General features: G+C 43.4%; 2 protein-coding genes and 1 long non-coding RNA gene across 4 annotated transcripts; 2 read left to right on the forward strand and 1 right to left on the reverse strand.

Annotated features, from left to right (window-relative positions):
- Positions 1–517: 517 nt before the first annotated feature.
- LOC308172550 (uncharacterized protein) lies at positions 518–18576 on the reverse strand. 2 transcript variants are annotated; one of them, XM_080547451.1, is made up of 6 exons: positions 18536–18576; positions 12915–13459; positions 12753–12827; positions 12547–12669; positions 12390–12495; positions 518–3124 (listed from the first exon to the last, which is right to left on the reverse strand). In XM_080547451.1, the coding sequence occupies exons 2-6, from the start codon at positions 13455–13457 to the stop codon at positions 1944–1946; spliced, it is 2028 nt and encodes a 675-aa protein (XP_080403577.1). In that variant the 5' UTR covers positions 13458–13459; positions 18536–18576; the 3' UTR covers positions 518–1943. The 2 variants fall into 2 exon arrangements, with proteins under 2 accessions (XP_080403577.1, XP_080403576.1); XM_080547450.1 differs by having other exon boundaries at positions 12390–12669.
- Positions 18577–22183: 3607 nt separating this feature from the next.
- On the forward strand, positions 22184–25177 carry LOC308172865. Its single transcript, XR_013937865.1, has 4 exons — positions 22184–22484; positions 22597–22690; positions 23132–23523; positions 24932–25177. It is a non-coding gene; the product is annotated as an uncharacterized lncRNA (long non-coding RNA).
- A 4738-nt stretch (positions 25178–29915) lies between these two features.
- On the forward strand, positions 29916–49224 carry LOC308172617 (uncharacterized protein). Its single transcript, XM_080547537.1, has 6 exons — positions 29916–29978; positions 43672–44216; positions 44302–44376; positions 44450–44627; positions 47224–47514; positions 47943–49224. The coding sequence occupies exons 2-6, from the start codon at positions 43674–43676 to the stop codon at positions 48782–48784; spliced, it is 1929 nt and encodes a 642-aa protein (XP_080403663.1). The 5' UTR covers positions 29916–29978; positions 43672–43673; the 3' UTR covers positions 48785–49224.
- Positions 49225–72089: the final 22865 nt, after the last annotated feature.

Here is a 72089-nt window from a genome sequence, read left to right on the forward strand (position 1 = left end):
GTACCTATTGTGCATTATTGGGTACAGTACCTGTTTGTGCCCACAGGACGCGCCCTTTAATATTATGGGCTATTTTGGGGCTTTCTTGCGCCCTGAGTATACCCCCTTGTATGGGTCACCCTTGGGACTAGGAGCACCGTGTCAAGACAAGTGCTTTTAAAACCCCAATGATGTCCCGGGTCAAATGGACCCGAACACTACGAAATGGTCCAAAAAGTGAACATCACACAAGGGTTAACTTGTTGAAAAGGAGTATAATATGTAACCCTTAAACTCACAGCTGCTTGTGTTCTCAGTTCTGTGGTTTAGAGCAAAGGATTTAGAGTAGAGCAAATTCAAGGAATTCAAGGAATTACTTTGTTGTTGGTACATGTTAGATAGAGCAATTTAGTTGACACAAGATGTAAAGTTATTTTTTCTTGTCAAATTTAATAAGTTTAATATTAATACGTTTAAGTAAAGTATTGGAAATGTTTTTCACTTTAGTGAAATCATCTATGCAGGATTTTTTAAAATTCGTCCATAATCATGGATTTAATTACAAGTGCAAAATTATTTTCATATCTCAACATGCCTTCACACGTTACCTAATGTGATAACACGCAGCTAAAACAACTTCATAAACAGTAACATTTGAATTGTTCGCGATCTTCCCATGGCTGAGTTTGGAAACTACAGCTGATATCTCCTATCTACAGCTGATATCTTCCATTTCCAAAAGCCATTTATTTGCTATGATGCTAGTACCAGTAGCTAGTATTAGTAAGTGTTGGCAAGCTGCTGTCTGCTGATTAGCTAGTTAATGTTGCATTATTCACAGCTATACAAAATGGGAATTGTTACCTGTCGATTCTCTTAACACACAGCAAGAGAGCTAGCTACATTAGCTAGAAAGCTGTACAGAAAACGCTCTGAAGCAGATGGATGTAATAGCATTCAATGCCAGTTCATTCATTTATATATTTATTTACCTCAAAATCATACTCACCAAGGAAATCTGTAACTAATGTGTAATCTTAAGTCCAATCGCTTTTACTCTGAATTTTTCTGGGTGTTGGTCAGTGTTGTCCACTTCGAATTTATTCAGAGAAGGGAAAAAATAACCGTTATCCTCTGCTGCCATGGAAACCTGGAGGCGGGTCTAGCCTCTGCTGCCATGGAAACCCAGAGGCGGGTCTAGCCTCTGACAGACCAATCCAATATTTCTCCATAACACTACCCTTCCTTTTCCTACTTGCACAATCAATTACTTTATACAATTCATATCTCATTTCATATTATTTATACATTAATAGATGGTATGCAGGGTTAGTGAACCCACATTGACCCACACAATTCCTATAGGGGGACTGTGTAATCAGTGTTGTCATTTCTGAATTGTGAAACTATATGGACATCAAATGCTAAGAATCTCTACTTAAACCTCATATTAATTGTTCAATTTCAAATCCAAACTTTTGAAGTATAAAAACAGAAAATGTTTTCACTGTCCCATTACTTATCCATTACCCATTACTTACATATACAATTACTGGTCAATAAGAAGAACTACACCAAATACACTAACGCTGGGCCCTTTAGTCTGTCTTTGAGGACTGTACAATTTCACTGTACATGTACATCTATACACTTCAAATCTAGTCTCCAATTCAAAATTAGGCTTCATAGCTTCAGTCTTGGGGAGATGGGCGGGGTTTGAACCCGGGTCACATCGCTGCATCACATCACTGTCATCACGTCAGCATTGTTTCCTGTCCTCACGCTGTCCCTCCTCTCAGGAGACGATAGATGGATACTTCCCCGGGGCAATTGAGCGTGTCTCATCAGTCTTATTAAACATGTCTCCCTGACAGAGAAGGGCCCTGGACCCCTATACTGTAGACACTTGTCTCCCTGACATAGTGTGTGAAACCTTTGCGACATCGGGAGCAGAGGTATGGCTTCTATCCAGAGTGTTGTTTTCTCTGATGTATCTTTAAGCTTTTCAGGTGACCAAAACTCTTCTCACACTGGGAGCAGTGGTATGGCTTCGCTCCTGTGTGTGTTCTCTGATGGACCTTTAGGGGACTTAGTCCACCGAAACTCTTCCCACACTGAGGGCAGTGGTATGGCTTCTCTCCTGTGTGTATTCTTTGATGCACCTTTAGGTTTCCTTGTTCAGTGAAACTCTTCCCACACTGGGAACAGTGGTATGGTCTTTCTCCTGTGTGTGTTCTCTGATGTGACTTTAGGCTTGAGAGTACACTGAAACTCCTCCCACACTGGGAACAGTGGTGCGGCTTCTCTCCTGTGTGTATTCTCTGATGTCTTCTCAGGCTTCCTATTTCATTGAAATTCTTCCCACACTGGGAGCAGTGGTACGGCTTCTCTCCTGTGTGTATTCTGTGATGTGAATCTACATCTCGTTGTTTCGTGAAACCTCTCCCACACTGGGGGCAGTGGTATGGCTTCTCTCCTGTGTGTATTCTCTGATGTACCTTTAGGTTTGTTCGTCGACTGAAACTCTTCCCACACTGGGAGCAGTGGTATGGCTTCTCTCCTGTGTGTATTCTCTTATGTCTTCGTAGGCTTGCTAGTGCACTGAAACTCCTCCCACACTGGGAGCAGTGGTGCGGCTTCTCTCCTGTGTGTATTCTCTGATGTGAATTTAGATCTTGTCGTTTCCTGAAACTCCTCCCACACTGGGAGCACTGGTATGGCTTCTCTCCTGTGTGTATTCTCTGATGTACCGTTAGGTTTCCTAGTCGACAGAAACTCTTCTCACACTGGGAGCAGTGGTGCGGCTTCTCTCCTGTGTGTACTCTCTGATGTGCTGTTAGGCTTCCTTTTTCACTGAAACCCCTCCCACACAGGGAGCAGTGGTACGGCTTCTCTCCTGTGTGTGTTCTCTCATGTATAGTTAGGGCTCGTTTTTTCATGAAACTCTTCCCACACTGGGAGCAGTGGTGTGGCTTCACTCCTGTGTGTATTCTCTGATGTGCTTTTAGATTTGCTAGTCGACTGAAACTCTTCCCACACTGAGGGCAAGGGTAAGTATGTTCTCCTTTGTGAGGCTGTGGTTCTTTATGGTTTCCTGATGTGGTGAAGCTGGACTCACTCTCTGAGCCTGGGTTGGAGCTCTCCCCTGTAAGAATAGCAACACAGACAGGATGAGAAACATGAGAGCAACAAGTAGTGCTTCCATAGACTCAGCAGTGCCAGAAGTAACAACATCTGGCATCTGTAGAACACCATGACTGAACACAGAGTTCAAGAGACACTTTATCAATCCCACAATGGGAGAGACTTGTTGGTAGAGTAGTAGGCAGACCTGAGTCACATATGTGACACAGTCTGGACATTTGTGACGCGATCTGGTGGAATGATCATGGAGGGGGCAAAGTCATTTTTCTGTTTTTTACATATGCTTAAACTACAGATTGTACGCTTTCAAATGATGTGTCATACATAGAAATTGGGGAAAAAATTAAGACGACATGAGTATTTGAAACTTGTTAACCCTGAAAACTAAATCCTGAGAAAACGGCCTTGAAAGATTTGGGACTTTTTCACACCTTCACACCAGCAGGTAATGGGCGGTAACAATAGCTGGTTAACCCCACCCCCAACCACTCCCCCTCTAGATTGACAGCTATCAGCTGTCAATACCTGTCAGTATTGGTCACTGGGTCAGACAGCTATAGTTATACAGCTATAACATTATTACCTAGCAAGGTATTACCTAAGCTAATTACCCAGCTTATTATTATGTATGGTTGTTGTAACTGTTATTGTTAGTCTTTTAATGATACAAAAAAGTCTTCAATCAGAATCAGAATTTATTTTACAGTACACAAGAATAAAAATATTTCGCTTTGGTTCTTCAACAAGGTACATAGTCACAATAATAAGTAATAAAGTGATAAGTATAAGTGATGGTAGTCGCACTACAGCAGAACAATAGTGCGACAAGCTGTGCAAAGTACAATCAGTGTGCAAACATTAGTGTTAGTCACTGGGTCAGATAGACTTTTCAAAGAGAACTTTACAGTACTTAGCTAGATATTGCTAACATTATCACCTAGCAATGTTATTACTGTAGCTAATTAGCCAGCTTATTATTATGGAGGCATTAAGAGTAATTTGCTGATGTCTGGTGCTGGAAATAGTGTAGTGCTCAGGAGTCAATGTCCAGCCTTATAGTTCAGTTTCAAGTTTCAACAGTGGCGGGCGGTGCATTTCACACCTAGGCCTTCAGTGATGTCCGACACATTCCTACCTGAATTATTCTACCTCTTAATACCATCGTTATGACGCCATGGCTCTAGAAACTAGACAGAAACACAGTATAACCGGGCGTTGCATCACCTTAACATAGTCAGACAAGTACAACAGAGTTATATTAATATTTCCGAAGCATTTTTAATCAATAAATCCGCATTTACAATGAAGAGTGTTAAACTAACATCTTTAAGATCACTACATTACCCACGTCTGTCGTCTCGTCCACCATAATAGCGACAAAGGGTGCCTTTTTAATCTCCATTTTGATCTCTTCTCCATCACTTCAGCAATAGCAAAAATCAGGTCGTTTTGTATTTTGCCTGACGTCCCAGTAAACACTTTGTTTGTGGACAGGTGGTAATGTAAATCTGGGTTGTTTTCAGCCAGAAAAGAAAGAAGCTCAACGTAGTTTCCTCTGTTCGTGTCCCCTAAATGAAAGTTATTGTTTACCCAAAAACAGGACACAATCGATCAGTATTATCGATCAGTCAACGAAAGCTTTCGTTGTAAAGCTCCGTTTCCCTGCGCACTTTCAAAAGTTTCACATCTACCGGCATAGTTACGCATCTCAATAGTGAATATCAATAGTGCGTATCAATAGTGCGTATCAATAGTGCGTATCCAATCAAAAGACGTGCTGGGTGCTGACATAATTGAGCCTTACAGCAGGCGCCGTTGTTGCTTTTGCTCGCATCTACGTAGGTTTACTAGGTACGCCACAGGTTTTCTCGTTCCAATGTTAAGTTACAGGTCGAATTCGCGGCACCGTTTAATGTGCAGGCGGGCAGATTTTGGAGCCCCCTAGCAACACATTTTGATTGGATAAAAGCTCTAACATAAAGGCCAGCCCTCCAAATCTCAATCGGAGACTGGAAGCAGCGCAACCAAGAGGAAAGCTATGAAATGAAGAGAATAGACTATGGGGAATCATTAATACATATTTGTGGAAAAAATATATTAAAATAAAATGTATATTCTGATGATGTTTAGGCCAGCAGAGAAGGCCTTGCTGGCCCTGACGGCACACCACTGAGTTTCAAGTATAGTTGGAACTGAGAACATACAACATACTATACACAGGTAAGCATGCAAGGTCTGTGAATTGACTATCAATAGATAATAAATCATGACACAGTTCAAAATGCTGTATCTATGCCCAACTGTTCTTGTTATTCAACAAAATATTGCCAGTGAGTTGTTGAGCTGCTGTGTCTGGTGGGGTGGGGGGCATCAAAGCTGCAACAGAAAGAAGATAGTACATTAAAATATTGCCTACAGTTACTGGCACTCCATATTCATAAAATACTACCATACCATGTTCATAAAATAGCTAGCCTAATACATGACAATGATAATTACCTAAAGTGCTCAGAGTAGTGTGTTTGGCGTTAGCCAACTAGCGGCTAGCTCGTTCATAACAAACAAAGGAACACATGTTTTTAAACTTTTAACATTTCTGTAATCTATTACACTTGACATGTTACAGTATTCCAGTATTACACACTGAACATGAGTCTTACAAACAACTTTTACAACGTAGACATACTAACCGTACTTACAACTTAGACAGACATTTCCGAGCTACAATGCTAGAATGCTAACAACAATGGTGGCCAGGAACAATCTGCTTTCAGTTAGTTGCTAGTGGGTAATAATAAAGAAATGTCTAAATACACGAACACACTGGTTTCAACTAGTAACTAACCTTAACAAAGTCGCTATGTACATAAATAGATCTGGCTCATAATAGATCTTACCTTACGAGTCTTAGTGGAGTAAACAAAGCAGCGCGCTGCTTCCTGACTCCTCTCGTAGCCAAATCGATCGACCAATGAGAAACAACCTGGAACCAGTTCCTCCCCTCCCACAAGGGACGATTTCTCAGCAGGGATTCAGGCATTTTATTAAGTACACGTATTTAACTATCGTAAAACTGCTCGAAAAAATAACGAGTGGGTAGTTCAAAACCTTAACTTGTGTCTGGTGACAAAAAAACGAAATCAGATTTTTTTGGTCTAAAAAAGTTGAACGCAAATTTGAAGCCTTTGCACTTTGCGCCCACATCGCAGTTCGATGACGTTGCGTCACATTTTGTCCACATGTCGGCATCCGATTTAATGTTCTGACTTTTCTTACAAAAAATGTGAATACATTTCCACGTTGTTGAAAATCACTGACACATCGCTAGTCAACTAACACAGCTTGTTTTGTGAGCCTGCTAACAATGTAGTAAAGTACTGTTATAGTTAACTAGTGGGGATTACTCACCGAATCCATTGCATTGCAGTATTTTTGCTTGACTAGCGAGTTTGTGTTGTGATTCTCAAGAACGATGAAACGTACTTCCGTGTTTCAAAATAAAAGTCAACACCATTGGTGCAACATATGCAATTGCCATTGAAATAGTTGAAAAGCAGTGTGCGAATCTCACAACTTTGAAAGATGCACACAGAGCCCAGGTTACAAAAGCCAAATATTTCAGACATTTTATGAATGTCGTCTATATTATTAGAGTTAATTACAATTATTTTATCTAATTATTGGGTATGTTTTTAAAATATTTTAATATGCAGTTTTGTTTCTCTGTTAACAGATACAAAGAGAAGAAACTCAAAGGGGAAATGGTGGTAGTGGTGGTCTAGTGGATAGTGAGTTGGACTTGTGATCGGAAGGTTGTGAGTTCAAATCCCGCCTGAAGCCACACCACTACTAGTGTGCCCTTGGGTAAGGCACTTAGCCCTCAGTTACTCCAGGGGGAATGTCCCTGTAATTCGTAATTGTAAGTCGCTTTGGATAAAAGCGTCTGCTAAATGGCAAAAATTAAAAATAAAAATTAAATCAAAACATCCAGAGTGAAGTCTCTTCCACCATCACAATGAGAAAAGCTCGTCGTCTCAATCATGGAGAAAAGCTCAATCATGGAGAAATGCCCAGTTAAAATACAGGACAAAGAAAATTCAACCGCAGAAAACTCATTTAATCATGAAGTGGAAGTCCAGCCTGATCCAGTGCCAGTGCAATGTAGCACACCAGAACATCCTGTTTCAGCACAAAACCAGGAAAGTCCATGAACATCACCGCCACCAAGCCCTTTTTAGAGCATAGATAGAGAAGCTTAAGACTCAGTTAAGAATGCAGAAAAACTGAAATAAGTGTAAGTGTTAACATGCAAAAAGTCTGGGAAGGCGAAGAAATATCAAGTGGAGTCCTTTCTGCTGTTGGACGAAAACAGCATTCTTCTCCCAGGGAAGAGGGGCACTGTAGGTCGGAAAGAGAAAAAACTATGAAGAATACTTACCAGCTCTCTAAAAGATCTCCATAAGGTCTAGTGACCGCAACACATGTGCGTGTTACCAACATGCAAATATGTGTCTCCTGATTGACAGTCTTGCAAAAAGAGGCTTGATCCCAACAAAAAGCCTTTCTGAGATTCAGGCTTTTCATTTTGGTGGCAATAGACAACAGGCCACAATACACACTGGAGTTGCCTACTCCGTCAGTGGCTCCCAGTGCTATGCCACAATTTCAAAGTCCTTAGGACATGTGAACGTGCAGAAAAGAAATGACCCTGCATGTCCTGAGTGATGGGCCAGCATCTCAGTATCGCAATCGAGCAAACTGCTTCATTGAAGCGTAAGGCAGATATGCATGTCCTTGGAGGCAGTGACCTTCAAACCCCAAGGGATCTGTATGACTATTTACAGAAGAGCTCTGAAAGCATCACAATCAAGTGGGTCGAACGAGAAGAGATCTCTGTCATGGATGAAATGCTACAGTGAAATCCTACAGTGCGTCCAGTGACTGGAATCAGTCATACACACCAAGGAAAAATACATAGAGGGACAGTTTGTTATTGTTAAATATGATGACAAACCGTTTGTGGGACAGATCATGGGGATGTATGGTGAGGACGAGCTGCAGGTGAACTGTATGCAACAAATTGAAAAGAAAAATGCTTTTGTCTGGTCAAACAAATCAGACTGCATTTTCTATCATCACAATAATATTGTCTGTGGAATATCAGAACAACTCAATAATGTTCATGCCTAATATTTGACGTTTAAATAAATAAAATGAAAAAATCCAGGCTCATATGTCAACCACCCATTTATCAATTAGTGGATTGAGGGGTGGCTGAGTTTCAGCAGGATGGCTCTACTCCTGTACCACGCACCACCCCATGCTTGTTTCCATGTCTCTCTAGCCTAGTTATGCTTTCTCTATTTATTTAACGTTTAATGTTTTAACACCATAGAACATTTGACTAGGTTGTACAATAATAAAAATGTTTATACTGGATAATTCATGAACTTCAAACTCACTATTGTTCTCCTCTTCATCCTCTCCTCCTTCCTCTTCTTTCATGGATCAAGGACTTCCTGTCCGACTGCCCCCAGAGGGTGCGGGTGGGCTCCCACACCTCCACAGCCCTCAGACTCAGCACTGGGTCCCCCCAGGGCTGCGTGCTAAGCCCCATCCTCTACCTCTACACCTACGACTGACCCCCGTCCACCCCAGCAACTCCATTGTAAAGTTTGCAGACGACACCACCGTGGTGGGCTGCATCTCGGGGGGGGGACGAGGCGGCGTACAGGGATGAGGTAGAGCAGCTGAGCAAGCTGTGCAAGGTTAACAACCTGCTGCTGAACCAGTCAAAGACCCAGGAAATCATCGTGGACTTCAGGAGGAAAGAATCTGAGGTCCAGCCCCTGCTCATCGACGGAGAGAGTGTGGAGAGAGTCTCAACCCTCCGATTCCTGGGGGTGCACATACAGGATGACCTGTCCTGGAAGAACAACACAGCAGCCACCATCAAGAAGGCACAACAGCGGCTCTACTTCCTGAGAGTCCTCAGGAAGGAACACAACAAGCAGGAGATACTGGTGGCCTTCTACCGCTGCGCAGTGGAAAGCATCCTCACCTACTGCATCTGCAACTGGTTCTCCAGCTGCACAACCGCGCTACAGAGAGTCGTGAGAACAGCCCAGAAGATCACCGGCGCCCCCCTCCCCTCTCTGGAAGAGCTGTACAACACACGCTGCCTCAGGAAGGCCTCCAAGATCTCCAGAGACCCATCCCACCCTGGGTATGAACACTTTGCCCGGCTGCCCTCGAAAAGGCGGTACAGGACCATGGCCGCAAGGACAAACAGACTGAAGCTCAGCTTCTACCCCAGGGCCATCCAGGCCCTGAACACAGCAAAGACCTAGGTTCTGGGCCCTGGACAGTCTGGACGGATTGATGGCAGCTGCTGGATTGAAAAAATCAGGTGTAGTGCTGAGGCACAAATGTGTACATTTCAAGCCTGCAAACTGCGACACTTTAAATGAATGTGCAATAACACTATGTGCAATATGACAACCCTAGTCGTTTTATCTGTACAGTATAGTATAGTGGATAGTGTACATAGCCTTTATTTATGTAAACCAGCTCCTTTCCCTTCTTCTTTTTTTTTCTTTCCTAGCACCAGGGGAGCCACCCCTCCCAAATTTCGTTGTTTGGTACCTGTACTATAGCAATGACAATAAAGACCATTCATTCATTCATTCATTCATCATCACTTCTTTCTCCTCCTCTTTCACCACCACATCATGTTCCAGTGTTTGACTGCAGTCCTCCAGCTTCACTGCCACCATCTCTGGACCCCACTGTGTGCTTGTCTGGGCTGGAGAACCACAGCCAGAACCCAGGGACTCTGTGGACTTGGGTTCAGACATGGTAGCTGGGCTGGGAGATGGATCTATCTAGGGTAAACAAAGGTAGAGGCAATTTCCCCAAAATTCAGATTACCAAACACGTAACAGTGGATACTGTGGCAACCCGCTCACCAGCGCACCTAAGCGGGGGGCAGAGTACGATGGACAGCGCCCCGAGCCCCTAGGCAGAGTGATCAACAATTGCCACTATCCGCTCGCACAGCTGAACCGCATCCGACAATCAACACAGTGGTGAGCGTGGGCTCGTTAAGTGGCAAACCCTGATCGGGGGGAAGCATTGCCAGTATACGGCACAACGCCGGATGGGTGAGGACCGCTTTGCGGTAACCAATACTGCGGTGACCAGACCGAGATGACCCGAGGAGAGAACCTCGATACGAGAGCTCGAAATATAGAATATCCGGAGAGAGGCACAGGAGTGCGCATGGAGAACGAAGGGTGTGACGGAGCCCCACCCCCTTTACTGAATGGACGGATCCCCGCTGCGTACCGCCAGCCCATCCAGTAGAGGGACCCCTACCTTATCCTTTTTGGCCTTTAAACTGAAGTATACTTTTACCCCTGATGAGTGAGACATCGCCCCTTCCCCCTATTAAGTGACTTTTTGATCCCTGAGTTCACAGTTACCATTGAAGTTTGACCTTTGTTACGGAGTTCCAGAGCGGGGCCCCGACACATCCTCAGGAATAAATATGGTGATGCGCCTAAAAGTGACCTCTGTCTCCTCGTCTCTCTAAGCTCTGTGTGTGTACGTTCCCCTGGTCCAGTGACTACTTGAAACAACTCACGGTTTGTTTACAGTAACTTTCCAAATAACCTTTTTGTGTTGCAGATGCTACTGCTGGACAGTTACATAATTCACTAATATGTTTGTTTGTTTGGGCACATGAAGGCTGAGTCACAAAGTTGTGACAGGGGATTTCACGTTGTGTGCGGAAGATGAAACGCCGACACTTTACACCGTGTACATGTCTCTCCTTTGTTCACGGAACATTTTCGAGACTTCCGGTATGAGTGGGGCCATGTAAAGATGTCGGTCTGCTGGGCTCCGCGTGGGAGAGACAAACATCTAAATATTGCTCTTCTTAAAATGATGTGAATTAACCATGAAAAGTTCTCGTTCAGGTACACAAGTTAAGTGATAGCCTTTAAAATTGCTGGTTAAGAAATGCAGAAAAAAGGTCAGGGAAACAACAAAATGGAGTCGGAGGCTAATACTGCAGCTAGCCTAGCTGAAGTCGCTAACACTAGTATGCCTGCTGAGCAATATGCAGTACTACGAGACATTGAGTCTTGTTAAATAAGACTTGATGGCAAAAAATAGAGGAGAAAGCGATAGCTCAGTCTGCAGAACTCTGTGGAGTCAGGTCACCCAGATTCGAACGCAACTACAAAGTGCAGATCGATAAAAGAATCGAGGCAACTGAAGGCAGAGTGTCAGAGCCGGAGGCGGGAGTTAGCAAACACTCTCACTCACTCACGTCCATGGAAGCAGTCGTCAGCTACATGAGAAGGGTTCTGACCACACTGAGGGACCGATGCGAAGATTTGGAGGCAAGATCCCGTCGCTGTAATTATCCGCATCAAGGGAGTGAAGGAGGGACGTGAGCATGGGAAACACCCATCTCAGTTTGTGGCTACCATGCTTAAGGAGGCTCTGGGCCTTGAGAAGCCTCCGACACTAGACCGGGCCCTCCGCAGCAAGCCGACGCAAGATAACCTACCCACCGCGGGCATGGGTAAAAAGAGAAAAAGAGATGCCGCTAAAGGAGGCTATAGAAATGAGGTGAAGACTGCCGACGGTGACTAGATTCGTATCCTGCCAGATTTCACCCAGGCTGTGAGTCAGCAACAGGCGGCCTTCACAGAGGTGAGAGGCCTACTTCGGGGCTGTGAAGGACTTCGCTACCACCTGAGATACCCAGCGACATTGATGAACAACATCAGATGGACAGGTGACGAGTTTCAAAGATCCAAGACTAGCCAAGGAGTTTGTTTTCAAAAAGGTGGTGCGCAAGGATCCATAAATGGACATATTTGTTTGGTTTCACTGATTACGCACGCACAAGGGAGAGTGGAAAAGGACATGAAACCACCACTACACAGACATTATGGGTGAGAACGAGTGGGTCACGCTTTGCTGTATATTGCCAATGTTATGGAATGTTCGATCCCCCCACTTGCAAGTTCTCTTGTACTTAGGTGAGACAAACAGGTGTGCTGTTCGGTTGATGTATTTAACAGGTCGAAGAGTTAAGAGCTATATTTAGTTCATTATTATTATTATTATTATTATTATTATTATTATTATTAGGTTTCTGTGAAGAAGAAAGGCAAATATGTGATTAAAATGTAATGTTAGCATGACGTCCCTCCACAAACACAGTTACCCATAGTGTTCCATCTTACCCATGGAGCAGGGGAACACATCGTTACGCATGACGGAGCCACGACCGCTGCCCAATGCAGGAACGTCCTCTGGGAGACGCTCTCCAGCCTCTTCCTCCTCCCAGGCCTGAGTAGCCACCCCTGGCTCTTCCTCTCCGGCCTCTTCCTCCTCCCAGACCTGAGTAGCCACCCCTGGCTCTTCCTCTCCGGCCTCTTCCTCCTCCCAGGCCTGAGTAGCCACCCCTGGCTCTTCCTCTCCGGCCTCGGTCTCCTCCTCAGGCTCCTCCCCCTCGTGCGTGACCTGTAGGAAGACAAGTGGATGAACGAGATGTATAATGGATAATGGATTAACATATTAATGAAGTCTACCATCCCCTTTTTCACCTCTTGTCCCGCCTCCTCTCCTCGACAGCTTCTCTCCTTGGAGCCTGCGTTGGCCCCTGCTGCTGCCCCCTCCTCCTATGAAAGAAAAGTGAAAGAATTAATATTTTGGCATGCATAAGTGTAAGTGCTTTAACCTTTTTAACCTCCTCTGCACTCACTCACCGGCAGCCTCCTCTTCATGCGCCGGTACTTCTTACGAAGACCGTCCAGCTCTGCCTCGAGCCGGGCGATCTTGCGTGCCTGGTTCTCTGCCTTGCTCTGGCACTCCGGGTGGGTGCACCCCCACCCCAGCTCCTCTGCAGAGGTTTGAGGGGTCACACCAGGGTCAGCAGCACCATCATCATTTAGCACCTCGAGGTCGAAGGTGCTGATCAAGCCGGCGGCTGGGTCGGCCCGCAGCGCTGCCAACTGGCTCACGGCCTCCGCCCGCCTGGCCGCCGCCAACAGGGCCTCCAGCCTGGCAGCCGACATCTCCGGGTGTCCGCCCACCAGGTGGCTGTCCAACCCGCTCCCCTTATAAGGGCAGCCCACGGCCGGACAGGGTTCCCCAGGGTTCCGGATCTTTATCCTTCCCGTCGCCAGATCCAGGAGGATTTTCTTCTCCTTACTGTTCCTCACGTTGTGCTGGTTCACTAGGTGCTTGGGCAGTGCCACCAGCCTCTTGTTGCACAGCGGGCAGACGCAGGAAGGCCTCGGAACAGCCATTACTAAAAGAAGAAGAAAAAAAGAAGAGAGTACCTCTTTAGATGGTTGAAAAATGTAATACTTTGTAGCGCCACCTAGCCATGCAGTTCAACATGCCTCGCTGTGATTTAACACTTAATCACCCCTTGGTACCCAAACCATACTGTCCATTTGGGCACCCACAAAGGTTCCTGAATGGACACTCCAATGAGGTGCGGCATCGCTTGTAATACATATTTCACTATTCAGGTCGGAAGGAGGAATTCGTTTTTTTGCAGATATTAAAACATATTGATTATTATTTTATTTTTTGGACTTGTCCGTCGGACAACTGCAGGAGGAAGTCCACTTGTCCGAACATAAAATATACTTGTCCCGGACAAGCGGACAAGCTTAATGTCGAGCCCTGAGACCTGTTCTGGACCCAACCACCGTAGCGGGTAGGACAGTTTGCTGTGTCTCAGAACACTAGAGTTGGACGATTTTACGGTTAAACCGAAAGTCTCTATTTTAAAAAAAATCAAAACCATTATTATTATTTTATTTTTTTAGGATTATTTTTTACATTTTATCACAACGTCATAAATTGCTATATATAATGAACGCCTTAAGAGTGTGTGGTTGAAGACGCTATGAAAGTGATTTTTGTAAACAATGTAAGCTAATTTGTCAATAAATTAGCTCTAAGAAGACGTGTCACGTGACAGCTTCTCCTCAGAACAGAGAATTAGGGAACAGTGGTGCCTGATTGGGCCTGATTAAGACTTCATAGAGAAGGCTTTGGAGATGAAACAACACTTCCTTGAATACATATTATAGCCCCGGTACCTGAAAAGTACCTAACTACTTGGTCGATACTTACTTGAACTCTATACTCCTCCATTTTTGTACCATATTGCACACCGTATGACAGTGTGTCACATCTCATTGCAACCTGCCCAGCATTTTTCTGCACAGAACTTCCCGTAATGTTGTTTACATTAAGAATGTTGATATGCTGATTTGCATTCTGCTGCTATATCCCCTATTCTATTATTGAAGCTATTGTATATACGGCTATTGTTGATTGTTGTTTATATCCAGCATATTCTATTATTGATTTTGTATTTCTGCTGCAATGTCTAATGCACCTGAACCCAATCATTGTACTCTTTGTATCCATACATTGATGTAATAAAAACCAATTCTGATTCTGGCTGAAAGGGGTTATTCCAGTCAATGTGTAGATGAGGCTTATGATATCTAAACTGTTGAGAATTAAGCATTGAAATAACATAATAATAAGTGCTTATCATTGCCTATGTGCTAAACAAACAAACTACTAGCTAAACAAACTTTTGCACCCGCTGTTGATTTTATACAAATATCTAATGATTAATGATAAGTCTATTCTTCTATGCTGTATTTTAACTTGTCTTGTATCAGGTTAACTAATTATTGTAATCTCATGTTAATCAACAATTTTTCTGTACTGTTTAGATATTGGAATACTAATGAATTACTGTTATACTAATGAGTTGGGGTGGTCTATTGTTAAATGTGCTGTTTTATGAACTGGCCGGGTGCTGGTGGTGCGGCGGTCAGCCTAAAGTCAGCAGTCCCAAGTAATGGGACTCAGAAGCAGGAGCTGAGTCTTGTGGCTGCTGTGTGACAGGAAACTGCAGACAATGAAGACTCTGTCAAAACATACGCCTGACCATCACCTACACTTATCCATCACCTACACTTATGCTTTCACAAGCTATTTTGATAAGAACATACTGACCTAGTCATAACTCCTCCAGGGAATGGATCTGATGATCAAACAACTGGCCATTCAGTGCTTTAGAACGCACATAGAATACACCCAAAGATGACGACAAACGTGGCCGAGGGGAATGAGGGACGGTATAAAAGTGTCTGTACATCCTAGAACTGGGCGCTCTTCCTGGTGGAACTTCTGCAGCTAACCGGTTAATGATTAGCTGACACTGGCCTGCGGAGACTGACACTGGCCTGCCCCTTTCCATGGAAATATATGTTATTGCTTGCTGATGTGCTCAAATAAATATTCTCTTAAAGAACAGTTCGGTATTTGATTGAATCATTTTATCTTAGAAGTTATATCAAGGACGTCTCGTTGAGATTAAACGAACTCGCTTGTAAGAGAAGTGTCGATTAACCCAATTCTGGAGAAGTTGACCGCCTTACAAAACCTAGATCTGCCCTATTGTAGTGTCAAAAAAGAAAAGCATTATTCAGTGTCTTATATCACCACTCATATTGTTCATATTGTTAAGAACACTATCCTGAAATATTGGCATATCTTGACCACAGATCCAGCCAGTGGTGTGCCGTCAGGGCCAGCAAGGCCTTCTCTGCTGGCCTAAACATCATCAGAATATACATTTTATTTTAATATATTTTTTCCACAAATATGTATTAATGATTCCCCATAGTCTATTCTCTTCATTTCATAGCTTTCCTCTTGGTTGCGCTGCTTCCAGTCTCCGATTGAGATTTGGAGGGCTGGCCTTTATGTTAGAGCTTTTATCCAATCAAAATGTGTTGCTAGGGGGCTCCAAAATCTGCCTGCCTGCACGTTAAGCGGTGCCGCGGATTCGACCTGTAACTTAACGTTGGAACGAGAAAACCTGTGGCGTTCCTAGTAAACCTACGTAGATGCGAGCAAAAGCAACAACGGCGCCTGCTGGAAGGCTCAATGATGTCAGCACCCAGCACGTCTTTAGATTGGATACGCACTATTGATACGCACTATTGATACGCACTATTGATACGCACTATTGATATTCACTATTGAGATGCGTATATGCCGGTAGATGTGAAACTTTTGAAAGTGCGCAGGGAAACGGAGCATCACAACGAAAGCTTTCGTTGACTGATCGATAATACTGATCGATTGTGTCCTGTTTTTGGGTAAACAATAACTATCATTTAGGGGACACGATGAAAGCACCGAGTCCACAAACAGAGGAAACTACGTTGAGCTTATTTCTTTTCTGGCTGAAAACAACCCAGATGTACATTACCACCTGTCCACAAACAAAGTGTTTACTGGGACGTCAGGCAAAATACAAAACGACCTGATTTTTGCTATTGCTTAAGTGATGGGAGAAGAGATCAAAATGGAGATTAAAAAGGCACCCTTTGTCGCTATTATGGTGGACGAGACGACAGACGTGGGTAATGTAGCGATCTTAAAGATGTTAGTTTAACACTCTTCATTGTAAATGCGGATTTATTGATTAAAAATGCTTCGGAAATATTAATATAACTCTGTTGTACTTGTCTGACTATATTAAGGTGATGCAACGCCCGGTTATACTGTGTTTCTGTCTAGTTTCTAGAGCCATGGCGTCATAACGATGGTATTAAGAGGTAGAATAATTCAGGTAGGAATGTGTCGGACATCACTGAAGGCCTAGGTGTGAAATGCACCGCCCGCCACTGGATCCAGCCCTCACCCAACATTTTACGGATCCACCTCTTTTTGTTTACAAAAGAGTGAAGTGAAGTGAAGTGAAACTTTATTTATACAGCGCCTTTCGTACACGGATGCAACTCAAAGCTCTTTACAATGATTGAAAACAAGATTACAGAATAGAACAATGATTGAAAACAAGATTACAGAGATGGGGGGGGGACACGAGACAACAGGAAGGGAGGGGTGGGAGGGGTTACATCAATAACACTAATAATAACTTGTATAACTTGTATAACTAATAATAACTAATAATAACTTGTATAACTAATAATAACTAATAATAACTTGTATAACATCTACTTTGCAAGCTTAACATCACTTTACTGCCTTGTATAGCAAATAGTGTGTCTAATCTAATCTGTGCTGTGGGGACATTGCATGTCCAATGTTCCTTGGCCTTGATCGGGTCGGCAAAAGTCAACAACGGCGGGGGGATGGCGTGGGGGTGCAACAGATGTCCATGAGGGTTGGGGGAGGGAGGGGGGGGGGGTGTAGAAGGGTTGGGGCTTTGCATGTGACTGAAAGGGGGTTATTATAAGAGGACCTAACCTGCGGAATAAATTGGTTAGAGTCAACATATTGCCTAATACTAAACAGAACTGTGCCTAGTGCCATAATACGACCAATGATTTTAGACATCCTAGAACAGGGGGGAATATTCCAGTAAGGGGAGTTATCACATGTAATACAAAACATTTTGTGTACTTGTTAAAATGCCCACGTGATGAAACTCTATATTGGTAAAACCATCCGTGCCCTCAAACAAAGAATCAGTGAACACAAAAGGTCCATGATAATACGCAAAGATGTGAACTCCCTTAGGTTAGATAACATAGAGCAGATTACTCTTCAGAGAGGTGATATTGATTGCCAGAGTGCTTTTTTGGATCCACAAGTCTAAAGTCTAAAATGAGGATTTCGACATGAGTGTTATGCTATGAACAAATTACCATAGAGCCTAGATTTTCTATGTTATATGATGGCTACTGTCTAATGTCTGCATGTTGTAGCATTTCTCTATTTATTTTTTTGCTCTGTTTTGTATATATATTGCAAATATTTGATGTATTGTTTGTGTTTTCCTGTCTCAGTAAACCCTTGTGTATGTGGCTTTTGTAGTCCACTAAACCTAGGACTACAATTCCCTTGATGTCTAGCAACTAGGTGGAATTCTTTGACACAGGTTTTTGTGCATTTGGTTAATAAAGTGATGTTATTTGAACCGTAGCCTATATAACACTGCATTCACTCGTTACTGATGTATGCCTGAACAAGGTCTATGACAAACCGAAGGCTTGCGCTATAAAAACGACTTTTGCCTATAAAACGCTATAAAATGCAATAAAAACGACTTTTATGCTTATTTTCATGCTATTAACACTTTTTATAAATACGCCAAACAGAACATTTTAGCAGATTTCAATTTGTTGCAGACATGACATTGACAAAGACACTTATATAAAATTCATAAATGTATATTAAGGAGTTATCTGGCTTTGAAATGTGGTTATTCAGCACGTTTACCGTTGTTATCTACATTCTAGTACCTGTTTACAGTCAACCGTCGGGATAACACGGCAGCATTACCCTCGTAAACATGCATATACATTATTACCTGTAATAAACCACGGAACGTCCAGTCAACCGGATCAGGTGGAGTGTGGCTTCACTTGGCTTCGTCATCAGTCTCGTCATCAGTCTACTGTCGTAATACCGTAATACCCGCTTCACGACACTGTCGTGCATATTACCGTAGTAACTGTAATACTATTGCATTACCCTAGGCCTAGGGCTAACAGGTGTTGTAATGTTGTAAATAATGTTCTAACAGGTGTTGTAATGTTCTAACAGGTGTTGTAATGTTGTAATGTTGTAATGTTCTAACAGGTGTTGTAATGTTGTAATCTTGTGTGACGTACGAAGCTTCGTTCGAGTAGTCACGTGTTTTTTTTTTTTGCCAAATTGACACAAGCATCGATTGTATCGAGGCACATTGTGTCGGAAGATCGACGCCGTGTCGTGACTAGTGGTGTATTCTGTTTCTTTACATTATTATTTATTTAAATAGGGTAATGCCATAGTATTACAGTTACTACGGTAATGTGCACGACAGTGTCGTAAAGCTGTGAGCTGGGGCCGTACGTGAAGCGGGTATTACGAAGCCAAGTAAAGCCACACTCAACCCGATCCGATTGACTGGACATTCCGTGATTTATTACAGGTAATAATGTATAATTATGCATGTTTACGAGGGTAATGCTTGCCGTGTTATCCCGACCGCAACACAACATAGTTAGCTCGCTAGACCTGTACCACGGGTCCTTGAACGTTTGTGAATTTGAGGGGGGAAAAATCAAGGCCTTGAACGTTTTTGAAAATAGACATGGGTCCGTGAAAGTGCTTGTATTTCCCCCTCTCTCTCTCAAAAAATAATAATTTGTTTTAGAGAGGGAGAGAGAGGGGTATTCAATCTAAACGTTTTAACGTAATGTTAGTAAAGCTACGTAATGTTAGTAAAGCTACGTTACGCTGTCTGCGTAAAGCTACGCACGTGCCTCAAGAACATTCCGGTGCAGGTTAAGCGGCAGCAAGCATCATCCAAGTCTAATTTATTTATCATGTGTGTGGGCTTACAAAACGGTGTGTGTGTGTGTGTGTGTGTGTGTGGGGGGGGGGGTGCAACCATAGGGTGCAACGACTACAGCATACAGATGCAAAATAGCTTCTCTAGAATACATGTGAAGCCAATGTCATTGTTATTCAAACTCAGTGAGTTTGAATTTCGGTGACCTGTATGACTCATACGTATACTAGTATAGTAGCGCATGCCGCAGTAAGACAAGCCGTTTTCATATTCGGAATCAGCAGGCTCTCAGCTTTCACGGCATCTTCGTCCCGACTTTCTACGACCCCCAGAAATAGATCGTTGTTAGCTCGCTAGCTATACTACTAGTATACTTATGAGTCATACAGGTCACCGAAATTCGAGGATTGTTAAAATGTTAGCTTGCGTTCGGTGCCATCAATGTGGCTCAAATAATTCGCTGATTGGTTGAGCTCCTTATGAGTCAGATATAATTAGCCTGCTCGCGACCAGGCTAAAACAGAGGCTATCCGCTTGGTAAGTCTGACGTCAAAAGTGACGTTTAGCCATTTCCGAGTCCAAATCAGAAATTCTCCGCACCGGAGTACCTGTGAACTACAGCGGTAGAATGACAGTTTAATCGTTTTTTAGACTCGGATCTATTCATACAACAAGGGACACAGCACTTTACCGTTTTCTCCATATTGTCAGGGTATTTGAGCCTCGGAAAAGCGCTATATAAATATAATTAATTATTATTATTATTTCGGCATCTCGAAAACAGCGCCTCAGCCAACGTTGGCCCCGGAAATACGTCACGACTTAAAAGACTCACAGGCGGAAACTAAACCCCGAACGACAGTTCCTCATGTGTCTTTTAGGAAATATTAGTTCCCACTTCACACGAGATAGATAGATTAGATAGTTTGACTGTGTGATGGATAGATAATTTGATATTTTGAAAGTGTGATAGATCGATAGATCAATAAATAAAAGAGTGTAAAAAAAAAAGTAATTATGTCAACTTGCATTGCTGTCATCTCAGCGTCTGGCTGGCGTAGTGGTTAAGGCAGCCAGCGTCAGTTCCAAAGGTTGCGTGTTCGAGACTTGACTAAGTCATTCTTTTTTTTCTTTTTTTTACATTTAACCGAAGCCTTCATGCAAATCGATTTACAACATATATATATATATATATATATATATATATATATATATATATATATATATATATCTGTCTAAGTGAATCATCTATCCATCAGTAATCTATGCCAAATCCAGGGTCTAGTTTAAGAACATAATTTACTCAGAAAGGCTTTAAACACCATTGTAATCGTGTCAGTTCTTGTAAATTAGCCTGCACCATCATTTTATAGCCTATATACTTACTATTACTATATTTTAGATGAGATTTTAGATTAGATTCAGACAACGAAATGCAGTAAAAAGTGTGTCTGAAGAGGGATTCGAACCACGTCTAAAAATGATGAATAAATCCTGTGGCAGCGGTCGATACCACTAGGCCATTGTGGCGATATGACGGCTTGTAGCCTGCTGCTGATATCACCACAGTAGTAATATTCATTTATTAAAATATGAACATATAACAATAACTGGGCTAGTATGACCTACGCATTTAATCGGTCAGCAATTTCTTGCCAAACCATTTCCCTCGCCTTGTTAATTGCGGCAGTATTGCACTATTTTACATCTTATTTTTCCGTCTTCATAAAAATCAATAATTCGGAATGCTGCGCAAATGTAGAACCCCTGCAGAGTGGAGTATCTTCATTTCGACAGATCGACTCTTCTGGGCTTTTTATGTCTGCGTGCACGCGCCCATATCGAAGATATGTAAGCCTGTCTTCTGTGAACACTGATGACACAAGGCTGATCCTCGTTCGAGGAATCACCTGAGGCTTGAATTCCAATCTCGAGTTGCCTGAGCGCCGCATTTATTTATATCGCCGCTATACTGATCCACCTTTAGTGGAATGACCCCCAGAGCGGTTAGATACACGACACACACACACACACACACACACCGCACGTCCTGCTGCTTTGCTCCATCAACAGAACACGGACTCTTTTACTTTCTTTTCTTCATTTATTGACCATTGGAAACACATTTAATTAAGGTAAGAAACTTGTGAAATTATATTTGTCATATCATATGTATGTAACTCTAGTCCACTGTTGCCTCTTTACTAGGCAGCCATGTTGTGGTGCCACAGAAATTATATTAAGCCTGGAATCAAGCCTTCCAGGCTCCTGGTGAACCATGACCATTAAAATCATGCATTTGATTCTGCGAAAAAAAAAAGAAAAAAAAAGTGAATTATATCATATAATATATTAAATAAATACCAGTTTTTTGCGGGTTTCAAATAATTTCCTTGGACACAGAATCAAATGTTTTATGGTCACGATTCACCAGGAGCCTTGGTTCCAGGTTTTAAATAATTTATATAAATATTTTCAGAAAGCTCTATGGGAAAAATGTATGTGTTTTCTATCTGTAGCACCACAAAATGGCCACCACTGCTATGCCCTATAGTCCTGACATTGCTTTGGTGTAATGTTTTTAGAATAGTGAAGTAGAAACATTTCTAAGCATCATCATTTTTGTGTTACAGGTTGTGTGGAAACATGGAATCGTTTGGTTGCTATCAGACCAGACGTAGGCGCATTAAAGCCAGGGTTTCAGAGCGCATGCGTTTTTGGCGAGACTTAGACTCCAACCAGAACAGTGTGTCTCAGAACTTAGATTCTTCTGAAACAGACAGTCAGATTGTTGGGAATCCTAATGAGTCTCAGGATGCGGTGACAATCGACATCATACCAGCCTGCTGGTTAATTGATGAGGACAAGGAGGAGTGTTGGTATCCTCGAAAGAATGCATCTTCAAAGGTGGCAAAGGCTATGCAGCCGAAGACGGATGGGACATGGCACAGATGCCCTGTCAAGATAATGAGAAGTGCAGGTATGAAAATCATAGTTTCTGGGGAGGGGGATAAGTCTGAAAACGTGAACAATTTGCATTACATTAACTTAGAAAAATTGCTGAAAGTTTGTTTCCCCATTTTGTCTTTTAGACACATACTCAGACGCCCGAAGGAAGCTGTCAGATGCAGAGAGAAAAGCTGATCTGACGACGGACGGTGAAACGCCAAGCAAGCGAAAACGAAAGTACGTATATCTCTAACAATATATTGATTTTTATAAATTGTTAGCGTCCCAGCCCAAATTTTCAGTGGGTTCACTTGTAGGTACCTTTTTAAAAGGACCACTTCACCCATTTTCAACCGGCGTTAAAGTGCCCGCACACAATTCCCCATAACCAAACACACAGGTGAATTATGTACATCATACATCATAGTATTGTCCGCTACACTATCTTCATATCAGCCCAGCTTCATACTAGCTGATCTACAGCTAATATGTACAATTGGCTATTTAGTCCTCACTAATGCTCAGGCACCATTTCTGTCTACACACTATGTCACTAGTAGACAGAAATTGAGCCATCTGAGTATTAGTACAAGTTTGAAAATGGCTGATGTGCTCCCTTAAGTTAACTTTTCATGTTTCATGTTTAATGTGCTAAAATGTATGCTTTTATCTGAATAGGCCATCAAGCAAATACCAGCGTCATTCAAGTGAAGACGAATCTGACTCTTGTGGTGAGGATGACTTGCCCCCTAAACCCCCCCATGGACTTACGCCTAGTGTCTGGCCTAGTGTCTGGTCCAAAGAACGTCATGGTGTCAGTCAGTCCAGGAAGTGGAGTTGTTGCTCAGGGCGGCTCCGTCACTCTCACCTGCAGCAGTGATGCCAACCCACCTGCCAGCTACATCCTGTATAAGGACGAGAGTCCCCACTGGCGTCAGAGAGAGACCCTTGTGGCAGAGAACCAGAGTCACACCATCTCCAACAGCTCAGCCACAGTGGATGGTACTACTGCCAGGCCACCAATGTCATCAACTCAGCCACATCTACTACAACTACCCTCAGTGTTCAGTGTGAGTATTATGGACAGTTTTAACTGAACCTCAGCATGAATGAACCAGATACCTGTAACTAGAGATGCTCCGATCAGGGTTTTTGGTGCCGATCACCGATCACCGATCACTGGAATCAGTGATCTGCCGATCCGATATCACCGATCACAGCGTCGAAAATGGCAATTGAAGCATTCTATTTATTGTGTAGCATTATTTATGTTTTAAATTATTCTTAACACCATTGACATTGTATATAAAGTATTTAAATGAAATTAGGAGATGAGAAAGTATCATGAATTGACGACCATCTGTTTTATTGAATTCACAACCACCTGTAGCTTACTTCAGGAAAAACAAATAAAATGTGAAAATAAAAATCATAATAAATAAAATGTACACTGTCACATCAAATGTGCAACATTCCACTCGAATGAGAGGAACTAGGGGCTCTTAGAGAACTTGGAGCTTATACTGTAACTGTAGCTTTCCTGAGGAACAATAAACATACCCAAACTAAACTGCAACATAAACAGGCTATAGCCAAATATAAAATACTGTTTCAAGTCAGTCAGTTTCAAGTCATATTTAGGAGGAGATAAGACAGCAAGTCAGCAATAATCAATAAAACAAAACATTGCACCTAAGGAGATTTCAGACTCAAACCTTACTTCTGATTAAGCAGCATCACTGGCAGATTAGCCTTGAGAAATACAAGCATCTCAGCGTTTTTGGCACTCAGCCTGTTCCTCTTATCATCTAAAATATGTCCTGCTGCTGAAAAGTCGCTCGCTATCTACACTTGTGCAAGGTGCACAGAGGAAGACCTAAAACTCACGCGCTAATAGTTGTTGTTGCTATGGGCCAAGTGACTTCCTGCTCGCGGGGTCACATGACGTCGGTGAACACTACCTACACTACGCTCGTGAAGTCGCGCTGGAACTCTGACCAGCACTCGTGGAACGCCTCTCGTCCAATCAAAGCACTCGGTCCCTTTATGACGTCGAGCCCAGTGTGCGCTTCGGCGCTCTCTGAGCGAATCGACGAACGCAGCAAATGCCGTATGATATTCGTGGTATTGAAAGACCTTGCGTGCGTTCCTCCCCGAGGTATTTCTTTTGAGCAGACATTACAAACGGCATATTTGTTGTCTCTTTCCGACACTGTGTAATATTTCCAGACTGGCGACGCCATTTTGTAAACTGATCGGTCATGTTTGATCGGCCGTTTTGAGAACTCCGATCAAAACCGATCAAGGCCATATCGGCCGATGCCGATCAGATCGGAGCATCACTACCTGTAACTGTTGGATAACTGGAGTCACATTGTGGTGGCAATATTTATTAATATTTGAGTCTCTCTCTCTCTCTCTCTCTCTCTGTGTCTCTCTCTGTGTCCATCTCTCTCTCTCTCTCTTCTTCTTGTCCAGGGCTGACAGCCAGTGTTAACCCTGACCGCGTAAGAGAGGGAGAGAACGTGACTCTAAGCTGTTGCTACACCACCACCACTGCCACCCTTCTCTCCACCTGTATGCTGGTTGACCCTCCTACTGTAGTCTGGACCAGGGATGGACAACCAGTACCCAACACAGAGTTCCAGGCCAGAGCTGAGGACGTTGGCAGCTACAGCTGTGCTTATCCAGACAACGTGAACTCATCCTCTTATGAGGTGCATCTATCTGTCCATTGTGAGTCTTCTCTCTAGCATGATGACATCACTGTCCAGTGTGAGTCCTCTCTCTAGCATGATGAATGATGGTCTTTATTGTCATTGATATAGTACAGGTACCAAACAACGAAATTTGGGAGGGGGGCTCCCCTGCTGCTAGGAAAAAAAACTAAAAACAAGAAGGGAAAAGAGCTGGTTTACATAAATAAAGGCTATGTACACTATCCACTATACTATACTATACAAATAAAACACTGTGCTGTACTCTATGCTATGCTATACCTATTCTAACATTTCCTATCTCTGAACCTTATGTACCCGAGGGTTGTCATAATGCACATAGTGTTATTGCACATTCATTTAAAGTGTCGCAGTTTGCAGGTTTGAAATGTTCACAGTTGTGTTTCAGTATTACACTTGATTTCAATCTAGTAGCTGCCATCAAATTGTCTAGATTGTCCAGGGCCTAGAACTAGGGATGTCCCGATCCCACTTTTTCACTACCGATACCGATACCTGGGCTTCGGGTATCGGCGATACCGATACCGATCCGATATTTGTATAAATTTTTTGACCCCTGAATATTATTATTATTATTATTTATTTATTTATTTTCTAACACCAGGGGAGCCACCCCTCCTAAATTTCGTTGTTTGGTACCTGTACTGTAGCAATGACAATAAAGACCATTCATTCATTCATTCATTCAAATACCTCCCCAGTATATAGTCCACACCAACAACAGTTAAATTAAAGACTGCCAGCCTTTATTAAAGCAACAAAAATAGTACTCTGCAGTACTCAGTGACCAGTACTCAGTAACTGGTTTAAAGTTAAAACTATTTAAACAGCAGCATTCAGCATTGTAGAAAAAATAGTTATGTCTGATAAGTCTTTTTTCAAGTGTAGCCAACTAACAGTAAAAACAAAATGGCTGTAAAACACAAGTTAAATATAACTTCCCAAATAAATATGTAAAGTATTCCAAATAAATAAGAATAACAGCTGCTTTGACAATTGTAAACAAAACAACAACAAAAAACAACAACAACAACACGCACACACGTTTCTTATGTGCCGTTTCTTTGTAACAAAGCTCTTGAACATTGTTCACTCAAGCATGAGGGAGAGATTCTTCTTCAGGAAGATTAGCTTTTCAGCATTCTGTGCAGTCAACCTGTTCCTTCTGTCATCAATAATAATTGAGGCTGTGCTAAAGAGCCTCTCACTCTCTACACTTGTACAAGGAGCACAGAGAAATTTAGCTGCTGTGGCTGCCAGGGAGGGCAGTCGAGGTTGGTTGACTTTCCAGAAAAGCAAGGGATTGTCTGACCGTGGAATAGGTGCCTCACTGAGGTAGGTATGCACTTGAACTTGTACGCTTGTGGTTATCCCAGGATCAGGTAGGCCTACTGTGCGTTCCTCCAGGATTTCATCAAAGATGTTGGCAAGGCTGCTGCTGCTGGTACTGGTGCCTGTCGCCTCCAACCGTGGAGTCTTGTCTGCTGGCTCAGAGGCTGTAGTTCCCTCCTCCAACACTTCCTCCATCTTCCCTACCTCTGCCATTAGTGCTGTCTTTGCAAGCCTCACACTGTCTGCATTTGTGAAGTACCTGTATAATAAAATAGCTAATATTAGTCAAATAATTTCCGTAATCAAGTTACTTGTCACACACACACAGACACACAGACACACAGACACACACACACACACACACACACACAACGTTGAATCAGATTAGGCTAAATAAAGTTAACAGAAATTCCCTTACCTGTCTTTGTACCGTGGATCAAGCAGGGTTGCAACCGAGTATAACGGTTCAGACTCCAAGTTGTCAAAACGCCTGTTGAGTGCGTCGAGGAGGGTGCTTTTCATCGTTTTAATCCCCTGGTCAGTGTCGTTTTCCCGACTGAGGACACGTCTCAGGACACACACGATGGGGATGACATCAGCTAGTGATGCCGATGAGGCACTCACCTAGGGGTGGGACGATTAGAAAATGTCATGAACAATAGCGCGAGACAAGTTCTGTGAGGATATTCGCGCGCGCTCATGTGAGGAATTGCAATTATATTACAGTAACAGTCGCTAACTTGACTGCAAAAGTAATGTAGACTAGGCTGAAAAAATAGCGCCAGACATTTGTTAAACACAGTTTATTCATAACATACGATTATACGATTATTCAAATAATTAAAATTCTCCACGATAAAGTTATCGCGGCTGTTTTTATCGCGATTAACGATAAAAACGATAATCGTCCCATCCCTACACTCACCTCTCTTGTCATCTCCTCGAAAGGGGCCAACACCGTGACAGTCCGCTCCAACAGCCCCCACTGGTTTGCTGTTAGCGTCGCTGGCAGGTCATGTTCAGCCACATACGCCGAGAGTGACCGTTTCTGCGCGATGAGGCTTTCAATCATGTAGTGGGTGCTGTTCCACCGAGTCTGAACGTCCTGCTGCAGACGCTTAGGCGGCATATGAAGTTCTAGTTGTATGTCCTGCAGCCGTGAATATGCCAAAGGCGAGTGCTTGAAATGGCCTACCATTTTCCGCCCGTTAGCCAGTGCGTCACTCACGCTGCGCTGCGACAACAGTCCCTCATGCACAATAAGCTGCATAGTGTGCGCAAAGCATCCCATACTCGCCACTCCAAGTTGGTCCATGCCCTTCTTCATATTTTTAGCATTGTCTCTTAAAACGACATGGACTTTGCTTTTGTTAATTTTCCATTCGAGCAGCATCTCCTCCATGGCTGCCTTAATGGAATCCCCAGTGTGTGAGCCACGGAACTCACGGGCATGCAGCACCGCTTTCTTGAAAGTAAAATCAGAGTCTATCCAGTGTGCTGTGAGACTCAACAACGACATTGGACACACGTCTGAGCTCCAAATGTCCGTTGTGAAGCTAATAGCATCGACATTCTCCAATAGTTTGGCGAGGAACTCACACACTTCATTGTGCATTTTCGGGATGGCATTTTCGGTTATATAATGCCGACTGGGCAAAGTATAACGCGGCTCTAGGTGTTCAATTAAACTCCGAAACCCCACATTCTCTACCACCGAAAGTGGTTGGTCGTCGAGCACAATAAACCGAACCAATTTCTCTGTTATTGCTTTTGCAATTTTGCTGTCTGGGGGGAGTTTCTCTCGCCTCTGCATTGACTGTAGCAATGTCTGCTGTTTCAGGGGCTTTTTCTTTGTAGCAGACGCTTGCAGGTAGGCCTGGTGCTGTTCCACATGGTATTTTTTTAAATGTTTAATTACATTAGTGGTGTTATACCGATTAGCATCGCTGCCGCCCCTCGAAACTGTTATTTTGCAAATCTTGCATTCCGCTGATGGACTTTTTTCGTCTTTAAGACTGAAGTATTCCCACACTGCTGACATGACTCTCACAAAGCTACTAGCCAACTGTCATGCACGTGACCACTGGCGACTACTGTTGTCGTCACTTGAGCGACACGCCGGAACGGGCACGCGGATCGGGCACGCGGATCGGAGCCTTTTTTTTTTCTGGTCCGATCTCCGATCCAGCATTCAGGACCAATATCGGGTCGATATCCGATCTCAGTATCGGATCGGGACATCCCTACCTAGAACCTAGGTCTTTGCTGTGTTCAGGGCCTGAATGGCCCTGGGGTAGAAGCTGAGCTTCAGTCTGTTTGTCCTTGCGAACATGGTCCTGAACCGCCTGTCCGAGGGCAGCCGAGCAAAGTGTTCGTACCCAGGGTGGGATGGGTCTCTGGAGATCTTGGAGGCCTTCCTGAGGCAGCGTGTGTTGTACAGCTCTTCCAGAGAGGGGAGGGGGGCGCCGGTGATCTTCTGGGCCGATCTCACGACTCTCTGTAGCGCATTCCTCTCTGCGGCTGTGCAGCTGGAGAACCACACGCAGATGCAGTAGGTGAGGATGCTCTCCACTGCGCAGCGGTAGAAGGACACATGATGACATCACTGTCCAGTGTGAGTCTTCTCTCTAACATGATGACATCGCTGTCCAGTGTGAGTCCTCTCTCTAACATGATGACATCACTGTCCAGTGTGAGTCTTCTCTCTAGCATGATGACATCACTGTCCAGTGTGAGTCTTCTCTCTAACATGATGACATCACTGTCCAGTGTGAGTCTTCTCTCTAACATGATGACATCACTGTCCAGTGTGAGTCCTCTCTCTACCCCATGCAACTGTTGTGGCCATTTCTGATATGAATATAATAGAATTTGCCATTTAGCAAACGCTTTTAATCCAAAAGCGACTTACAGGGACATTCCCCCTGGAGTAATTGAGGGCTTTACTCAAGGGCACACTAGTGGTGGTGTTTCAGGCAGGATTTGAACTCACAACCTCCGATCATCAGTCCAACTCACTAGACCACCACTGGCGTCCGTATATGTCTCAACTCTGACGACAACCCTCGAATATGAGTTCCACGTCATTTTATGCAGTACGAAACGTGGAACACTGCCTCGTCTGCGGAATGATTGACACATCGGTTAGGTGCTTGTGTGACGTACGAGCTTCGTTCGAGTAGTCAGTTTTTTTTTTTTTTTTGACATGGACACAGGCATCTTATATCGAGGCACATTGCGTCGGAAGATCGACGTCGTGACTAGTGGTGTATTCTGTTTCTTTACATTATTATTTATTTAAATAGGGTAATGCCATAGTATTACAGTTACTACGGTAATGTGCACGACAGTGTCGTAAGCTGTGAGCTCGGGCCGTACGTGAAGCGGGTATTACGAAGCCAAGTAAAGCCACTCTACCCGATCCGGCTGACTGGACATTCCGTGATTTATTACAGGTAATAATGTATAATTCTTCATGTTTACGAGGGTAATGGTCATGTGGGAGAATATGTAGTTGATGTCATTTATTAAAAAATAAAAAGTACTGTAGCAGCTGCGATGTTGTTGTTGTGGTTGTTGATGTTACGACGGTCCCAGTTTACGCTAAGCTAACGTGCTAACGCTCCGGTTGGTGGAGTGTAAAGGCCTTTGCACACCAATGCGTGCGTTTACGCCTGCGTATTTTTTAATCCGTCATCCGAAAAAAAACGTTACGCACAGAGACCTTGCACACCGGTCCGTTGCGTTTTTTTACGTTGCGAACTTTTTTTGAAGAGGACAAGCGCGTCTTCAACCTCCGCCTGTCAAGAGCACGCCGCTTCTCAGAAACACATGATCCACCTTTTCTTTCCTCTCGTCCCTCTCTTCTCTCCAACGGAGGTACCGGTCTAGCCCATCGCCACACTCTGCCTGCCTCTGCACCCGTTTGGCACCCTGGCTACCTGGAGGGGCTATATTTAGAGGAGAGGTAGGGTCACACTCAAAGAAGAAAAAATCTGAAAGTTCTCAGTACTTGATTTAATCCATAGTTTTGCATGCACAGAGGAGGAAGCACATGCATGCAAAACGATGTATTAAACCAAATGCAGAGAACTTAATGACTTTTCCCCCCTTCTTTGAGTGTGACCCTACCTCTCCTCTAAATATAACTAATTTTGAGTTATACACACCAGTGGTAGGTGCAAATGATAAAAAAAAAAAAAATCTCAACTTGTTATACCTGAAGAGTCTGAGCTGGTCTGCTCTGTCTCCATCCCTACACTGGAGCTCTCTGTTTGTGTGTCCTCCTCATCCTCTGTTTCATCCTCCTCATCAAATTGAACATTACTGTCTGATCTGTTGAAAGAAGGCGTTATCTGCGTTATGAAACCATACTGTGTGGCTAATAAGTTGCACTCTGCTGTAAGCATCATCATCATTGTTGTTGTGCATTTCTGGATAGGCTAACTTTACCTTCTCTTTGTAGTGGACGATTTTAGGAAGGACATTGCCTCCATGTATTTCCATTTTTTATTGACGCTTGCTCCCTGACGTTAATTTTGGTCACCCAGAATGAAAGATGTCATGTACGCACCAACACACACACACACACACACACACACACACACACACACACACACACACACACACACACACACACACAGACACACGTCTATCTCTATGGAGAAATGACGAGACAGTATACGAGACAGGGTAATGATGTCCAACGTCTCTATGTCTGAATGAGAGACTGCTGATGAATATCCATATGACTTAGCCCTCTATGTTGGTTTATACAGTATGACTGGTCCAGGTAGCACAGTACTGTATTATTGTCCTCCCTTATTGCTAAATGGCATTCATACCTAACTAGCTACCCAGAACACAATCACTAGTCTACGAATGAATGAATGAATCTTTTATTTCGAACATGATTTAAAAATAAAAACGAAAAACTAATAATGACCACGTCTAATCTTTCGTAATCAATACATACCATTCCCGATTCCAGTCTGCTCTCCAATACTCTGCCATATTCTGTCTTTATATTCTGAATCTTTGTAATCACGACTCTGTTTTTCATAACGAGCTTTGTGCTCTGACACAAGTAGGATTAGCTTCTCGGAGGCCATCACTTTCTCTTATTTTATCACTTTACTTTACCTCAGTGGTGTCTCTCACTATTTACCTCAGAGATGTCTCTCACTGTTTACCTCAGTGTACATTCGTACGGTGGCCAGAGTTGGCCAGAGTAAAAAAAAATAAACTACTCTCAAAACGCTTTTGACGGACGCGAAAACGCAGAAAATCGAACCTGTTGCGTTTTTTTTTTTGACGGACGAATAATTACGGATTGGTGTGCAAGCGTGGTTGACACAACATGAGTTCTAATTTATTTTTTTAACGGACGTAAAAAACGCGTTGGTGTGCAAGGGCCTTAACTGTGCCAGCTAGCATAGGCTGTGTTCGAAATGGCATACTAGCAGGGCTGGACTGGGACAAAAATTAGGCCCTGCCATGTGGCTCAGACCGGCCCAACACAATCGGTCCGACACCGCCGATCAACATGCTGGCAGTCTGTTGAATATACCATTTGTAAAACCCCTATAGAGCGGAGTAAGTGACATGGACAGCAAGTATACCAATGCAAGTGTGAACCAGTGTACTCACTCACTGTTGACGTACTCCACGGTGATGAGACATGGCTGCTGTGCTGAGCAAACAATACCCATACTCAATACTGTTTAAGTAGTTGTATAACAAAAAGCTCGGCAGTCATAGGAATAATTATAATGATTTATTAACATTTTAATACTGTTAAGTAGTTGTATAACAAAAAGCTCTGCAGTCATAGGAATAATTACAATTATTTATTAACATTTTAAATACAAACAATATCAATTATCACTCAATATAACACCACTGTAAAAAAAAAATGCAGACAATGCAATAGGGAAGAGAGAGAAAGACACACACACACACAAGAGAAATGTGAGACATGGTACAGCAACACATGTAAAAGATGGCTATAGCTGAAAAGATTGGATACTCACCCAGTTCCGAAAGGCTCAGCCCTTTCAATCTCCACCTGGACAATTAATGGCCATATCCGAAAGATAGTGAGAGGAACAGAGTAGAGGGAGGGGCAGAGATAAAGAGACCAAGGAGTGAGAAGACATGATAAGTGATTACATAACTGATTCAGATCAGAATCTTCTGGGAATCAAAAAACTGATTTGCAGAATGTCTATATAGTGTATACTCACCAAGTCAAAACGCTGCCTGTGAACTCCAGATCAACCAACAGAAACGGAAAGGCTGCAGTCTTTAAAACATGACAAGGGAAGGCATCCTATGAGACAGAGAGAGAGAGCAAGAGAGAGAGAAGGAGAGAGGAATGATTACATGACAGATTCAGATCAGAATATTATGGGAATCAAAAAACTGATTTGCAGCATGTCTATATAGTGTATACTCACCAAGTCAAAACGCTGCCTGTGAACTCCAGATCAACCAACACAAACGGAAAGGCTGCAGTCTTTAAAACATGACAAGGTTACGGTCTGTTACGGTCTCCTCCCTCCACTGCTGTCTTGTTCTGATTGTGTTGCAGGATGGCAGTGGGGAGAGGGGGCCTGATTGGCTGATGTAGCACACCTGTACCTATTTAGGTTGTGCATTGGGGATCAGTCCCTATCTCTCTCTCTCCATACAGGTTATGCTTTTTTTGACTCCTTTGTTAGTGGCAAACGTTTTGTTCCTTTGTTTACACCTTACAACATTCCACATTACAGATCACTCACCCACACCCTACACAACTGATAAACTGACTATCACATCCCATTTCTCAATGACTTATTTTCTTTAGTTAATAATAAAAGAATAATTTACCTTTACCCTCGACTTGTCTCCCTATTTTGTCACTTTCCCTGAGCCGGGTTAGTGACAAATGGGGGCTCGGCCGTCGGATTTAGTTGTTGTAGGACCTTTTGTTGTAGTTTGGTTAGCGCTCTTTTGTTTCACTGTTTGATAGTTTCAGTGATTTGGGTTGGTTGATTTTTGGTTGGTTTTTTGTTAAATTGGTTAGTTCGTTGGTTCGTTGTTCTTTGGTTGGTTCTTTGTTAAGCGCAGTGTTTCCTCTACATGCATTTCATCGTGGCGGTCCGCCACGATGGAATTTCCTCCGCCACCATGCAGATTTCTCAACCCAAAAAAAAAAAAAAAAATTTAGGCCGCTTTTCAGACCTTCACAGCGCTAGACACACCCACAAGCGTGAAGCGACGCGCTTGCAAAACTGTTTTGTGATTCCTCATTTAAATTACGTTGTACCTGTTACAATGACAATAAAGATCATTCATCTTCATCAAGATGAGAGATGGAGCGATCCGCTCACACAGCTGTCCCGCATCCGCTAATCAGCGCAGCACCGAACCGCCGGGCTCGTTGAGCGGATGCGAGGCAGCTGTGCCCGGGACCGGCCACTTCACATAAAGGAAGGAAGGAAGGAAGGAAAGAAAGAAAGCCGTGCACAAACGAGAGCTAAGTCAGACCGGGACGCTGCCAGTATGTGTGAGAGCCGGACTGCCGGCGTGAACATTTGAACCGTGTCATTTTATTTAATGGACCATTTCGTTGTCTGGTACCTGTACTGTAGCAATGACAAATAAAGTCCATTCCATTCCATTCCAGAGAGGGACGGACGGACGGACTACCCTTGTTTTTAATTTACAGGAAAACATTTTATTTTCGAGTTTTGGCTGAAATGACGTCGTTGTTTTGAGCGCGCGTGCGCGTTTCATGCGCGTGCACGCGAAAAAATCGCAGCACTACCCGCCACCATGGTAAAAATTCCTGGAGGAAACACTGGTTAAGCGCAAAAAAAATTGGGAGATAAGTTGGGTATGGTTTTGTTGATGCTGTGGCATCTTAGTTACCTTTCTGTTGTGATTTGTGCCAACAGTTATTTGTGTTTGTTTGTGTGCTGGGGGAGAGAGAGGACTACGGTTTGTCTCCAGACACTTGCCCAGGCTAGAGACGCCATTTGCTCTACTATCTGTTGGGACACCTAGGTAGGAGTGTGGTTGTTCCTTGTGCAGTGGTGAGAGATTTAGGAGCTGATGCCTTCTTCCCCATGTTAGGCATAGCGGCTTATTTCCTTTGGGGAGTGCGTTGGGCTTTTTTAAATTTATTTTTTAATTTTGTGTGGTAACCGTGGCTAGAGCAGTGGTCTCGGGGGCATCGCCGTAGCACGGGGGAGTGCGCCAGCGTGCTGGTTACTTGTTCCGTGTTAGCGGTATTGAGTGCGTAATTACCCACCACGAAGCCACACAAAGACTACGAAGACTAGGGTTGAGCTATCTAGGATTTGGGGAAGCTCCGTTGAATATCTCCATTGCTGCGCTCGGTGCGACTGCGACTGCTACTGTTTTGTGTGCTTCAACAGGTGGGGAGGCATTTGTTGTTATAGTAGTTACGTGCACATTAATCATGGCTTCTATTGTCGAAGAGTTCATGCAGAAACCATCAGTGGAGTTGTTAGAGAGATGTAGTAAGGACCAACTTTTGAAAATCGCGGATCTCCATAAGATTGAAATAAGTAAAACTGTTAGCCGTCTCAAGGAGACTTTAAGAACGGTCGTGATGGACAATCTGATTCAAGCTGGTATCCTGGAGGAATCTCTAACCCTTCCGCTTACCCCAACTCCCGTGAGTAGTCATTTGACTTTTGACCAACAGAAGGAGTTATTGTTGTTGCAGCAAGAGCATGAGAAAAGTTTAGAAAATGCTAAATTAGAATTTAAATGGGAGCATCTTAAGTTAATTAAGGAGGGTAAAGATGTCGGGGTTTTTTCTCTCTATGATTCCGACCCCGCTAGGGAACGTGTGGGTCCCCATTTTGATATTTCTACTAACCTAAAGCTTGTGCCTAAGTTCAATGAGCGAGACCTTGACTGTTTTTTTTTACTATTTGAGCGAGTGGCTGAGGTTAGACGTTGGTCTGATTCAGACCGCATCTTGCTCCTACAGAGCGTGATTACGGGTGGAGCCCAGGAGGCCTACTCTGCTCTAAGTAGGGCTGACTGTAGGGACTATTCCTTAGTTAAAACTGCAATTTTGCGTGCTTATCAATTGGTTCCGGATAGGGATGCTCCGATTTATCGGCCACCGATTTAAATCGGCCGATTTCACTCCAAATGACTCGATCGGTGATCGGCAAAAATGGCCGATCGCAAAAAACGATTTTTTTTCTATTTATTTTTTTTCTTCTTTTTTTTTTTTCCCCTGGGGAAGACAGATAACTGAACAGAAAACATAGGAGGACGTAACAGTATGTAAACCATGAAGGCCACGTTTATGATGTCTTTTATACAGCCATATCGACTGACTTGGGCTTCAGGCCCTAACTGGGTGATAGGCCAGACTTTTACTTGACTTATGCCATAAAAATGGGTCTGCGTTTGCTTGGTGCCTAATGGATCAAAACTTTTGTCTAAAAAGCAAAAAATATGTAGGCTATCCAGTCAGTAGGCCTACAGTTATGTATTTTAAAAAATATCGGTATCGGTATCGGTTGATCTTGAGGAAAAAAATCGGTGATCGGTATCGGCCCCAAAAATCCAGATCGGAGCATCCCTAGTTCCGGAAGCGTACCGCCAACGTTTTAGAACTGCAAAGCGGCGTAACGAGCAATCTCATGTTGATTTTGTCCGTGAGTTGACGTTACAGTTTGATCGGTGGTGCTCTGCCTCATCTGTTACCAGCTATGAGGAGTTGTGTCAGTTAATTGTGTTGGAGCAGTTCAGAGATTCTGTTCCTGAGCACCTTGCTGTATATCTTGGTGAACGCGAGGTGTGTACAGCTTCTGAGGCAGCAGTGTTAGCTGATAACTTTGTTTTAACGCACAACGGCAGGTTGGGGGAGCTACGTGCTCGTGACTGGGACCGCAGTGAGAGGCGGAGCTCATCTGGGTTTCGTCCTGTTAGTTTTGAGGCGAGGAATGAGACCCCGTCCTTTAGATTTGATTAGGGATGCACGATATTATCGGCACCGATATTTATCGGCCCGATATTGGGGAATTAATGTTTATCGGTATCGGTATTTATTATAAAATGTAGCCGATATTTAACCGATAATATGAAGCCGGAAATATTTCTGCTTCCGGTTTCCGCGCTCTGCTTCCGGTTTCCGCGCTCAGGCACGCAGTTTGTATAGACGAGACGCGAGCGAAACATGCCTTCCCCGGTGTGGACATTCTTCACAATTTCTAAGGCAGATATTGCGTTTGCAATTTGCAATACATGTTCAACAAAAGTTCGGAGAGGAGGGCAAAGGTCTACGAGTTACAACACAACGAATCTAATAAGTCACCTGAAGAATCACCATTGCAAGCACGCTGTATGGAAGGAATATCAAGCACTCGTTGTAGCAGAACACGGTAGCCTAGCCGCGAAAAAAAAGCCATTGTGGATTTCATGAACTTACATGTAATGAATATACATGTAAACATACTGTATACTGTCTAAAGCTATGGTTAACATATACATGTAAACATGCAGTATACTGTCTAAAGCTATGGTTAACATATACATGTAAACATGCAGTATACTGTCTAAAGCTATGGTTAACATGTACATGTAAACATACAGTATACTGTCTAAAGCTATGGTTAACATGTACATGTAAACATGCAGTATACTGTCTAAAGCTATGGTTAACATATACATGTAAACATGCAGTATACTGTCTAAAGCTATGGTTAACATGTACATGTAAACATACAGTATACTGTCTAAAGCGATGGTTAACATATACATGTAAACATACAGTATACTGTCTAAAGCTACGGTTAACATAAGATCTTTATGAACTTTGGCTAAAAAAAGCATTGTGCACTGTCTAACAGATTCTGTTTGTTAGAGGAAATAATAAATGAACATTTGAAGAGTCAGAAGTGTTCTCTTTGTTGTGTTAACAATAGTGATGTAAGTTAGATTTGGTGAGATCACTATGGAATATTAAATCATCAATCTTTGCTCACTACATAGCCTTTCTTACCTTCAGGTGTGCATGAACTACAGGTTATCAACTGTGAAATTATATCTGAATGGTCTTTATTGTCATTGATATAGTACAGGTACCAAACAACGAAATGTGGGAGGGGGAGCTCCCCTGGTGCTAGGAAAGAAAAAATAAAATAATAATAATATCGGTATCGGTATCGGTTATCGGCCACGAGAAGCGGGTAAATATCGGTATCGGTTGGAAAAAATGCATATCGTGCATCCCTAGTCTGAATCTTTGATGTGGTTGGTCATTTAGGGGTCCAGAAGACCTATGACCACATTTTGTGTAATTTCTATTGGCCTCGTGTGAAGAGAGATATCTCAGCCTACATTAGAGCATGCCATATTTGCCAGACAGCAAAGTCTAACCAGCTTACAGAGTCTGTACCATTGTGTTCTGTTCCTGCCATTGGTACATCTGTTGATCGAGTTGTCTGTACAATTTGTGTGGAAGTGCCCAGCTCTCCTCCTGGTCCTGTGGTGGCAGCGCAGGAAGGTGAGGGTGTAGCTGGCCTTGTTTGTGTTTTTGTAGGAAGACTGATTAAATCAGAGTCTCTTGCTGACCTGCTACTGTCTGGGCTTTTGGAGCTGGTAAAATGTATGTTGGCCTGGCAGCTCTTCTATTGTTTTTTATTTGATGGTGGCGGAGGCTTTTTCTGTTCTTTGAACCAGGCGGTCGTGGTTACATTTAGGGATGCTCCGATTTATCGGCCACCGATTTAAATCGGCCGATTTCACTCCAAATGACTCGATCGGTGATTGGCAAAAATGGCCAATCGCAAAAATTATTATTTTTTATTTATTTTTTTTAATTTTTTTATTTTTTTCCCTGGGGAAGACAGATAACTGAACAGAAAACATAGGAGGACGTAACAGTATGTAAACCATGAAGGCCACGTTTATGATGTCTTTTATACAGCCATATCACTGACTTGGGCTTCAGGCCCTAACTGGGTGATAGGCCAGACTTTTACTATGCCATAAAAATGGGTCTGCGTTTGCTTGGTGCCTAATGGATCAAAACTTTTGTCTAAAAAGCAAAAAATATGTAGGCTATCCAGTCAGTAGGCCTACAATTATGTATTTAAAAAAAAATCGGTATCGGTTGATCTTGAGGAAAAAAATCGGTGATCGGTATCGGTCCCAAAAATCCAGATCGGAGCATCCCTAGTTACATTTTTGATTGACCCTGGTTGAGAGTATGGTTGTGGTTACCGCATCTTTTGATTTTTTTATTTTGGTTTTTCCTGGTCATCAGCCTCTCCCTTTTTGTATCCTTCCCCTGGCTCTCTTCACTAGGGTTGGGTACCGTTTGGGTTTTATCCGGTACCGGTACCTAACCGATACTTTAAAAACGGTACCGGTACCTAACCGATACTTTAAAAACGGTACCGGTACCAAAACGGTACTTAATTCGGTACTTTTGATTTTTTAAAATGACATATATATATATATATATTATAATAACACGGTCGACAACATTAAACAGCTTTTCACTTTTTTATTGCTGAGGCACAATATATATTAGTTAAATATACACTCAAATTAAAATAAATTAAAATAAAACTCCTGAGCCTTGGGGACTCCATTAAGCTGGCGGTGCCTATCGTCGGTACTGATGTCGAATACGAGTACACACTTGTTCGGCAGCCCCTCAAGGACATCAGAATATTCTTAGAAAAGGGATCTAGTGAAGAGGCCTGCATAGCCCCCAGAACCAAGAAGACCGAGAGGAAATATAACTCTGATGAACTGGAGCCCTCCACCTCGTCAAAATCCAAACTCTGTTGCCGCTCAGCTACTACTACTCCCCTCCCCCTCTCTGGTCCATGATGACATGACGATTCATTTTTCAGACACAGTAGTAGGATAAGGATATATCTACATGATATATACATGATCTGACACAGTACCCGAATATCAGGAGATCCCCGATCATGTTGTCCACCTCGCAGAGACGCAGCCACACATCCGCACTACGTCATCAACAGACGCGTCGAATCCTGGAGTGCACTGTCCAATCAAAGGCTTGTGTTCGTAAACTTGCTCAGAGAGCGTCGCAGCGCACACTGGGCCCGACGTCATAAGGGGAGCAAGTAATTTGATTGGACAGAAGGCATTCCACGAGTGGTGATCAGAATTCCAGAACGAGTTTACGGAACGCACCCATAAGTCGAGCGTCGCGTTATGCCAACCCGCTAGCGGAAGTTGCTATTAGCAACCTTCTCGTTATCCTTCCGTACTCGCTGCTTTCACTGAGTGGAAATTTAGGCGATGTGACGCCACGAGTCACCAGTAGACACCGGAGCGAGATAGAAAAGTACCGAAATGAGGTACCGAAATCTCCTTTGCGATTCGGTACGGGTACATACCGAATGTAAAGTAACCGGTACCTACCGGTACCGATTTTCGGTACCCAACCCTACTCTTCACCCTCTTAAATTGCTTCCATAGGCCGTGGTTGCTGAGGTGTGCGGTGTGGCCTGGGGGGGGGTGCTGTTGTGGTGAGTAGGTTGGTGGCTATGGGGATAAGTTTATTTTGTAAATTTGACGTTAGTGTTTTGAAATGGTTTTGGGTCCTTTTTAGTCCCCACATTTTATGGGGGGGGTGTTACGGTCTCCTCCCTCCACTGCTGTCTTGTTCTGATTGTGTTGCAGGATGGCAGTGGGGAGAGGGGGCCTGATTGGCTGATGTAGCACACCTGTGGCTATTTAGGTTGTGCATTGGGGATCAGTCCCTATCTCTCTCTCTCCATACAGGTTATGCTTTTTTGATTCCTTTGTTAGTGGCAACGTTTTGTTCCTTTGTTTACACCTTACAACATTCCACATTACAGATCACTCACCCACACCCTACACAACTGATAAACTGACTATCACATCCCATTTCTCAATGACTTATTTTCTTTAGTTAATAATAAAAGAATAATTTACCTTTACCTTCGACTTGTCTCCCTATTTTGTCACTTTCCCTGAGCCGGGTTAGTGACACTTCATTGTCCCACAGTATGACCCTCTGATATGAGTCCTTGATGAAGACTGCCACGTCGTTTAGTAGACTGAACAGAGATCCACTTTCCAAAACACTTCCAGTCGTGTCTGCCAGGACAAGATTCAGTACATGGGCATAGCACCATACATGGACATGAGTAGGAGACTGGGATGCCATAAGTGCTGAAAAGCCTCTGTACTGACCCTGCATATTTGAAGCTCCATCTGTTGAGTTGCCGATGCACATGGCCTTGTCCAGTTTCAGACCATCCAGGACCCCAGAGAGCAATTCCACAAAGTATTGCCCTGTGGATGCATGGCACTTCACCACAGCAACCAGCCTCTCATGGACTTCCTCTGTCACGTACCGAATAACGACGGCACACTGATCCTGGCTGGTTATGTCCTGTGTGGTGTCGAGCTGAACAGTGAACATTCCAGCTTTTTGTATGTCACTTGCGATGGTCTCCTGAATGAGATGACCAATACTGTCTATCACTGAGTTTACAGTGGTCTTGGACAGTAAGGTGACGAGGGACCCTCTACCTTTTGTTCCACTGGATGCATGCAATTCTTTGCTCTTTTTAATGCACTCCTCAAGATGCTCTTTGAGGCTAACATTGCACTTTCCTATTATAAGGATGAGCTCCAAAAAGTTGCCATGATCCAGGGTACTGTCGTCCCACTTGTATGCTGCCTCGTTCTCCACATGCCTGTAGCTCAAGCCCCTCTTGCCTATCACCTTCACCACATCCACAACACACTCCAAAACCTGGCGTTTCTTTCTTACTTGCTGCCTATGAGCAGACTGCCAGCAAACTTGCTCTGGATATCTCCTTTTCTACTTCTTAGAAAATAGGCTTCAGCACACTTTCGGTGTGTAGCACTCTTTTCATGCTCCTCCACATTCTGTTGCGCACATCTCCATCCTGTCATTCCAGTAATAAATGTTCTGGGGTCAGTGCTATTGCCAAATGCCATACAGACAAAACAAAACAATGTATGCTGTTCTTCGCAATATGTGAGCCACTTCCTACTGGTGCCATCTGCACATGTGAAATACTTTTGTGCTGCTGTATTTTTGGTTCTCTGCTGAGGGTGGTAATCTAAAAAGTGATCTAGCATGGAAGGCTCAGGACAGGCAAAGTAATTGAAGTCCTGAACGTGGCACTCTGTTTCCTCTGTTTCATCTTTTTCTCTCTCCTTTTCCTCTCTTTCCCTGACACTCTGCTTTTCTGGGGAGGGCAGCAGCAGCTCAACCTGGTTCAACAAGACATGGACAGAGAAGTAAACTAACTGGTTGTCAAAATCAGCAAAGTTCTCATTTACATGTACACACAGGCTGCATGATTGCATTATGTTACACCAGAAGCCCAGTCATTTCAAATGGAAGGTTGCAAGACAACATTATTGGGTTGCAGACTGCATGAGTTTTATTTCTCCATGCAATAAAAAGCATTCATTAGTTCTGAACTAGGCTAGTGTAGATTTTTTTAAAAATATTTTTATTTTCAAATAAAAAGTATTATTAACACCCATTGTTGGTAGGCCTATTGCATTTATGTCAGTGACAGTGATACCTCAACTTGCTAGCTAGCAACAAAATAGAAAGTCACAAAATGCAGAACACCCCCATCTAACGTTAGCTATAGAGTCCACAGCCAAGCAGCACTAACGTTACACCACGAGAGAGATCACTGTGTGTGCATGAATTCCAGCCAAGTCCTGGTGAAGCGCAATGCAATCATGCTGCCTGTACGGGTTAGCATAAGTCATAAGACATTCTCTGCTGCTGCTCCCTTAATCTGGCCAATGCAAGCGACTAACATAACTTTGCTTTTGTAAAACCAAGTAACAACATTGCTTACCTCTCTAGCTGTGTCCTCTGTCTCCTCCTCAATTGCTAACGGCACATCAGTGCTAACGTTAGTTAGCGGTAAAGATTTTGCTGTGGCAGCTGTAGTAGGCCTAGCCCCCACAGTCGATGCAGAGAACATATCTGTCAGTTTCTGACATTTTGAGGCATCCTCTGCTAGCTTCTTACTTTTTTTTTTTTACGGGTCAGGCGGACCGACCGGCCCAAAACTAGCGCGGCCCATCTGCCAGCGGGCAGAAAGATTGTATGGCCAGTCCAGCGGTGCATACTAGCATACTGCATACTAGCATACTGCATACTAGCATACTGCATACTAGCATACTCAATTAGTATATACTGACGTATGTTTGCTCTCCATTATCATTTAACATCCATGTTCAGATTGACACAAAGCAATATTGTAAGTACGAAATATCAAGTGTTGGATTGATAGCTTTATATATTAGTCATCATTTGTTGGGAATATTACGTTTTAGTTATTATTTTGTAGCTAGATTGTTAGTTCAAAAAATAACGGACTTTCTAGCTAGCCACTGTTTGTTTACATCCTGTTGAAACATGTTTTGTGCTGTTTGTCTTGCAGTTTTTACCAGTTCAATATACCTGATTTGAAAAGCCACTCTACGCCTCTTTCTTTGATGGACTTTATTGGCAAGGTTTAGCTTGATGTTAATTTAAATTAAAATGTTGCCATTTAGCAGACGCTTTCAATCCAAAGCGATTTACAATTCCGAATTACAGGGACATTCCCCCTGGAGTAACTGAGGGCTAAGTGCCTTACTCAGGGGCACACTAGTAGTGGTGTGGTTTCAGGCGGGATTTGAACTCACAACCTTCCGATCACAAGTCCAACTCACTATCCACTAGACCACCACTACTACCCCACTACCCTTTTCAGGTACCGGGGCTATAATATGTATTCAAGGAAGCGTTGTTTCATCTCCAAAGCCTTCTCTATGAAGTCTTCATCCAATCTGAGGAGAAGCTGTCACGTGACACGTCTTCTTAGAGCAAATTTATTGACAAATTAGCTTACATTGTTTACAAAAATCACTTTCATAGCGTCTTAGCTGGAGTGTCCATTCAGGAACCTTTGTGGGTGCCCAAATGGACAGTATGGTTTGGGTACCAAGGGGTGATTAAGTGCATGGCATGGCTAGGTGGCGCTACAAAGTATTTAATTTTTCAACCATCTAAAGAGATACTCTCTTCTTTTTTTTTTCTTCTTCTTCTTCTAGTAATGGCTGTTCCGAGGCCTTCCTGCGTCTGCCCGCTGTGCAACAAGAGGCTGGTGGCACTGCCCAAGCACCTAGTGAACCAGCACAACGTGAGGAACAGTAAGGAGAAGAAAATCCTCCTGGATCTGGCGACGGGAAGGATAAAGATCCAGAACCCTGGGGAACCCTGTCCGGCCGTGGGCTGCCCTTATAAGGGGAGCGGGCTGGACAGGCACCTGGCGGGTGGACACCCGGAGATGTCGTCTGCCAGGCTGGAGGCCCTTTTTGCAGTGGCCAGGCGGGCGGAGGCCGTGAGCCAGTTGGCAGCGCTGCGGGCCGACCCAGCCGCCGCCGGCTTGATCAGCACCTTCGACCTCGAGGTGCTAATTGACGATGGTGCTGACCCTGGTGTGACCCCTCAAACCTCTGCAGAGGAGCTGGGGTGGGGGTGCACCCACCCGGAGTGCCAGAGCAAGGCGGAGAACCAGGCACGCAAGATCGCCCAGCTCGAGGCAGAGCTGGACAGTCTTCGTAAGAAGTACCGCCGCGTGAAGAGGAGGCTGCCGGTGAGTGAGTGCAGAGGAGGAAAAGGTTAAAGCACTTACACTTATGCATGCCAAAATATTAATTCTTTCACTTTTCCTTTCATAGGAGGAGGGGGCAGCAGCAGGGGCCAATGCAGGCTCCAAGAAGAGAAGCTGTCGAGGAGAGGAGGCGGGACAAGAGGTGAAAAAGGGGATGGTAATATGTTAATCCATTATCCATTATCCATCTCGTTCATCCACTTGTCTTTCTACAGGTCACGCACGAGGGGGAGGAGCCTGAGGAGGAGACCGAGGCCGGAGAGGAAGAGCCAGGGGTGGCTACTCAGGCCTGGGAGGAGGAGGAGGCTGGAGAGCGTCTCCCAGAGGACGTTCCTGCATCGGGCAGCGGCCGTGGCTCCGTCATGTGTAACGATGTGTTCCCCTGCTCCATGGGTAAGATGGAACACTATGGGTAACTGTGTTTGTGGAGGGACGTCATGCTAACATTACATTTTAATCACATATTTGCCTGTCTTCTTCACAGAAACCTAATAATAATAATAATAATAATGAACCAAATATAGCTCTTAACTCTTCGACCTGTTAAATACATCAACCGAACAGCACACCTGTTTGTCCAAGAGAACTTGCAAGTGGGGGGATCGAACATTCCATAACATTGGCAATATACAGCAAAGCGTGACCCACTCGTTCTCACCCATAATGTCTGTGTAGTGGTGGTTTCACGTCCTTTTCCACTCTACCTTGTGCGTGCGTAATCAGTGAAACCAAACAAATACGTCCATTATGGATCCTTGCGCACCACCTTTTTGAAAAACAAACTCCTTGGCTAGTCTTGGATCTTTGAAACTCGTCACCTGTCCATCTGATGTTGTTCATCAATGTCGCTGGGTATCTCAGGCCGTAGCGAACTCCTTCACAGCCCCGAAGTAGGCCTTTCACCTCTGTGAAGGCCGCCTGTTGCTTACTCACAGCCTGGGTGAAGTCTGGTAGGATACGAATCTAGTCACCGTTGGCTGTCTTCACCTCATTTCTATAGCCTCCTTTAGCGGAATCTCTTTTTCTCTTTTTTACCCATGCCCGCGGTGGTAGGTTATCTTGCGTCGGCTTGCTGCGGAGAGTGCGGTGGTTCCCGGTCTAGTGTCGGAGGCTTCTCAAGGCCCCTCAGAGCCTCCTTAAGCATGGTAGCCACAAACTGAGATGGGTGTTTTCCATGCTCACGTCTCTCCTTCACTCCCGTGATGCGGATGTTACAGCGACGGGTAGGGCTGCAACAACGAATCGATTAAATCGATAAAAATCGATAATGAAATTCGTTGGCGACGAATGCCATTATCGATTCCTCGTTTAAAAATAAAATAAAAAATAAATAGTTTTTTTTGTCGGGTTTTGTTTCCATAACAAACCTACTTCCTGTTGACGCACGCCACGCTGTCTTGCGGCCGGTGTAGGCATCGCGAATCATAGCGCTACCTATGGCCGGAAAGGGCAGAACCTATGACCGGAACCGGAAAAGTGGGAAAATCCGGTACCTACACCGGCGCAGCGGCTACATTTAAATCATGCTACTCAAAAGCCTTGAGAGTGAAGCTGTCTGCTGTCTGCTGTCAGGACATGCTAGTGAGTTAGCTAGCAGGGTTAGCTCGCTGCTGCCGCTAGCTGACTGTCACTACGCTGCTCGTCCAGCTGTAGTCTGCGTAGCTGTGCTGAGAACCAGAGCACTAACTATGTTTCTATAGAGGAGGGTTACACTAACTATGTTTCTATAGAGGAGGGTTACACTAACTATGTTTCTATAGAGGAGGGTTACAGCTAACTTCCTATTGTTTTATTATACAAGTCCTGCTGGGCTCAGCCCTTCGTCTCCTGCTCTCCATGCAAATGCGTTAGTGTGAGTTCTGGCGAAGCGTCAGCTAAATGACTGTAATGTAATGCGATAGCCAGTGAGTGTTTGCTCGCATTCATGAATTCAATATTGCATGACAAGTGTATTTAGCTAGCTGGCTAACGTCAGTGGTAGAGCAGAGGTGATAAGCTAAAGGCTAGCTAGTGGTAGCCTACCAAGCTACCTGTGAGTTAGAGTGAGGCACTGACTGTCGCCTAGCCTATTGTATGGAGTGAGAGGACACATTGCATTGTTTTGGAGCATATCTGTTATATAAAAACATTAGTGTCTTGTCTGTAGCCTATATTGCACTTTGGGTTACTGACCTTTACATTAAGCAAAGTTATTACCTAAAACAATGCATGTATTGAGCTAGAGTCCAACTACTTTATTGAAACAATCTACTGCCATAGTCCATGGCCTGTTGTTAAACCTATTTGATGTAGCAAAGCCTTTTTTATTTATATTATTTTTTATTTTTTATTAATAGTTATTCATTTTGCACATGTATATGTATAGGCCTGGCTGATTTAGAAAACATAAAATAAAATTTGCAAAATAAATCCCCCCCCCCCCCAAAAAAAGTAATCATTTTTTCCCGGTTTTTCTGTATCCGATTAATCGAAACAATAATCGGCAGATTAATCGATTATCAAAATAATCGTTAGTTGCAGCCCTAGCGACGGGATCTTGCCTCCAAATCTTCGCATCGGTCCCTCATTGTGGTCAGAACCCTTCTCATGAGCTCTCGTATCGAGGTTCTCTCCTCAGGTCATCTCGGTGTGGTCACCGCAGTATTGGTTACAGCAAAGCGGTCCTCACCCATCCGGCGTCGTGCCGTGTACTGGCAACGCTAACCCCCGATCAGGGTTTGCCAGGTCGCTTTATCCTGTCTTCTCCGCTGGCACAGCTGTTCCGCGCCCGCTTAACGAGCCCGCGCTCACCACTGTGTTGATTGTCGGACGCGTGCGAGCAGATAGTGGCAATTGTCGATCACTCTGCCTAGGGGCTCGGGGCGCTGTCCATCGTACTCTGCCCCCGGCTTAGGTGCGCTGGTGAGCGGGTTGCCACAGTATCCACTGTTACGTGTTTGGTAATCTGAATGTTGGGTAAATTGCCTCTACCTTTGTTTACCCTACATAGATCCATCTCCCAGCCCAGCTACCATGTCTGAACCCAAGTCCACAGAGTCCCTGGGTTCTGGCTGTGGTTCTCCAGCCCAGACAAGCACACAGTGGCGTCCAGAGATGGTGACAGTGAAGCTGGAGAACTGCAGTCAAACACTGGAACACGATGTGGTGGTGAAGGAGGAGGAGGAAGAAGTGGAGGAAAAAACTATGATGGTGAAAGAAGAGGTAGAAGAAGAAGAAGTGGAGGAGAAAGATGTGGTTGTGAAAGAAGAGGAAGGAGGAGAGGATGGAGAGGAGAACAATAGTGAGTTGGAAGTTCATGAATTTGTCTAAAATTAATATTTTAATTATTGTACAACCTAGTCAATGCTCTATGGTGTTAAAACATTAACCATTAATTAATAGAGAAAGCATAACTAGGCTAGAGAGACAAGGCATGGAAACAAGCATGGGGTGGTGGGTGTTACAGGAGTAGAGCCATGCTGCTGAAACTCAGCCACCCCTCAATCCACTAATGGATGAATATTACTCACCATCCAGTGTACAACTGTAACAGTCAATACTTGCTTAGTATGACAGCGTGTTTTTAGTTTCTCCCAAGTGTCTCTTGAACTCTGTTCAGTCATGGCGTTCTACAGATGCCAGATGTTGTTATTTCTGGCACTGCTGAGTCGATGGAAGCACTACTTGTTGCTCATGTTTCTCATCTTGTCTGTGTTGCTATTCTTACAGGGGAGAGCTCCAACCCAGGCTCAGAGAGTGAGTCCAGCTTCACCACATCAGGAAACCATAAAGAACCACAGGCTCACAAAGGAAAACATACTTACCCTTGCCCTCAGTGTGGGAAGAGTTTCAGTAGCCTAGGAAATCTAAAGAGACATCAGAGAATACACACAGGAGAGAAGCCATACCACTGCTCCCAGTGTGAGAAGAGTTTCTGTCAACTAGGAAACCTAACGGTACATCAGAGAATACACACAGGAGAGAAGCCATACCACTGCTCCCAGTGTGGGAAGAGTTTTGGTGAACTAGGAAGCCTGAAGGTGCATCAGAGAATACACACAGGAGAGAAGTCATACCACTGCTCCCAGTGTGGGAAGAGCTTCAGTCACCTTCAAACTCTAAAGGCACATCAGAGAACACACACAGAAGAGAAGCCATACCATTGCTCTCAGTGTGGGAAGAGTTTCAGTCTATTAGAAAACCTAAAGGTACATCAGAGAATACACACAGGAGAGAAGCCATACCACTGCTCCCAATGTGGGAAGAACTTCAGTCACAAAAAAAGCCTAAAATCACACCGTAGAACACACACAGGAGAGAAGCCCTACCACTGCTCTCAGTGTGGGAAGAACTTCAGTCAACAACACCACCTAAATTCACATCAAAGAACACACACAGGAGAGAAGCCCTACCATTGCTCTCAGTGTGGGAAGAGGTTCAGTCTATTAGAAAACCTAAAGGTACATCAGAGAATACACACAGGAGAGAAGCCTTACCACTGCTCCCAATGTGGGAAGAACTTCAGTCAACAACAAAGCCTAAATTCACATCAAAGAACACACACTGGATAGAAGCCACACCACTGCTCTCAGTGTGGGGAGAGTTTCAGTGAACTAAAGCCGCTTTTCCATATGTCGGCCCGGGTCGGGTCAGGTCGGGTCGGGTCGGGTCAGGTCGGGTCACTTTTGATCTGTTCTGGTTTCCATTATACACAAACCGACCCGGACTAGTAGGAGGAGTAGAGGATAGTAGGCGGAGTTACGCGTCACACGCAGCCTGGCGAAAAGCTTCCGGGTGTACACAGCAACAGCAGTGATTTTTTTGGAGAGAAAGAGAAAGAGAGAGAGGAAGCTATGTACACATAATAAAGTCATGTTTTTTGAACCCTTAAAACCACTGCCTTCACTTGTCTGCTTTATGAACTGTAGTATCATCATCGGGAAACAGCGACAAGACGCGAATCTACCGGAATTTGACACAGCCGGTGTTATTCACAGACAAACACGGTGCCGTTTGCGGGTTAATAACTTCGGTTTACCGGGGGTTAGGATAACAATTCAAACGTGTCCGGAAAGAGGAGAAGCCAGGGAATTCAAAAGTTTTTGAATGGAGTCGATCCTCCACTCCTATCACCGTGGACACAGCGCGGAGCGAATTCCCTGTTAAAACCGGCATTTGACTCATGAGTGAATGGTGAAAATGGCTGGACGGCTGCGGGCGAACTCCCGGTTCATCGAGTTTACGGTTAAAGGCATAACTTCTCGGGGTGTCAGCGCGGTGGTTAAGAGCTCAAAATGACCGTAGACAGATGGTGAAGTTAGCAAAGGAGTATTGTGTTTTTTTACCACCTCCACAGCCGGTGTTATTCCCGGACAAACACGGTGCATAATAGCGATTTTTGTGTTGTGCTTGTTGTAAATAAAAGTTATATGATTCATTGAAATGACATTAAACTAAGATAATACGATGGTCAGAATAATTTTCCGAATCTTTATTAATAAGGCTAAAGAGACATCAGAAAACACACATTGGTTAGAAGCCATACCACTGCTCCCAGTATGGTAAAGGTTTCACACACTGTCAGGGAATCAAGTGTCTATAGCATCGTTTCTCAACGGGGGCGTTCAGACAACATTAATCGATTAATCGATTAATCGAAACAATAATCGGCAGATTAATCGATTATCAAAATAATCGTTAGTTGCAGCCCTAGCGGCGGGTTCTTGCCTCCAAATCTTCGCATCGGTCCCTCAGTGTGGTCAGAACCCTTCTCATGAGCTCTCGTATCGAGGTTCTCTCCTCAGGTCATCTCGGTGTGGTCACCGCAGTATTGGTTACAGCAAAGCGGTCCTCACCCATCCGGCGTCGTGCCGTGTACTGGCAACGCTAACCCCCGATCAGGGTTTGCCAGGTCGCTTTATCCTGTCTTCTCCGCTGGCACAGCTGTTCCGCGCCCGCTTAACGAGCCCGCGCTCACCACTGTGTTGATTGTCGGACGCGTGCGAGCAGATAGTGGCAATTGTCGATCACTCTGCCTAGGGGCTCGGGGCGCTGTCCATCGTACTCTGCCCCCGGCTTAGGTGCGCTGGTGAGCGGGTTGCCACAGTATCCACTGTTACGTGTTTGGTAATCTGAATGTTGGGTAAATTGCCTCTACCTTTGTTTACCCTACACAGATCCACCTCCCAGCCCAGCTACCATGTCTGAACCCAAGTCCACAGAGTCCCTGGGTTCTGGCTGTGGTTCTCCAGCCCAGACAAGCACACAGTGGCGTCCAGAGATGGTGACAGTGAAGCTGGAGGACTGCAGTCAAACACTGGAACACAATGTGGTGGTGAAGGAGGAGGAGGAAGAAGTGGAGGAAAAAACTATGATGGTGAAAGAAGAAGAAGAAGAGGAAGTGGAGGAAAAAACTATGATGGTGAAAGAAGAGGTAGAAGAAGAAGAAGAAGAGGAAGTGGAGGAGAAAGATGTGGTTGTGAAAGAAGAGGAAGGAGGAGAGGATGCAGAGGAGAACAATAGTGAGTTGGAAGTTCATGAATTTGTCTAAAATTAATATTTTAATTATTGTACAACCTAGTCAATGCTCTATGGTGTTAAAACATTAACCATTAATTAATAGAGAAAGCATAACTAGGCTAGAGAGACAAGGCATGGAAACAAGCATGGGGTGGTGGGTGTTACAGGAGTAGAGCCATGCTGCTGAAACTCAGCCACCCCTCAATCCACTAATGGATGAATATTACTCACCATCCAGTGTACAACTGTAACAGTCAATACTTGCTTAGTATGACAGCGTGTTTTTAAGTTTCTCCCAAGTGTCTCTTGAACTCTGTTCAGTCATGGCGTTCTACAGATGCCAGATGTTGTTACTTCTGGCACTGCTGAGTCGATGGAAGCACTACTTGTTGCTGTCATGTTTCTCATCCTGTCTGTGTTGCTATTCTTACAGGGGAGAGCTCCAACCCAGGCTCAGAGAGTGAGTCCGGCTTCACCACATCAGGAAACCATAAAGAACCACAGGCTCACAAAGGAAAACATACTTACCCTTGCCCTCAGTGTGGGAAGAGTTTCAGTAACCTAGGAAATCTAAAGAGACATCAGAGAATACACACAGGAGTGAAGCCATACCACTGCTCCCAGTGTGGGAGCAGTTTCAGAGACCTAGGTTGCCTGAAGGGGCATCAAAGGATACACACACTAGAAAAGCCATACCACTGCTCCCAGTGTGGGAAGAGTTTCAGTCTACTAGGAAACCTAACGACACATCAGAAAATACACACAGGAGAGAAACCATACCACTGCTCCCAGTGTGGGAGGAGTTATAGTCACCCAAAAAGCCTAAAGATACATCAGAGAACACACACAGGAGAGAAGCCCTACCACTGCTCCCAGTGTGGGAAGAGCTTCAGTCACCTTCAATCTCTAAAGGCACATCAGAGAACACACACAGGAGAGAAGCCATACCACTGCTCCCAGTGTGGGAAGAGTTTCAGTGAACTCGGAAGCCTGAAGGTGCATCAGAGAATACACACAGGAGAGAAGCCATACCACTGCTCCCAGTGTGGGAAGAGTTATAGTCACCTAAAAAGCCTAAAGATACATCAGAGAACACACACAGGAGAGAAGCCCTACCATTGCTCTCAGTGTGGGAAGAGTTTCAGTCTATTAGAAAACCTAAAGGTACATCAGAGAATACACACAGGAGAGAAGCCATACCACTGCTCTCAGTGTGGGAAGAACTTCAGTCAACAACACCGCCTAAATTCACATCAAAGAACACACACTGGATAGAAGCCACACCACTGCTCTCAGTGTGGGGAGAGTTTCAGTGAACTAAGAAGGCTAAAGAGACATCAGAAAACACACATTGGTTAGAAGCCATACCACTGCTCCCAGTATGGTAAAGGTTTCACACACTGTCAGGGAATCAAGTGTCTATAGGTGTCCAGGGCCCTTCTCTGTCAGGGAGACATGTTTAATAAGACTGATGAGAGACAGGGAAGGATCCATCTATCGTCTCCTGAGAGGAGGGACAGCGTGAGGACAGGATACAATGCTGATGTGATGACAGTGACGTGATGAGACCCGGGTTTAAACCCTGCCCCTCTCCCCTAGACTGAGTCTATGAAGCCTAACCTTGAATTGGAGACTAGATTTGAAGTGATTATTATTTACTACATGTACAGTGAAATTGTACAGTCCTCAAAGACAGACTAAAGGCCCCAGTGTTAGTGTATTTGGTGTAGTTCTTCTTATTGACCAGTAGGTGTCTCTCTAATGTTACTGGAAGTTGTTGAACTGTAATAAAATCCCAAATGCGTTTCAAATTAAAGCACTGATTGATGTATTGTAATGTGCATTATAGCAGCCTACTTCATGTTCACTTGTCTTGAGCTTCACAACTGCAGTGCCCTGCCTAAGTAATGGGACAGTAAGCATTTTTCTTGTTTCATAAAGTTTGGATTTTAAATTAAACAATTAATATGAGGATTAAGTAGAGATTCTTAGCTTTAATTTGATGTCTATGTACATATAGTATACACATAGTCCCCCTATTTCAGGTCATCACATTGCAGTTTGTAAAAAAAAAAAAAGCATGCAAGGCCTGAAAAATGTATTTGTGGGCAGATGAGATGAATATGATCAGAGGTGCACATAAGTGGTGCGCATGTGTGGTCAACATAACGGATGCGCACTAGAAAATACGAAAAGAGGCGCTTTTGCGTACCAACATTTTTGGGACAGTTCAGGCATGATAATCGCTCACCTTTCGGCTAAATTCGCTGTTTTTACCTCAAAATAGGTGACCCACGTGAATCATGGAGATCTGCAAAAAAATGATTTGCCCATATGGCACTGGGTCACTAGTAGGGATGCACGATATTATCGGCCCGATATTGGGAAGTTAATGTTATTAATTATTTATCGGTTTTATTAAATTTAATAATATAGAGCCGATAATATGAAGCCGGAAATATTTCCGGTTCCGGTTGTCGCGCTCATGATGCTGCGCCTGCGTACAGCCACGCAGTGGAGAGACGAGAGCGAAACATGGCTCGCCGGGTGCGAATTTGCGAAACCTAGGATGGTAGGGGGTGGCAGGGCAATACCGCTACCTGATTGGTTGGCGAAGCACTCCCTCATTGCCCCCTCATTGGCTGGCAATACCGCTACCTGATTGGTTGGCGAAGCACTCCCTCATTGCCCCCTCATTGGCTGGCGAGTCTACCATCTAAAGCCAGACTCCTTGCTATAAGCTATAGCTTGGGCTAACGTAAACGCTAGCATGCGGCGTGTGAACGGGTTGAAATGCACGCCCAGAGAAGTTAGAAGTCATAAGGAAACATGTTTATTGACTGGGCAACACAGTGTAAAAATACACAGCTTCATAAAATAAACTAGAAACACTCATTCTGCAGTCTGCACGTTTTATTCCGATATTAACCACCCACAAACCATATTACTGCATAAGCAACCACACAGGGGAAATACAGTATCAAAGGAGCAGTACATTTCAGGAACAGTTCAGAACTTTAGGAGTTGTTTAAACTTGAACTCTCTTAGATTATATTCAAGCCGATCTTCAGACTTAATGTTCATGGCTGCCTCGATCTTTTCCCTCTCTCTCTCGTCTTTTCCCTCGCTCACTTCTCCTTCAGTAGTCTACCTTAATTGATACAAAATGTAAAATGTTAGACATGTTAGAAGGGTGGGGAACAATGAGACTGTTAAGGGCTCTGCACACAGCGTGCGATTTCTGTTGGCGTCAACGTTCCATTTTGAAGTTTGAATGGAAGTCTATGAGAACATCGCATTTACCCACACACGGCCCCGATTTTAATCGCACGGCGAACATTCGATTCCATTCATTTTGAATGGGACAAAGCACACGTCGTGCGAGTTTTGTCGCACTGTCAAATTTGTGCTTTTCCCATTCAAAATGAATGGAATCGAATGTTCGCCGTGCGATTAAAATCGGGGCCGTGTGTGGGTAAATGCGATGTTCTCATAGACTTCCATTCAAACTTCAAAATGGAACGTTGACGCGCAACAGAAATCGCACGCTGTGTGCAGAGCCCTTTACACTTAGAATGTGTTTTTGAGATTAGATTGCAAGTGGACAGCGAGAAACATTGCTGTTTAAACTTGTAATATGCGTCTCCAAAAAAGTGTTCCACTGACCACCTCTGTCCACTTGTGTCCAGATGTCATTGACAGTTCAGCCAAGTTCCTCAGCAAGCATCCAGCGTAGATAATAATATATATATATACATATATTAGATAGAAAGGATAACGTACACACGACTGCTCGCATCGGTTAACATTCCGGAAAGAGGAAGATTTATTTGGCGCTCTAACATTTATAGACATGAACGTAGCGTGAGTATGCAAATGAGATCAACAGTCAACGTCAACAACGTGAACGTGACATGTTTCTTTATGACTTCTAACACTGTAGCTGATCGGCTTGAATATAATCTAAGAGAGTTCAAGTTTAAACAACTCCTAAAGTTCTGAAATGTTCCTGAAATGTTCTGCTCCTTTGATACTGTATTTCCCCTGTGTGGTTGCTTATGCAGTAATATGGTTTGTGGGTGGTTAATATCAGAATAAAACGTGCAGACTGCAGAATGAGTGTTTCTGGTTTATTTTATGAAGCTGTGTATTTTTACACTGTGTTGCCCAGTCAATAAACATGTTTCCTTATGACTTCTAACTTCTCTGGGCTTGCATTTCAACCCGTTCACACGCGCATGCTAGCGTTTACGTTAGCCGTTTACGTTAGCCCAAGCTATAGCTTATAGCAAGGAGTCTGGCTTTAGATGGTAGACTCGCCAGCCAATGAGGGGGCAATGAGGGAGTGCTTCGCCAACCAATCAGGTAGCGGTATTGCCAGCCAATGAGGGGGCAATGAGGGAGTGCTTCGCCAACCAATCAGGTAGCGGTATTGCCCTTCCACCCCCTACCATCCTAGGTTTCGCAAATTCGCTTCCCGGGTGTGGACATTTTTCAGAGTTTCTGAGGCAGATTGTGCGTTTGCAATTTGCAATACATGTTCGGTGAAGTTCGGTGAACTACCGTAATAAGCCTTAAAAAGTTCAACTGTTCAAAAAGTGCAACTTCTCTGCTTTCAGAAACTGTTAGAATTTTTTAGATTGGGCATATAGTTCATGAATTACGATAGTTTGAAGGAACGCTGTAGAATCCTGTCAGCGCCGACAGCTCCGGTTTCGGAGCAAGACGCGAATCTATCGGCATTAGTCAAATACATGCTCACATCCAGTCATCTGCTCACTGCTCTCCATCAAAAATGGCACATCCATCAATAATATTACATAATAACAACTGCTCTGATTAGATTGTTTAATACATCAACGGGGGGAAAAGCGAGATGAACTCTGAGCGAGTATCATGCTTCCTCCATTGAATGGAAAGTCCTATCTATTCCATTCAAAGTGTTTTAGCTTTTCACTGGTAATAAGGAATTGGCAAGAATAGATCGATATAAATAGATCAACATAATGCAGCACTATCATGCACAGATCAGCCTTAAAACATGTACAATCAAGGACCCCAATTGAAATAAGCCAGTGGCTTTCTTGGGTTTTTATCCTCTTAGTTTGACCTTGTATGTAATATGTACTTTCATGTACCTACTTCTGCAAACATTCTAATAAAGTTTTCAATCAATCAATCAAAACGTTAGATATATAACGGAGCGATGTATTTCTACGGAAAGGCTGACTGATGCGGGGCTCATACAATCTCCACGTTTGTTATAGATACGAGTGCTCCGGTGTCTTGCTGGTAGTCAAATATATTTATTTATATATACAGCATATGGATGTTACGTGCCTGTTACCTGCCGCTTTCAGTTCTAGTAGTTTAGATCTCGCAACCCAACCCTCAGGAGACACAGTGCTGGGGGTAGTAGATGTCTCAGGAGGAGCAGTGCTGGGGGGTAGTAGATGTCTCAGGAGACACAGTGCTGGGGGGTAGTAGATGTCTCAGGAGGGACAGTACAGGGGGTAGTAGATGTCTCAGGAGGAGCAGTTAAGGTGTAACCTGAAGAGATGGAGGTCTTCAGTCTCCGACGGAAGATGGGGAGTGACTCTATTGCAAGCCGTTTTAACATTTATTAGCTACATTTGACTAGTCGTAATTCGATTTTTACTAGTCAAAATTTGTATTCAAGATATCTATAACGTCATTCTGACTAGTCAAAACGACAGTTAGAGATATCTGTAATTCAGTTTTGACTAGTCAAAATTGAATTACAGATATCAGCAGTGATGTCACCGAAAACGACACTAAACTTGTCACACATCCTTAAATGACATTGCAGATATCTGTAATTCAGTTTTGACTAGTCAAAATAATAGTTGCAGATATCTCAAACGTCATTATGACTAGTCCGAATTGTATTGCATGATGATGCTCATGATGCGAGGTATCTCATGATATTGGCGGGACCAGCAAAGCATTTGATGAGTGTTGGCAGAAGCAATGGCGGTTGCTGTGGTGGATAGGATAGCGTGAAAATGCCATGAAATAGAGAGAACATATCATCAAGGGATTTGTGGTGAACGTGAGATTCGTTCACTAGATGCTTGTACTAGAAATCTACAGCGCATTGCAGATGTGTTGACTCCAGACACACTTGAGGACCTACGACGAAGTCTGGATGGTCTCAGAACACTGATCTCCCAGTCTGGAGAAGCTAAAAATGTAGGGTTTTCAGCCCATCTAATTAATTCAGGTGAGTTTATTTGCATTGTAAAACATGCTTCTCCTGCCTCCTGTGACCTGTTTGTACACACGGTAGTTCCCATCTGGGGTAGGCCTACAACTGGGGTAACGTTACAGCTAGGGATGCACCGAACATTCGGCCACCGAATGTATTCGGCCGAATATCGCAAAATAAAGCACATTCGGTATTCGGCCGAATGTGTGAAAACACCGAATGTTTACCACCGAATAGTGGCCGTGTTTTGATGACGCAATACAATTAAATATAACTCTCAACAGGCGCGCGGCGCGAGGCGACGCGCTTTCAAAACTGGCTGCGTTCGTAAATTCACTCAGGAAATCCGATCAGCACTCGTGGAATGCCTCTCGTCCAATCAAATGACTCGGTTTCTCTATGACGTCGGGCCCAGTGTGCGCTCCAGCGCTCTCAGAGCGACTTTACGAACGCAACCTTACACTCATCTAGCTAGTTAGCTTAGCAGTCGTAGCGGAAGAAGCAGAGTTGTTGCCTTGTTGAAAACATATTCAGACTCCCAGCTGTTCTACACGAGTTTATGACATGCAGCTGTATCATGCGGTGGTTTCTATGCAAACCAGAGACTATAAAAACAAAAGATATTCATTCTGAAATAACATGAACTATTATCCTTATACTCAGGTGGACTCAATTCAACTTGTTGAATGAATGACTTGTTGAAGACATTTAGCATTTCACCTAATTTTAAGAGTGACAAAGGGTCTGAATACTTATGTACATGAGGTATTTCTGTATTTACATTTTAATACATTTGCAAACATTAAAAAACGTTTTACTTAGATTATGGGGTACTGTGTGTGGATTGATGGCAAATCTATTCAAAAATGTGAAAAAAGTGAAGGGATCTAAATACTTTCTGAAGCCTATGTAGAGACAAATCATGAATATCATTAACTTGAACCCTGGAAAGCAGTAGAGATTAAATCCCACGATAATTAGTTATAATAAGTTATATATAAAAGTTCTTTTTTTTCAATCTCAATTTCTTTCTTTGAGAAGCATGAATAAAAAGCAAAATGTATTTAGTTTATGCAATGATAAAATTAAAAACTGCTGATACACATTCGGTATTCGGTATTCGGTATTCGGCCAAGTGTTTCCTTAAATTCGGCTTCGGCCTCGGCCAAGAATTTTCATTTCGGTGCATCCCTAGTTACAGCCCATTCAAATGAATGGAGTGCTCGTTAAATTTGCCAACCTCCAACATCCGACATGTTTACTTTTTTGTGATTGAATGAACTTGTCTCCATGTTTTTGTGTCCTTATTAACATTTAGCGATTATCGCCATCAACCAACTGCATAATACTCAAAAGTCACTCTCCTGTAACGAAAATATTGCTACCCGGCTATCTAAGCTAACAACAAGAACGTCGCATCTGCTGTGCCGTTGTCAAGACAACCGCAAAGCAAGGATTCCTTGCCCCAAAGACGGAGGATTAAATTGATCTCCCCCGTGATTCTCTGCCTGGAACCACACATCTTTGCCTACTCAACTAGCTTATTTCCTGTCAGAGACCCAGCCTCTGCTTTACAATGAATCATGAAAACAAACAGATCTTGTTAGCGAACTCAGACCGTTTCTCATGAGTTGTCTTGGCGACAGACTGACGCAACAGTGGTTTTCAGTGAAATGTCATTTGTGATAAATACTTTAAATGAATATTAAAATATTCTCTCCTTTGTTTCAGGACGACGAGGGCGTCCAGCCATCAATATAACCAGGGACCAAATAGATTTTCTTATGAAGCAAGGCAACACAGTTAAGCAAATGGCAAAAATTCTGGGATGCTCCTCATCATTTCTCTACAAGAGGTCGAAGTTGCTTGGTATACCAGTGAGGAGTAGATTTTCAGTGACAGGTGATGAAGAACTTGAACGTCATGTAAGACGACTTCATGGCCTGTATCCAAACTCTGGATATGAGGTAATTCATGGGTTACTACTGTATTCTAGAGTTTTATTGCTGCAAAACATTTAATTCTATTTTTTTTGTAATTTACATGATTACAATTTCAGATGATGAGAGCCTTGCTGCGTGCAGATGGACTGCTGGTTCCACGGCGTAGGGTGCGTGAGATGTTGGCTCAGATAAACCCAGCAGCTACTGCTAGGAGATGGAGCAGCACTGTGGCAAGACGGGTGTATCATGTACCATACCCCAACAGCCTGTGGCATATCGATGGGAATATGCGCCTCATAAGGTGAATTCATCATGGTAAAATTGTTGTTTGCCTGCAACTCAAATAATTATTGTGGTAGGCTATTGACAGTGATGACATTTAACACTGCATTGTCATAACACCTTGCAACTATTTGATGCCTTTTTTGTTTCACACTTTAAATATTTACTTGTTTATTATCCACAAGTATTTGTTCTGTCTTTGTATTCACCATTTTAGATGGGGCTTACCGGTTCATGGTGCCATAGATGGACACTCTCGGCTGATCACTTACCTGAGTTGCAACACTGACAACCGTGCCACCACTGTGTTGTCTCAGTTTCTTAAAGCCACATCCCTTTATGGACTACCCTCTAGAGTCAGATCAGATTATGGTGGTGAGAATATACAGGTGGCCTTATTCATGAATCTTGTGCAGGGCATTGAGCGGCGGAGTTTCATTACAGGGGAATCAGTCCATAACCAGAGAATTGAACGTCTTTGGAGGGATGTGTTTTTGCATGTGTTGCAATCCTTTTACAGCATGTTCTACTCCCTTGAGGATTCACAGCTTCTGGATCCCAGTGATGATATCCACAAACTTTCACTTCACATAATTTTTCTTCCTGAGATTCAAAAAAGCCTAGAGCGCTTTAGGGAGGCCTGGAACAACCATGCTTTGCGTACGGAACACAACCGAACACCAACTCAAATCTGGACAGAAGGAATGCTCTCAAATATGGCAACGGACAGTGCAGCAATCAACAATGTGTTCGGGGAAAATCCCTACACACCACACAATTTGGAGGCAGTTCTGGCGCAGCATGGAATTGACTCTTTACCCACTACTGATGATGATGATCTCCCAGCTGTAATTGTAGAGCAACCTCAAATCAATTTCAGTCAACAGCAACAGGAGTCAATCTGTCGTGCCATTGATCACATATCTGATTTGAAGATAAAGTATCTGACATGCTGTGCAGAAATTTCAAATCTTATTGCAACCTGAAACTTTATACCAGTTTTTCAAATGTTAATGCGATATGACATGTTTGGAATTTTATGACAAAGTAGTGTTTTTGACTTCATATGTGCACTTCTCTTAAGCTTATCAATGACACATTTTAATATAATAAAAGCATTTTTACTGTTGTACTACTGGGGTAATCCTGTAAGCATGTTGCATGTTGGCAAAAGACAACTTGAAATAAGTAAATGCTATATTTCAGCAGTGGACGTATGAGCTGTACAGTCATTTGGTATGTCTATTGTAATCGTTAAAACCTCTCAGTGAGCAAGTCTGAAATCATAGTTGGTATAATTGTAATATAACAGTTTATTAACAGTTGACATTCAATTCAATTCAATCCAGTGAACCACTCTACTGGTTTAGCATTTGCACAACATGCAGTCAACGGACCTCAATGCAAGTTAAACAGGCCATCCTTAGGCTGCAAAAACAAACAAAAAATCCATCAGAGAGATAGTGGGAACATTAGTAGTGGCCAAATTAACTGTTTGGTACATTCTGGGGAAAAAAAGAATGCACTGGTGAGCTTGGCACCACAAAAAGATCTGGATGTCCATGGAAGACAAGAGTGGTGGATGATCACAGGATCATTTACATTGATTGATTGATTGATTGAAAACCTTTATTGTCCCCAATGGGGAAATTTTGTTGTCAACCAGCTTAGTTAGGGCAGACAGAAAACATTCAATAAAATACATAAAACAGTGCAGGCTCAATAAGTAAAAAGTTCAAAGTTCCAGCTCCAGGTCTCCCCCACCCTGCAGGGCCTGGTTGTTGAGTCGGAGTGCAGCTGGAACAAAGGACTGTCCAAATATTTTTGTACTTTGACGGGGGAGAACAAATCTGTGGCTGAACTTGCTCCTCATCCCCGCCAGCTCGCAGTACATCGGGTGGGAGGGATTGGCCAGCATGGCCGCCAGTTTTTTCCCCATCCTCTGTTCTGCCACCACCTCTAGGCTGTCCAGCCCGGTCCCCACCACAGAGCTGGCCTTCTTCACCAGTTTGTTTAGCTTCGCAGCATCCCTGGCACAGATGTTTCCACCCCAGCAGGCCATGGCGAAGAACAGAACGCTGGCAACCACCGACTGATAAAACATTCGCAGCAGCTTGTTGCAGACACCGAAAGACCTCAGCCTTCTCAGGAAAAACAGTCTGCTCTGCCCTTTCCTGAGAAGAGCCTCGGTGTTGTCAGTCCAGTCCAGTTTGTTATTAATTTGTACTCCCAGGTACCTGTAGGAGTCCACCCTCTCGACTTCCACCCCCTTGATGGTGATGGGGGCTGGGGTCCTTCTCTTCCTCCTAAAATCCACCACCAACTCCTTTGTTTTGCTGGTGTTAAGCAAAAGGTAGTTGGTGTCGCACCACTGCACAAAGCTCTCCACCAGGGCCCTGTACTCCTCATCCCTGTCGTCTGTGATGTAACCGACGATAGAGGAGTCATCAGAAAAAAAAGTCGGAGGTATAGAGGGTGAAGAGAAAGGGTGACAGAACAGTTCCCTGGGGGGCACCGGTGTTGCACACCACCACCTCAGACTGACAGCCCTGCAGTCTCACATACTGACGTCTGTCTGTGAGGTAGTTGTGGATCCAAGCCGTCAGGGAGTCCTCCACACACATCACTGCTAGTTTGTCAGCCAGCAGTGATGGCTTGATAGTGTTAAATGCACTGGAGAAGTCGAAGAACATGGTCCTCACCATGCTCTGTGGCCTCTCCAGGTGTGTGTAGGCCAGTGGAGGCTGGTGACTTCCAGAATTGAGGAGGCCAATTTTTTTTCCGCTTGCTCGCTTCACTCGCGATGGAATGTTCCCTGTTCTTCTTATCTGTCTTTGTTAAAAATTATTCATTTGTGTTTGGCGGTACTGAAGGGATTGGGACACACTCAGGATGGTGGATGAAGCAGCTTTTATTGCCTGCACAATGGGTCATCAAATAAACAAAACAATTGGCATGAATCTCTGGTCCGCCTGCAGCAGCTATTGTCCCTTCTGCTCAGGCTCACAACATTCACCACAACATACTACATACAATCAATGACATGTCAAAAGCACTCAAACACTATGTCAATCAGACACACAACATAGAATTCAGAACAATACTTCATCCATTTCTAATATGTATCCTGCAGAACAGCACTCATACGCGTGTGGCGGAAAAAGGTACTACACGGAGGCCTGGCCTCCTGTGCCCACCCATTTTCAGTGATTTGGCCAATCACATATTGCCATGAAAAAAATTGCATTACATTGACTTCTATGAGAAACCACTTTCCGACAGGAGGCCTGGCCTCCGTGTAGTACCTTTTTCCGCCACACGCGTGTATGAGTGCTGTTCTGCAGGATAAATATTAGAAATGGATGAAGTATTGTTCTGAATTGTATGTTGTGTGTCTGATAAAAAATATAATTATTGCTTTTTTAAATCTCTCTCTCTTCTCTCAAATTATTGGGGAGGCCAGGCCTCCTCCACCTCTATGGAGGAGCCTCCACTGATATATATATATATATATGTTACGGTACATGTGGGAAAACTAGGGTTAGGTTTAGGTGCTACGTCGACTTGGTACATGCTGGCATGTCTTGTAGTATATTTTACTTAACCACACACATACATGGACTGTATATGAAGGGCCTGTTCTCCTGACAAGGGGGTTTTTATGACACCTTGTACACATTGTCTTAAGGGCCTTAGGTTCATTCTAACACCACCAGGGGGCAGTGTGGGGCCTTAGGTTCATTCTAACACCACCAGGGGGCAGTGTGGAGCCTAAGGTTCATTCTATTAAACAAGCTTTTATTTTGAAGAAATGCACCCGAGCTAAGTGGGCGGAGTTCCAGGACACAGCTACGAAAAGACCCAGTGATGACGTCATCAAAAGACGACACCGTGTTTATAACATGTTTCATTCTACTACTAATGTGAGTCCGTCGAGGTAGCTCGCTTGTAGGAATTGTATTTTATTTCTGGATGATAAAGGTAACGTCTCTATGACCATATAAGTACAGAAGACGTCCGACAGTCCCGTTTTGAGCAGCGCCGGTATCTCCACATTGGTGAAAACGCAGAAATGTAAGTAAAACGTGTTCGTAGCCAAGTCCTGCATTGCATTGTTTCATTGTTCGTAATGGTGGTGGTTTCTGGAGGAAAGTTTAAATGAGGTGAACATACTAATCAGAAGAGATGTTGTATCTGTTTGATCCGTTTTACCGGAATACACCACGGAACAAACACATGTTCTGATGAGTATTTTGATTTCATATCAACATTCCGCAAGAAAACCCAACAACAAACACGTTTTCGTACGATTAAAGCGAGTTGCTAGATAGATTACTGTACATAACATATTATATCAGTCTTCAATTAGCACATTGAACTTAGCAAATGTTACCTATGATCATTATTCTTTACGCGTGTCTGGTAGAAGAGCAGTGGAATTGAGCCAAGACTGGACTAGTTTCGGACCAGAGCAAAACATGTCACATCGTGAGCTTAGAATGATAAGGTTCTATCTCCGTTTAGAATGATAAGGTTCTATCTCCGTTTAGAATGATAAGGTTCTATCTCCGTTTAGAATGATAAGGTTCTATCTCCGTTTAGAATGATAAGGTTCTATCTCCGTTTAGAATGATAAGGTTCTATCTCCGTTTAGGGCAGTTCAGAGATATTGAGCGTCAAAGTTTTTACATTCCATTATGTTCTGTGAGATGGAACCTTTGTATTTTATGAATTATTAACTCAAAAAATTCAACATTTTAAAAATAACACCACACAGGCATTAATAAACACCCAATGGATCAGATTTGGTAAAAAACTCAATTTTGACCAAAAATTGAGATAGAACGTCAACCTTATAATTCTAACGTCACGACATGCCTGTGTATGTTTCTATGTCTAGCTGGGTCCCTGACATGCCTGTGTGTGTTTCTATGTCTACCTGGGTCCCTGACATGCCTGTGTATGTTTCTATGTCTACCTGGGTCCCTGACATGCCTGTGTATGTTTCTATGTCTAGCTGGGTCCCTGACATGCCTGTGTATGTTTCTATGTCTAGCTGGGTCCCTGACATGCCTGTGTGTGTTGCTATGTCTACCTGGGTCCCTGACATGCCTGTGTGTGTTTCTATGTCTAGCTGGGTCCCTGACATGCCTGTGTATGTTTCTATGTCTAGCTGGGTCCCTGACATGCCTGTGTGTGTTGCTATGTCTACCTGGGTCCCTGACATGCCTGTGTGTGTTTCTATGTCTAGCTGGGTCCCTGACATGCCTGTGTGTGTTTCTATGTCTAGCTGGGTCCCTGACATGCCTGTGTGTGTTTCTATGTCTAGCTGGGTCCCTGACATGCCTGTGTATGTTTCTATGTCTAGCTGGGTCCCTGACATGCCAGACACTGAGACCATGCATGAAGATTATATTAAAGCAGCCTTGAGCAGCAAGTGGCCGAGAGCAACATGTACCAATGCAACCTTAACCCTGAAAGAGATGTGCCTTCAAACAACCAGACTTCACATGAATGTACTAGACAAGAGTGCTCTCGGTAAGTGTCTCTTGGTTTGTACCACCAAGCTAGTTCCTAACATGTATGAATTATCAGAAAATGATTTAAATATTGCTGTGCTTTATCACAGTCTGAAAATCACTGTATGAATTAACATCAAGTGTATCATTTGTTTGTTATACAGACCTCCCAACGTCACTCTTAAAGGACCTTTTGCCTCTTTTGAATATTGTTGATCTCGATAGAATTCACGAAGCAGTGAAACTCAAAGGTGGGTATGAGCAGGGAACCTGTAAAAGGGCTTTGTGTGGTATGAGTTATGATGGTCATTGTTCCGACTCAGACTTGCTGTCTGGGTCAGACCATTATTCAGACTACGATGCTGTTGATTAAGGTTGAGGTTAATTCTGCATTTTTGATTTTCAGGGATCTCCACCTCGTATGTGTGGGCAGGAATGTTAAGAGATTTTTATGCCAAGGAGAATGTAGGTGTCTTTTTTCTCTTGCAGTCAGATTCACTCACCACCATAGAGAAGGCCATTCATCCACCTAGGGAAGAATTTATAAAGGTTGACATAAAAAAAGAAAAATCTAATGGTTACTAGAACTGCTATCTGCAATCATCTGAAGTCTTGCTTAGGGTCCAAAATCACTTAACAATCTTCCACCTCTGTTCCACCTCTCTTGCCTCTGTTATTTCATAAAAATAAATTTTTTTTAATGAAGGTTAACAACCTTGTAATTTGCGTTTGTTTATTCCAGGCAATACTCACAGAGGATGAATGGAAACAGAAAGCCATGGAGAAGCTCTTTACCCTGATGTTCTATGGCTATAAGTTCAAAAATGTCAAAAGATACCTGTCAAATGTTAACTTTCAATCCCTCCTCTTGACTATGGCCAAATATGTCCTACATCTGTCTCTTCAACCCTCACACTATATTGTCAGTTTCACTGCAGAGTTGTGGCCTGTTCTGAGTGTCCTAGAGAAGGGTGTAAGGAGAGTTCAAGTGTCAAATTGCAACGTAAGCGAACAGGATGCACATCGTGTGTTGTACGTCTTGCACCGTATCCTTGATCATGGGATCGCCCAACATGTCATTATAGATCAGAATACAGGTCCTAGTTTACTGGCTTGGATTCTTCACGGTAGAGGACCTCAGAGTGCAAGCCACACATGCCCATTGGAGTCCATGCATGGAGAGATGGCAACATGCTTTTCCACTAACATTGGAACCACTTCTGGAAACACTGAGGCGGCCAACTGCCAGGTCTCAGAGAAGGAAGAGCTTTCTGAAGACGAAGAGGACCATGGGACTCCATGCAAGCAGCGAAGGTTAAGTTTAGCCGCAACACAGCGAGAGGTGAAGAAGCCCAGTCCCCCATGCCGATGTATGGACCATGAGCGACTGTGTAGGATGTTCAATCCCTCTGCCGGTCCCACAAGGGTGGATTGCCCTCGGGGACGGATCCAATCACTGGAGATCTGGAGGGCCAGGGGTGAAGTCTTTAACGTACTGTTTCCTCTCCTGCCCTCTTGGCTGTGCCTTTGCTCGCTAAGCCTTCATAGTGGAAGTAAGTCTACAATAGGGAGGGGGTGCTAGAATAAACCATTATATGGCAGGGATAAGCTATAAAATAATGTGATTATGATTGCTTTTCACAGTGCACATTTTAATGTTTTATGCTATAGTATATATAACTGACACTGGAGTGAATTGTCATGCAGTGCTAAAATTGGAATGATTGGAATGATTTGTTAATGTCAATATGGGCTCATCATTTTTACATATACCATTCCATTCATGGATTGATATCAGGATAACATTGATTATTATTGTGATAAGGTTGTCGGTCAGCTCTAGGCAACGTAGAGGTTTTTGAGGAGAGGGACGTATTGAGGTTGGCGCAGTCTCTCAAGAAGCTGTATGAGACGTCCAGAAGCTCCCTCACTGATCTGAGTGTCAGTACCCTGCCTCACCCGTCACTCATGGAATCCCTGCTCAACGCCTGCCCCAACCTGAGGTCATTCTCAATGGAGAGCCACCCTATAGCAGGGAACCACAGACCTCAGCAGAGACTGGCCCTACGGTCTGCAGGCCACTCAGGTGACAGCCTTTTCCCTTCTGCCCACCCCAACTATCAATTTTTCACCTGTATGACATTGCTACTAGAGTAATCAAGTAAAAAAACAGATAAAGTACCTGTAGAAAGTTGAATATTAGAATTGCAACTCAACTTTTAAGTTTATAAGGGCTGTCAGGCTAGAATTAAATATATGAAATATGAAACTGAAATACTTTGATTTGAGACTTGTTCCAACTTTCTGTTTATAGAATTGCTACTTGAAAATCTATCTGTGAAATTACTCAAAGTCCGGACAAACCTGGAGGGCCTTTCTTCTGTGCTGAAACGCTCTCCAAATCTCACATCACTTCACGTCGAGGGGAATCCAGAGTTCACGTGGCTTCTCTCTCAGCCCGTTCCTCAACACAGTTTCAGGTAAAACATTTGATTTTAACCATGTTCTGGATAGAGCACAATTGCATACTGTCAATTGTTGAATGAGGGCTGTAGAATAATTATTACTAGTACATAAATTGCTACATGAATTTGATCCGGTTCTTTTGGAACTAGCTGTAGGTAATGTTTTTTCATGTATTTGTTTCATGATATAATGAATCAGGAAAATGTGATCCAACTATTTCAGAGTCAAACCGAAATCTCAGGAAATTGGACTTGGAGGACATGAACCTGGCTGACTGTCATTCTGAAATCATTCATCTACTTGACAACCGTATGTTGGAAGGTAACTATAAAAGGATGTATTTTCAAGTATTAAGAAGGGCTGTCAGTCGATTAAAATGTGATAATAATGTTTTACTATTGATTAATCTACTGATTCATCAGATTTAGTTTTCACCTTGCAACTAAGGTGGTCAGATTTTCTAAACATTTCTAGACAAGAAAGCCAAAGGGGTGTCTAAAAAGATTAGTGTGGGAGTAATACAGGTACTTTACCTGTTAACAATAAAATCATGGCCTCCAAATTACAGTGTAAATTGCCATTCCCATAGATTTGGTAAGACAAATGTGTGCTAATTGCTTGAACTGAGCTTCCTTGGTAGAACACTCATTTACTTAGCTATATGCCACTCACTCTAGTGTGTGTGCGTGCGTGTGTGCGTGCGTGCGTCATCATGCCCACACAGTTTGTATGTGTGAGTGTATGTGGATATGAGTGAGTGTGTGTGAGTGTGTGTGAGTGTGTGTGTGTGTGAGTGTGTGTGTGTGTGTGTATCTTGTATCTTATCTTACTTACCATCTTATCTTATCTTATCTTAGTACTACCTCTACTATACTACTTTTTCAAAATATATCAATAATAATTCAACACATAAGATCAGTCCATTCAAAGTGGAGGAGGGGTCAAGCTGTCAATCAGAGGGTGAGGGACCCAAGTCTCAGACCCAGGAAGTCCATCTCCTCAGCCAAATCTGGAACCCCGGAAACGACTTCCTGTTTCTGCCTTTTCCTTGGAGGCTCTACCTGCTCCCAGTTCAGCCAGATGTCCCAGGGTGGGAGACCAGGGGCGGCTGCCTGCACAGGTGTGTGAGGCTGAGGAGAGGGAGGCTGTAGAAGAAGTCATGATACATTCCTGAATAATTCTTGTTACAATGTAATTTCTTCACAAATTATGCAGTTTTACAAATACTTAGAGAGTTGTAGAGAGTTTTGGGCGAGAGAGAGGTACTCACTGGAGATGTGAGCCGAGGCTTGGTTGCACACCTGCCTCCCTCCTCTGCAGCAGAGAGCACCTGGAGTGTGGCAGAACGGTCAACTTGTTGAGTAAGGACGCTCATTTTTGAAAATGTTTGAATTTTAGCTTGTAGAAACAAGTCACAGGTCTAGTCTTGGGGGTTGTAGCCACCAAAACTGAATTCCATTCAACATTGCTGCCTACCAACCAAACATTCTAATCTCAAACATTCTGCTGAAGTTGCTAGGATTGATTGTGACATCAACGTAATTGCATCTTTATAATTCTTAGTTTCTATGGCAATGAGTCAAATGTGTATATTTTCAAATCATATTTTGCACTCAGCAACCAAACATTCTAAATTCAGAGATTCTAAATGATTGTGATGGCATCAAATCTACAGTGTGTATGTCAGGGTATCCGCGGTGTCTTGAAAAGTATTAAAAGTTGATAAATCAATTTTGGGAAAATCAAGACCCTTAATAAGTATTAAAAAGTCTTAATTTGGAGGTCTTGAATTTTGTTGGTATTTTTCTGAATTAGACTCTGTCCAAAGAGTTTGAGTCCTAAACATTTTTAGTAAAAGTTCATGAATTTATTAGTTTTATTAAAAAACTAAGATGAACCGGAAATTCTGTTGTATGATAGTGGTCTAGTCCAGTGGTTCTCAACCTTTTTTGGGCCAGCGCCCCCCTGTCCATTATCCAGGTCTCTTACCACCCCCCATTTAAAAAAAATGGCTTTTTTTTTTCCCTGAATATTAATGTTGACTAATATTCTGTGTTATATCATTTAAAAAGCATGTCACTGAATGCCAAATAATGGATTTGATTTAACTGGGCAGTTGGAATATCATTATCATTAGTTTACCAGAGAGCAGAAAAGCCATGTGAATGTGAATAAAAATGCTGTTTATGAGTGTTAAACAAACTCAGACAACATCAGAGAATACAAACAGACTGTTTTATGATGCTAATATTATTATTATTTTTATTAGACTTTGTTAACACAGTTCCAAAGTTCAGAGCACTGCGCTCTGGGACCGTTCAGAGATGGGTGCTCTGACTGAAAAGACGGTTTGCCCGAGCGAACTGACTGTTCGTGCATTTACGAATGTACCTGTAATAACACTGCTGACAGCTGATCAATCGCAAGCAGAGTAGTGGTTTCCTATAGCAACAAAAGACGCTGACAGCTGTTCGGAGTGCTTATGTGTTCGTTTCCAGGGCATCACATGAGGAGCAACATATCACTAAAAAGCGATCGTATATTTTAGTTTGTAAACGTTAAGACGAACACATCGCAATGCTAACCTCAGAATGGCACTAGGGATAACATCCACAACAACACTTAACAGTAATACATTTATGTAATATACTGTAATGAACCTGCGAGGGGAAGGGACATTCGTAGCTGATTTCTCCAGGTTAGATTATTGGTAAGCGACAGAGAACTTTCCGGACTGGTTTATTACAATACGATCGCTTTTTTGAGATAGGTTGTTCCTGCTGTGATGTTCTGGTATGGTGGTATGGTATTAGCACTCATTTTAACTAAATTAAATAAGCTGTATTGAAAGGAAGCGAACGCATAAGCGCAGAGGGTAGTGTGTATACGCGGGGAGGGAGTATTTGGCACGACAGGCTTACGTCACCGGCGGGGACATGGACTCAGTATCAAAACTAACATAAGAAATATTCTCTCTCGCTTATAGCCAACAATTACAATGAGCCTACAAACTGAAACACATGTCACTCAAGCATAGCCTACAAGGAAAACACTCATAGAAATTAAACAAGACCGTAAATTAAACAACACCTTATCGCTGTTAGATGAGCAACACAAATTAAATAGCCTATTCCTCATAAATCTTCGCCAACTGGCTAAATCCAAAGACAATCAACTATTTACAGTTATATAGCCTATTCCACTCCTATCCGTGTTCATTTGCGGGTGCTATGCAAGAAAAGGATGGCAAGGGTTGAAACATGACATTACAGATGGGATGAACCGGGGTTCTTTCTATCGTAGACTAGTATAGTATTGCAATTTCTGCACTGTACATGAACTGTCAAGATTCTTCTACAATGCAGCTTACCCAGACACATTGGAAACTATCAAAAGCTCTGCCTTTGCTAGCTGAGTTTTTAGCTTCATCTTCTTGTTGACACTCTCACTTTAAAAAAAATGTGGGCGCTGCGCTACGTGTGTCTGCATCACAGGGCCCGGCCAAGTTCAGAACACTGCGCTCTGGGAGCGCTCAGAGATGGGTGCTCTGACTGAAAAGACGGTTTGTCCGAGCGAAATGACCGTTCGTGCATTTACGAACGTACCCGTAATAACACTGCTGACAGCTGTTTTTCATGAGAAAAATACTTAATGCGCGAACGCCCCCCAAGAACACCTCAACACCCCCCTTTTAAAAATATCTGTTCCAGCGCCCCCCGATGTTGTCTGAACGCCCCCTGGGGGGCGGTACCGCCCCCGTTGAGAAACGATGGTCTAGTCTATTGCAAACTAAAACTGTTAAGTTAAAGGTGTCACTGATGTAAACAGTTACAGCTTGAAGTGGCGGTGAGGTCTGGAAAAATATTGACAGTCTTTAAAAAGTCTTAGAAAGCTATTGAAATTAACCTCACGATTCCTGTATATACCCTGCTAGCTTTAAGTTGTTTTCCTTGGTTTATATAGAAATCTGATATTTTCTTCCAAAGAATCACTTTTATTACATCCCAATGTACAGGTACCCAAGAGTAAAATTATTTGGCTTTGGTTCCTCAACATTGACATTGCAGCATCAAGATACAAGATCACAATAATAAAGTAAAATATGTCATAATAAAGTGATGGTACTAACCAGGTGTACTATTCTTAGTTAGCATTAGTTAGTTAAGTTAATGTATCTGTATAGTCCTAGTACTGAGTGACAGTATCAGAAACTCATAAAATGTGAATGACAATTTCCGGTTCCTCTCTACTCCATAATTAGAGTTGTCTTTGAAGGACTGTCGGCTTCTTGAGAAATGCAGAGAGAAAGAAGACTTCCTCCGACAGCTGGTGAATTCTGTCAAGAGATGTACAACACTCCACTCCCTTAACCTGTCTCAAAATCGCCTTGGTATTACATTTCTTTTTACTCTTTTTTACTATATCTACACAATATACAGTGGGGGAAATAAGTATTGAACACTTCAACATTTTGTCCAGTAAATGTATTTCCAATGAGCCTATTCAAGTGGAATTTGCACCAGACGTTGGTATTAACTGCTGCCTCCAAGTCTTTCTGGAGCTCTTTCCTAGTGGTCCTTCTGACTCCCTGATCAGAAATCTTGCGAGGAGCTCCTGTGCGTGGCCGGTTGATGGTGTAGTGATGTTGCTTCCACTTACAGATAATGCCCCAATGGCGCTTACTGGAAGATTCAGAACTTGTGAAATACGTCTGTAGCCAATTCCATTTTTATGTTGGGCAACAATCTGGTTGCGAAGGTCTTGAGACAGGTCTTTGCTTTTACCCATCATTAGATGTTTGTTGTGTGGCACCTTGGTAACAAAAAAATAACCTTTTGTAGCCCATCGATATATTCTAACCCAGCTGGCATTAATTAGCAGATTGGAGGAGGTAGAGTTGCCTCCTAATTTTCTTAGT

Source organism: Nansenia antarctica (genome assembly GCF_963989245.1).
Source record: "Nansenia antarctica genome assembly, chromosome: 17".
NCBI classification, from domain to species: domain Eukaryota; kingdom Metazoa; phylum Chordata; class Actinopteri; order Argentiniformes; family Microstomatidae; genus Nansenia; species Nansenia antarctica.

What these genes read in the sequence shown, in the direction of transcription:
- LOC308172550 (XM_080547450.1), bottom strand. Translation starts at nt 13,457, where the DNA reads ATGGCTGTTCCGAGGCCTTCCTGCGTCTGCCCGCTGTGCAACAAGAGG. An exon ending in GCATGAAGAGGAGGCTGCCG is followed by an intron (nt 12,828 to 12,914) that starts GTGAGTGAGTGC and finishes TTTCTTTCATAG; the next exon opens with GAGGAGGGGGCAGCAGCAGG. An exon ending in GAGAGGAGGCGGGACAAGAG is followed by an intron (nt 12,670 to 12,752) that starts GTGAAAAAGGGG and finishes GTCTTCCTACAG; the next exon opens with GTCACGCACGAGGGGGAGGA.
- LOC308172617 (XM_080547537.1), top strand. Translation starts at nt 43,674, where the DNA reads ATGGCTGTTCCGAGGCCTTCCTGCGTCTGCCCGCTGTGCAACAAGAGG. An exon ending in GCGTGAAGAGGAGGCTGCCG is followed by an intron (nt 44,217 to 44,301) that starts GTGAGTGAGTGC and finishes TTCCTTTCATAG; the next exon opens with GAGGAGGGGGCAGCAGCAGG. An exon ending in GAGAGGAGGCGGGACAAGAG is followed by an intron (nt 44,377 to 44,449) that starts GTGAAAAAGGGG and finishes GTCTTTCTACAG; the next exon opens with GTCACGCACGAGGGGGAGGA.